Source organism: Lottia gigantea (genome assembly GCF_000327385.1).
Source record: "Lottia gigantea unplaced genomic scaffold LOTGIsca_1, whole genome shotgun sequence".
Lineage (NCBI taxonomy): Eukaryota > Metazoa > Mollusca > Gastropoda > Lottiidae > Lottia > Lottia gigantea.
The window spans coordinates 4,042,501-4,114,589 of record NW_008706746.1 but is presented as its reverse complement, the minus strand read 5'-3'; the positions used below and the strand labels follow the sequence as shown (position 1 = coordinate 4,114,589).

The 72,089-nt window shown below is 32.3% G+C and overlaps 5 protein-coding genes across 5 annotated transcripts; 3 read left to right on the top strand and 2 right to left on the bottom strand.

The window, feature by feature from the left end:
* Positions 1-10,147: 10,147 nt before the first annotated feature.
* LOTGIDRAFT_227961 (hypothetical protein) lies at positions 10,148-16,772 on the top strand (the record flags this gene model as incomplete). The annotated part of the gene is made up of 10 exons (XM_009045621.1): positions 10,148-10,173; positions 11,103-11,233; positions 12,041-12,210; positions 13,219-13,272; positions 13,572-13,710; positions 14,116-14,231; positions 14,589-14,763; positions 14,876-15,256; positions 15,651-15,781; positions 16,164-16,772. 10 exons carry the CDS (start codon positions 10,148-10,150, stop codon positions 16,188-16,190), a joined length of 1,350 nt encoding a protein of 449 aa, XP_009043869.1. The 3' UTR covers positions 16,191-16,772.
* Positions 16,773-23,635: 6,863 nt separating this feature from the next.
* On the top strand, positions 23,636-31,879 carry LOTGIDRAFT_208351 (hypothetical protein). Its single transcript, XM_009045620.1, has 7 exons — positions 23,636-23,743; positions 25,677-25,723; positions 26,265-26,379; positions 26,718-26,809; positions 27,140-27,259; positions 27,451-27,619; positions 29,777-31,879. Exons 1-7 carry the CDS (start codon positions 23,692-23,694, stop codon positions 29,833-29,835), a joined length of 654 nt encoding a protein of 217 aa, XP_009043868.1. The 5' UTR covers positions 23,636-23,691; the 3' UTR covers positions 29,836-31,879.
* Positions 31,880-34,832: 2,953 nt separating this feature from the next.
* On the bottom strand, positions 34,833-42,469 carry LOTGIDRAFT_181165 (hypothetical protein; the record flags this gene model as incomplete). The annotated part of the gene is made up of 12 exons (XM_009045619.1): positions 34,833-34,874; positions 35,202-35,330; positions 35,746-35,895; positions 36,122-36,211; positions 36,618-36,778; positions 37,425-37,503; positions 37,735-37,836; positions 37,992-38,062; positions 38,284-38,476; positions 40,063-40,211; positions 41,400-41,482; positions 42,210-42,469. Coding segments are annotated over 12 exons (1,509 nt in total), but the record flags the coding sequence as incomplete, so codon positions are not given.
* Positions 42,470-43,166: 697 nt separating this feature from the next.
* On the top strand, positions 43,167-50,419 carry LOTGIDRAFT_149167 (hypothetical protein). The gene is made up of 5 exons (XM_009045618.1): positions 43,167-43,896; positions 45,699-45,792; positions 46,626-46,764; positions 47,013-47,157; positions 49,678-50,419. Exons 1-5 carry the CDS (start codon positions 43,758-43,760, stop codon positions 49,749-49,751), a joined length of 591 nt encoding a protein of 196 aa, XP_009043866.1. The 5' UTR covers positions 43,167-43,757; the 3' UTR covers positions 49,752-50,419.
* Positions 50,420-51,669: 1,250 nt separating this feature from the next.
* Positions 51,670-60,507, bottom strand: LOTGIDRAFT_208342 (hypothetical protein; the record flags this gene model as incomplete). The annotated part of the gene is made up of 13 exons (XM_009045617.1): positions 51,670-52,331; positions 53,060-53,192; positions 53,590-53,699; positions 53,978-54,163; positions 54,420-54,635; positions 55,335-55,517; positions 55,770-55,853; positions 56,071-56,218; positions 56,306-56,367; positions 56,818-56,961; positions 57,255-57,321; positions 57,620-57,823; positions 60,266-60,507. The coding sequence occupies 13 exons, from the start codon at positions 60,505-60,507 to the stop codon at positions 52,131-52,133; spliced, it is 1,980 nt and encodes a 659-aa protein (XP_009043865.1). The 3' UTR covers positions 51,670-52,130.
* Positions 60,508-72,089: the final 11,582 nt, after the last annotated feature.

Below are 72,089 nucleotides of genomic sequence, written 5' to 3'. Positions count from 1 at the left end.
AGTTTTCATGTTGACCCCTTGTTACCATTAGCATACATAGCGAGAATTGGCCCCATTTAATGCATACTTGACCTACTTAGTTGGCTCAACTTTGAATGGACATGTCTATCCTACTAGGCCTATCTCCAGATTGTTTTGTGATGACATGATTTTGGAGAGATTAAAAACCATGGCTGGTCCCACGGGACTACACACGTTTGTAAATAAAGACATAAAAACAAAACCTACATGAAATATTTATTCAAAATCAGAATATAATTGTTTTACAGTTTATTAAAGTATCATAATAATAATGGCATACATCGAGCGTCTGCCCTATCGACTTAATCACACGTTGCCGTCCACGTTGTTCATAAATAAACAAGGTCTACCGTAAAAGATCGATTCAGCTGTACGGAAAGTGTCGAACATTCCTGAATGAGGCAATTGCCGAAAGTTACCGAATGTGCTTATAAATGCTTTACAATGCCAACGTCATAGTCCGTATTCAGAAAATAGTCCGTTTCAGTTTCATGCCACAAATCGTTCTAGGATGCCCTAAAAATGTGTTTGGTGTAATAGCAAGTTTCTTCGGTAGAATGCCTCCGTAATGTCGGGTAACGTAGAAGTTATCGAAACACTTTTATAAGTATTCTCCAGCTTTAATACTCCTTCAATTCAGTCTTTATAATATATTCTTTGTGTGTAGCCTATTCGTTATGGCTATTATCTATTTGTGAAGCATCAGAATATCAAACAAAGCAGATTGTGCAATATCGTTATGAATAATCATTAAAACTTCGTGAATGTAATCTTTTCATAACGTGACAATATTCTCTCTTATATCAGACAGGTGTTTCTTAAGACACGACCACCTGAAGCAATCAATAACCACTCGCGCTCTGTTGTTTTCAGGAAGTAATGAATTGTTAGTCTTGCAGCACCCATACGATGCAATAAATCAAATGTATATAATACATCACTCCATAGCCTATCCATTATAGAGCGTAGGTAACCTTAAAGTGCCAATTTATAATACCTTTCTGTGTTCAAATTGAAGAAGTTAGTTCCCGATTTGGCTCGCAAGCCGACGGTGCAAGGGAAATAACTCAGTGGTAATGTAATATCGATTTTTTAAAAGTGTCAGTTAAATAAGAGTATAGAGACAGTGTTTTCAGTAACAGTTGAAGTCAACGCACACAATATCTATAAGGATATAATTTGTAGCATTTATCTCAATGATATGGAATAACAAACCAGTTATCAAACATGTCGTGATTAACAAATGTGGATTTTACCATTTTTACCTTTGTGACCTATTGTGGGTGTCGCCATTAGGTTGTAATTTTATAGCTGATTAAATTGATAAATAATATTAGATATGAAAATCTATATTGGTATCAAAGATGGCGACGAAAGTAAGGTAAGTACTTTCAATTTCTATATAAATAATTCAAGTTTCTACTTTAACAAATTTAGTCAAATGACAAAAAAATAATAATTGTATAGATTATAACAATAGTATGATATGATATGATATGATATGATATGATATATAGAATCTACTGTTACAAACTATGTCATATGCTTATCGTGGTGAAGTTTTCTCATAATACGAATAGAAACTTTTAGGAAATCAAATTTGAATTGCAAGATTTTGTGGTGTCAAAAGTTCCAAAGAAAAATCAAAGTGTTGTCACTTCCTGCACCACCGACAATTTCGTTTTCCATCTCAGCTTAAAAGTATGTAGAATCAGGCTTTGGAACTCTCTGTTGAAATGGAAGTTGATTATTTTAAGACAATAAGACAACGCCCCTTGATACTCCTATCTAAGCTATCTAATATATCAAGACTATCAGTTTCTACACTATTTCTTTGAAATGTCTATAGCATAATATAATTATGATTATTATTTATTCATTGTTGTACCACCGATCAAGATTATTATCAATATCTGGAGTGGCACGCAAGTTATAATTGACACAGGGACTTTATTTGAAATTTAGGAGGTTGTGAAAGCACAGGTCGGTCATAAAAGAAAACACATTTTTATTTGATAGCCACATTGTTTGGGTATTCAAACCTTTTTGCAAAACTTTTTGGTACAAATTTTTAAAACAATTTTATTTGGCAGTAAATCCTACCAACCAAACAAAATCAACCTACAAATGATAGTTAAAGTCATTAAAATTATATTTTATAAACTATTTAGATGGTCAAAATGGGATGTCATTATTACCAACATTTTTGTCTTGGCCTATGGAACTCACAAGAAAAGACCTCTCTCGTAGAAGCATAAGCAAGTATGTTGTGATGCAGATTCTGCATTGAAATTTTAAATGGGAGATTCGTTTCGGCCAAATTGTAGGTTATGGCGAATGCATTAGTTTAGCAACTCTTTGCGGAACAATATACATGAAGTTATCTTCTTGTGGCCTTGACCAGTGCTTTTATAGGAAAGTATCTTCTATAACACCCAACACCAGCCTGATTACTTGATGTTTATTCCATCTAGTTGGTTCTTAGATTTGAATGCATCTTCTATATCTGTGACGTAGGACTGTCATTAGAAGAATCGTCTAGTTGACTTGACACAACTGTATGACATGCAGTAATTAATTAATTACAGGTGTAAAACGTCTGTTGCCTGAGGATTTTCATTTGATTCTAATTGGTTTGATTGATTAGCGAGAGTTACAGAGTAGAAATCTGACGTGTTAATTATAAGAGTAGGCTTATGGTATTTATATATTCTAAGTTTCAGAAGCATGTCCGTTTAGGTCTTTTATGGTCTTCCAATTATATCTGAAATAGAAACAGTGGATTATGGAATATTACTTGAAATGCTAGTCCGATTCAAATGTAGATTTAAATGTATCGTTTCTTTGAAGTAGCATCTGACGTTTAGGTCACCAATATACATGTAAACTGTTCTAAAGATTTGTAATGAAGTTTTGTGACAATATTGCCTGTTGAAACTGTGAAAATCGGGTATCAACTGCGTATAACTTTTAGCGAAACAATTTATTTGACATTGATTTGGACTTTCATATTATTCATTTGTGAAGTCGATTTGTTCTTAAAGAGTAAGACATTCCCTCTCGCTATACCATTATGGTCACAGAAAAACAAACAATTGGCTACATCCACTATCATATTGGATATCAACGCCCTTCTATATAGGTTATTCCGACCTCATCAAATTATCCTTACCTATAGAGAAGTATGTGGGTTGTATATAATGGATCTATTGATAATTCATGAATAAAATGAAAATGTGATGTTTTATCGATAAGTCGATAAGATGCCGTGCCGTTTTAAATTTCTAATGATATGGACATTTACATGTATCTATGTTGGAACCCCAGATCTCAAGCAAAATTACTTAAACGGCTACATGGATACCGTAATGTCACACATTGCACAAAACAACAACGGCCAAATATGTTTCCTGTAGAAAAAAAAACAGATGAACGCATTGAATTCATTGATTTAAGGGTCATCAAAGCATGCCAAAAAAGTCAGAAAATAAGCTACCATGTTAAATGCCAAGACAAGGTAGAAAAATCTAGGATACACTTGTAAGTTCAGACTTGATCTCTTTATAAAGTTACTGTATTGATTAACAACAGATTTCGCCTAGCAACGATTATTTGTTGACGAAACGAATTCCATAGGTAATATTGCTTTCCGGAAATTTCATGTCTTCCTGACATTTTTAATGTTAAAATGTAGGACGAATTTCATGCTGTCAACTATTAGGTTATGTCGTATCAAAGAACCGCCTCAGATAGGAGTGGAGAAAAAATATCTGCTTGTGCATGATTTGATTAGATATATTGTAATAAAATCACTTTTTTTTAACATCGTTCTGTCGTGTTTCATACAACTATAATGACCAAGCCAACGATTCGTATAGTCAATTTCAGTGAATGCAATTACATAAATATATTTTGAAGTAAAAACGTTTTGGTTGTCTGGCCATAGGGGGGTAGTTCCTAGGCTTCATCTTTAGCTTTCGCGCTCTCAGAACAATATGCAGTTACTGCTTGTTGAAGACTAATTTATCTGTAAAACAGATATTATTTGACTCGGGAACGGATCATTCTCAAATGAAACGTATAGGCTACAACCATGTACCACAGAGGACAAATCGGAAGATCGGACTTCTACATTTTGCAATTGCTGTATATACATGGTCTTGCTGCATTCCATACAAGTATCATAAGTGAACAGCAACATGCAAGACAGTACTTACAGCCCATGCAATATGCCATTTATTTAGCTCTTATTTACCAGAAGGTCGGAAAATATATGCTCATAAAACAGTAAATCACCATTGTAACTGGACTTTGATTTAAATATAGGTCAAGCTATTGTTTGTTTGTTTACAGAAAGACGAGAAGAATCGATACAAACTTGTTTATTCCCTGGGACATTCCAATAGCCTTCTTATAGTCAATGAAATGAAAATGTGACATCCGTCAGGCATTTAATATCTACTCTCTTATGTTCTGTCAATCTTAAATGAAATATATTTTCTTATCATGAAAAGAAAATCTGTAGAGAATTTTGCATATATATATTCTCAGAAATGAGACAATGGCTCTCTGTTTTATGGTGGAAAAACATAACTTATGTGATTACCATTTCAAAAAATTAAGTTTAAAAAACAATTATTGTTGTATTTAATAGAACAGTCGTAGAGTTCGTTGTTGGTCAAGGAGTTTATGGTATTGATGTAGAAATTAGAAGATTGAGTGAAATGTCGTTTTCAATCCATCATGTATTATTGTAAAACGAGATTGATACTTTCAATTATCTACAGGAGGATACAAATCTAATATTTTGTCGTGATTAGCCAATGTACCTTATCTACACTTCCATAACTAGGCCCTATAATAATATATCCACGTTATCGCTTTCTCGTAATCTTGTTACATGTATTTTCTAAGAAAAATAAGGTAGGACTACATACAGCTTATTTGTCTCTATTCCAGAGGCGTCTGATTCTGCTAATAATATTTTAAGTTTTTGGCAAGCAACTTCTACAATCTGAATTTATCTAGAGTGAACAAAACACAACACGTCTTATTATTCAAGTGCCTAGCTTATCCGGACGCTTATTAAAACTTTTACTGGTCGGTTTAAAAATGGGTTCCCAAATTTCCATGTATGAAAATGAAAATGCTAGTACTTGCATGAAAAGAAAGTAGAAGTGTTCTGATGACATGGAAAAATACCAGTTTTCGTTTTAAATCATTATTAACTGAATTAGAAAAGAATGACCAGCAGAATTACAATGAGTGACCGATCAAGATAAATTTCAAAAAGTCTTTTTTTGTTCATCCAGACTGTACATACATGAACATTTATGATTGGTTAAAACTCTTAATTATTTGCAATAAGAACATAATGATATGATTAAGAATAATGATAACGAACTATTTAACGGGCATATAGGTGAAACAACTGAAATCGAACACCAAATAATATTTCTAAATAAACATATAGACAAAGAAGTCAACATAACCACCATGAAAAGGCTCATACAGAAAAATCTTTTATTCATATCTAATTTTATCAAACCATATAATAATATCAAAACTCTATCAGAAATAGATAAATTAATATATCACGGTTACAGAACAAAAAGTCTAAAACTAATGAAATCCACTGAAAATAATGGTAACACTGATGAAATGAGCAATGACCTAATCCAAATAGACAGTGAAAATTTGACGGACTACGATCTATACAAACAAACGTTTTTTTCTACATTACAAAACATATTTAAGAAAATATACAACTTCATAACTTGCAAAGCAAGACAAATCTATAATAAAAGATTATACGCAAACAAATTTTTTACACCCAAATCTTTCACAAAATGGCAAACAGAGTTAAACATAGATTTAACAGAGAGCGATATACAAGAAGTGTTCAAACGATTACATTGCATCTGTATAGATGCCAAAATAAACAATTTTCAATATAAATATGTCCATAAAATTATTTATACTAATATCAAACTTTTTAAATTCAAACTAACGGATACAACTTTATGTACTTTTTGTAGCTCAGATCTTGAATCAGTCGAACACCTCTTTATCTACTGTACATTTGTTCATGAAATCTGGAATCATATTCGCAATATAATAGCAATAAATGATATCAACATCCAACTTACCAATAAAGCAATCCATTTAGGCATAGACCAAAATGATTTCGGAGACAATAATCAATATCACTTAATAAATCATATTATAATTCTGGGAAAGTATTTCATATACAAGTGCAAATGCTCAAATTCAAAACCATCACTAAACCAATTCATTTCTTTTATTAAAACACAGGCTATAATTGAAACAAAACAAAATAAAAATTTGATGAACAAATGGAAATATATTTACATTGTGAAGTATGTTTATCTGTATTTATTGACGGCTGTAATTAATTTGTAAATGTATCGGTTATATAGCCCTTTAAATCTTGAATTGACGTATACTTTAGGAAACATAATATTGTATAAATGTAAATATATTGTATGTATGAAGTAAAATGTGAAGAATAATGATATTTTAATAATTAATCAAATAGTTTACATTAAAAAATGAAGAAACCAATCTTTAAGTGTATTTTGCTTTTGGCAAGAGGACACAAAGAAAATTGTCTATGTTCAGTTCACTATGAAGTAGCCCACAGAAATAAAAAACAAACGAAAGATTGACTTTTGTATTTCAGTATGAGTGAATTAATTTCCGTCTTCTTTAACGAATTGATGATCTCCAGGCAAATTATGTAACATGGTTAGGTTTATATTGATTATTCCTTATATAGATTGATGGTCTACTAACATGATATTAACAAAGAACAGATTTTGTTTTCATTAAAATGTTCAGGGGTAGAATATGATTAAAATTAATCACCATGAAAATAGTTCTTTGTTAGAAAGCGAAGCTGCATGAATCACGCTAAGATGTAAGATGTCTAAACCAAATGTGGCGTGTGAACAGGGCTCGTGAAAATAGGGATTTTAAACAAGGGATTTTATTGTTCTGACTACTACCGAGATGCCTTTTTCTGTTAAGGTGACTAGTCTGTGGTCTTTAAGCATAGCCTAGCTGTATCATACATTATGATAACCATATCATTTTCTTTTGTTAGCTGGAAAAATGAAAATGATTATCTGAGAAAAAAGATGTTCAGAAATCTCAATGCAGTTAAAAGTCATATTAGGTCTGGGAAAATGATAATGTAGCCTTTATACTAAAAAATGAACAAAAAAACTTGTCATATGTATTATACATACTTTTTATGTTCTTTTTACATGATTTATTTGAATAAACATAGCACATTATAAGGTGACACTGTTTTAATATTATGTGCTAATATCAACAGCGCTCAGCATTCCTTCCTTTGTTTATTAAACTAGAGACGATCCCTTTAAATGATCCTCCCAGCTGTTCTGTTTGTGAAATATTGTTAAATATCTCAATAGAAATAAGATGGTGAAAGCCTTAGTTACGTTAGATAAATATTTTCTTCTCTTATTGTGTCTGTGGCCTAAAAATTTTTTATTTTTCCTTTATAGCCTTTGGTAAGTACTCAACTTTTTATTTCCATTTCGCATTGTATAGAAAATTTTGAGTTTTTTTCAAACAAAGGACTCAATTCATTGTTTCCAAATCCAGTATGTCAAACTTCAAATAGTATGGAGAATGGCTTCAAACCAGGGAAGGGGATTCTGTTGTGTGTGTCAAAATAAAATCAGTAAATTATATTATGCGGGAACCTTTTTGAAATTTTAAAACAAGTTGATAAATCTATTTTTTTTTCTGCTTCGTGGATTCATGAATAAGGACTTGTTAAGTATATAATGCAACTTTTGAAATTGCAATTACAGGAGAAGATTAGATTTACTGCAATATATGTATTTTATGGGCAGTATACAAATAAAAAAATACATATGCTGTGAATAGATAAGATAAAATACAGACATTATGACATGCAGGATGAAAAAGCGAAATAAAACTAATAGGCTACAAAATACATGTAAATAAAACAAAATATATATATTATTGTCCTATTCTAGAACAAAAACAAAAACAAAACTGAAAGGAATAGCCTAATTGAAGAAAAGAGGTTTTTCAAATAAAATATTGAAAAGGATATTTCTTTGTAAAAAAAAAAAAGCGTCACATAAGAATGTCTGACATGTTCAAACTTAAATAATAATATTGACATATTATGTAAAACTAGATCCACCATTCAAGCAGTTCTTTGTATAAGATCTTTTAGATTTCCCAACCATAATATTACACATTTAATTTCGGAGCTTCACTGGAAGCACTTCACCCAAAAGTAACACCCATGAAAGTGTACGATCGTTTGGGTTGAAACAACAAAAACAAAACGTCTTGATATTTGGTAGGAAGATACCCCGGATTTTATTGATCGTCTGGGAAGGATTATATAAAGTTTAAAGTAGATACTAAACTAAATATTTAATGTGGATAATCCGGTGTTTAGTTTAACCTGACATATAACCTCGTATCTCTTATCCGTCTCTTAATTACTTACACCTATTGATTGGGTTCACGTGACTGTCGTGTTCATTTTATCGTCACACGGAACGAAACGTACATCTATTCATGTTCATCAAAATTGTCCCATAATTACTATCACCAAATGTTTGTACATTAGCAACTGTCATGTTCAATTTATCATTGAACTGTTCTTGATTATCATGCTCTTATGTATGATCTCATGATATGGTTCATTTGTGTGTCTGTCATGTTCATCGAAACAGTCTAAATAATTATTCTTCAACCTAATTTTTCTGTTTGGGACTGTCATGTTCTTCTTAATAACATATCTATTATGTTCATTTGGCTACAATACTCATTTAAACATAATAATAATATACATTTATTCATCTATTTACTGTGATCATTATTGACTGTCCTTTTCATCGAATATGTATCTTATTAACATATTATTATATTTGTTTGTCTTTTGGTAGCATTTACATGGCTTTCGTGTTCTTGGTCCTTTTCACAGTGTGGTTGGAATGTTTATAAGAATGGCTCTCATATTATTATAAGTAAATGTTTGCGTTCTCTGTTAAATTGAACAATTTTTATTTATTTAGGGAGACGGACAACTATTTATTGTAGCTGTCACGTTTATGGAAAAGTGTTCATATATGAAATTGCACATGGTTCACATGGTTGCCGAGTCCAAAACATCTGTCTCTATTCTATTACTTTTACATAATTTCGTATATACACACTGAAATTGTGTTCATTTATGCGCAATTAGCTTACATATTATATTTAATGTGTTCCAAGTGACCACCATTTTTATCATTCAAAATGTTCACGTAAATATTAAAAAGAACAAACAGGTTTATTGATACCCAGCATGATAGCATCACACATTTTTATGTTCTTCCGAGTTCCATTTTAATGAAGGATAGCCTGATTGCGTTGAGAAAAGTTTACAGGTGATGCAGTTTTTCTGTTAACATAACATAAGCTTGACGAAAAAGTGAGGCAAAGAAAAAAGTTCATGTTTCTTTTCAGTCAACGATGTCAATGTTGCCTACACATAGCATTCCGAAATTCCACTCCCACATAATCTTTTGTTGTTTTCTTTTTCATATTTGCTAAGATTTCAGAGAATGTCTTGTTATTGAAACCACTATTCAGCGATTAATGAAACAAAGACACATTTGTTGTCAAGGAATTCAAAACGGTGACATGTGTATAAATGTCACGTTGAACAAGTAAACTAATACCATGGAAACAGAAATAACATTTTAATGATCTATTGAACATGAAATATTGGTTTATAGTGAAATATTATCAGTTGATCTGAAAGAGCTATGGTATGATTAGGTTGTGAACTGTCACCACATGACATCTAATCTACCTCTCCTCCGTCTCCATAAATTAATATACATTTACCCCCACTACCATAACCCCCCCTGCCCCCTCAATCCCCCTCTACGACACCGCTCACCCATCCCCTTAACATACTTTCACATTTAATTTGCACTTGATACCTACAGACTATCAATAGAAATAAAAATCTACCGTATAACCGAAAACATATCATCTATACTTCTATCCACACACCAAGGCCAAGCAAGACATCTTCAAAATGGATACTAGAACATCTGATTGGTGGTATATATTTACTGGAATTTGCTTGAAGGTCATTGTGTAATTGAACTAAGAAAGAATAATTGATCATTCTCACGCGTTATGTAGTTTACACTGAAGTAGGTTGATTATCGGCATGTAATTATTTTATGGTTGGTTGGTAATTAGCCCGCAATGTATGACATTATTCCTTTGGCCTGTAATTAAATAAAAGCTTCGAAAAACCAACAATCACTGTAGTCTTGGATTCTTACAAATTAAAAGAAATTGTTGATTTGGGTTTTGTTAGGCTACATGGGATTTTTGACATCATCAAACCGCTAGGTTACTCGTAGGCCTATTAGGATCATCGTGTTTCGTAGTGTCAAATTAAGAAAACTATTCGATTGGATGGTGTTTCTAATTAATTGTCATGTATTCTTGACCTTTCTTGATCGGTCACTCATTGGAATTCTGTTGCTAATTCTCTTCTAATTAGCTAATTATGAATTAATTATGGACATGTGAGACAAACTTGTATTTTTCCAAGTCATTAGAACACATCTACTTTCTATTCATATAAGTATTAGCATTTACATCTCATAACTGAAAATAAGGGAACTCATCATCAGCCTGATATTAACTATTACTTAGTCTAGACATCAACATTATCATTTGCGTAGTAGGCCTATGTGAATATTCAATCTGTTGAAAATTGAATTACAATTTTGTATCTTTTTCGTAAAGAGGTCTGTCCGAAAGGTAGTATTTTAAACCAAAGTAAACCCAAATGTCAATAAAAAAGGGAATTATGGGATATAGAAACCTAAAGTAGTATGGCTGCCACTTTGGGTTCCGCTATCCCAGAAAACAAAACAGATACAAAATTGTAATTAGATTGGTACATATTTAACTATTAGCAGAACTAATAACTTTTAATAAAAATTAATTTAGAGTGTTTTGATATATTTTAGGAGGTCATGTATGGGTAGATTAGAATCCAAGTTATATGGTGTTTGTATTGAAACATCAGTTATAACTCTGACTACTATCTCAGTACTAGCTGTTACAGGAGAATTACTGATAGGACTCAAAATTATACAAGGTAATATTTACAACAAACTAAAAGATACAATTCTAGATACTATAATTATGTTGTATATCGTCATTCATGAGGCATTCACAGATAGGCTAGTCATATTTGCAAAGTCATCCAATGATCTAATTCTTAAGATATGTTTTTTAAATGAAATGAAATGAATGGAGTTTTTACATCCTTCTTTTCTGCACCATGTGGGGTAATGTTGCCAGGACAGTGGCATTAGCCAGCTCTTCTTCTGGTGTCTTGAATCCTCCGCCGAAGGCGCACCGTCTCCGCCATCCGCCAGGTCATTTGAGAATTGATATTCGCAAATTGAAAGCACGTTTTTCTGATTCAGGCTGCAATAAAAAGTTGTTTTTATTACTTATGACGAAACGAAACAAGAAATAAATCTTATTCTTTTTCAACATGCAAATGTTTAGCAATCCCACTGTGGTCTGTATGCTGAAGGTTGCATAGCCTATATGACCTAAATTTAGATTTCCTCTAATTTTAAGTATTGTAACATTGCAATTAAAATGGAACATCTGGATTTTCTGTCTCTACCATAGTCTAAAATTGCCAGAAAAAGCTCTAGTGGCATAGGTAAGCGATAGTGTGTTTCGGACTATTCTGACATTGGGCTGAAAAATTCGAAGTAATTACCTCGACCTATGCCAGAATTGAACCATGGACCTCACTATGGGCCACCGTGGCTCCCATAATTTTAAAGGAATTTCGGGTCTGGTCTGTTGATTAGAAGCGAAATAAAAATAAGCTTGTTATTGGAGCATGATAATTAGTAATTCCCAATATTTTCATGTCTTTTAGAGCCACCTGATAATGGAAAGAAGATTGAAGAAAAAACACAGCGTACGAATTCTACTTCAGAAAAAAATGATTATGTTCAAGGGGAAGATAATTTGACACTTAATATATTTATTGCCAATTGTGTCTTTCGTTATACAAGCCTTGTTATAGCAGCATTATTCCTGTTAGAGGTTTGTGTATATTTCTAACACACGAACTGTAATTTACTGACATAGATATGATATCAGAATATTTAATGCCTTCCAGAACTCAGGGCAATTTTTTTAATCAGGTGATTCTGTTTGCCTGCGCTTTATATATATATATAGAAACGTTCGTGAAGATTTTTGAACTTTGTTAAAGATATTTGATGAAGATATTAAAGGGACATTCCGTTTTTTGTAAAATGTTTTCATAATCAAAAACGTTGTAAACCTGAAAATATTTCTGAAATATGTTTTTATATCTATATATGTATCTTCTTAATCAAACTGAATTTGTTTTAAAAGGTTAAAAATGGTACTACTTTAAGCAGTTTGATCTTGTTTTGGTGTTTGGCTTTTTAATGGCTGTTATATTGAGTTAAAACCTTTTCAGGAGACAATTAGGCCTAATTAGGCGTTATGAACTGTATAGTTCATATTAGCTTCCAAAAATCATAACAAACTTAAAAACCTTAGTAATGTTTTTAAATATTTCGGGCGTTTAAAAATTAACGACTGGATTTTTTTTGATTAAAATTTTCAGATAATTTCAAGCTTTCTCTAGATTTTGGTGTATTGTTTCACAAATTTGAGCAAAAAAAAAATTTCGACTAAAAAAATCGGTTCCCTTATTTTCATTTATGAAAATGAAAATGCTAATTTATATGTATAGAAAGTAGATGTGTTCTTATGACTTGAAAAAATACTAGTTTGTCTCACATTTCCATAATTAATTCATAATTAGCTAAATTAGAAGAGGAATTACCTGCAGAATTCCAATGATTGACCGATCGAGAAAGGTCAAAAGTCTTTTTTTGTTTATCCAGACTGTACATACATGGGCATTTATGATTGGTTAAAACTTTTTAATTATATGCAATAAGAACATTATTCATTAGAAACACCAATAAATCAAATATCTTGCTTAATTTGACACCAAAAAATAAGGAAACCCATCTTTAAAGAATAATTTAATTGTATGTTTTTTTTTTTGAGATTTGCCTAAAGATCTTAGCTAGAGGGAGATCGTTTTTCGTATTTCCATGGCAGGTAAGTTTACAGTTTCCATATTTACGTACTCTCACTTAATAATATACTATGACATGCGTCGTTTTGTAAATCGCAACATCTAAGATTTTATAATACATATGTACTAGCACAGGTGAAACAAAGTTCAAAAACAGATATAATCTACACTTGTTTTTTCCACAAGGGCATGTTTTATTTCAATTTAAAGACTTTTCCCATGGGAAAATGGGATTAAGTCACTCATGACCCACTTCAATTACAGAATTTTTCAGGTTTATCATGAAAACTATTGATATAGTGAAATTTCGTTTTAATTACAGATATTTGACGGTTTGGTAATTTTAGTAACATTTGGTATTGAAATTACATTTATATTTGTTAAATTACCAGAACCATATTGGGAAGCCATGACATATGTTGTTATTCTGAGATATTGGCGCATACCGCCAGTTTGTAATAGTAAGTAAGCTTTTTAAGTACTTGTTTCAAGGTCGCAGGTTGTGGCATCCTTTAAGGTTTAGACTAATTCATGGTTTGGGCACAATAAAGTTCTAAATAAAGCCTATTCCCCCTATTTCTAAAACAATGTTTCATCTTGATCCCAGTTTTCCTCCATAAATGAAGTCATTCACAGCAGTGAGATAAGCATGGCATTTATAGTGATTTTGTTAGTATTGGATCTCTGGGGATAAAACACGTTTGTGTATTGTAAACAGTTTCAATCATCAAAATGAATATGTGGAGCTTCTGTCCAATAACATCAATAAATTGATGAGTGTGTGGACTTAACTGGGAGGTTAATGCGACCAAGACCTGACCTTCAGAAATAAAGTTACAAATAATCATATTTTATTTGATTTTCAGTAAGGGCAAATGTACGTCTAATAGAATTTAATCAAGAACTTGAATCCTGGAGAGCAGCAAAACAAAAAGTAGACGAAAAATGTAAAAATCTACAATATGAATTAGACAAAATAAAGGTAACTATATGTATGAAATCTTTTATATCTTTTTTAATCTGAATCTCCTGAAATCTTTAGGGACTATTTTAAAATGCTTATGGTCTCGTGAAATCTTTTAGATCTCGTGAAATCTTTAAGATCTCGTGAAATCAATCTTTTAGATCTCATGAAATCAATCTTTTAGATCTCGTGAAATCAATCTTTTAGATCTCGTGAAATCTGTTAAAATACTTTAGGTCTCGTCATCTTTTTTAGATGTCGTGGAATCTTGTAGATTTGGTGAAGAAGTAAAGTAGGCCTACTGTAAAGTCCAAATAAGAATCTTTCTCTTTTTCTAAGGTACTTTGTGAGAAATACATACGTCTTCTGTTACAGATAGAGAATATGGGGATAAATAAAACAAATGGCCACATACCTGGTGTCAAAGAAATAGAAGACAAGGGTATGTCGTTTTTAATATTATTTTACGATTCAATGCTTTTGTCTACATGTGCTACTGGGCAGCAGGAGAAAAAAATATTGGAAAATATCCCCCTCCGTTTTAGTGGATGTAAGTCATCATAAGAGTTTCAGACAATTTGGCCGAGGTTTGTGAATGCCAGCTTTTAAAAGACTCATTAAAAGCATGAATATAATAGAAAATGTTATCAATCTTATTTTAGTCACAGATAAACAAATAGAGGGGCTAACTCTAAATGGAATAATAAAAACGTCACATCAAAACAGTCACAATACCACTCAGATAGAGGACGAAACAGACTCAAAAATAGTACGGGAAAATAAGAACAATGTGAACAAGATGGATATTGCTATAAAAGTGAAATCTGTGAACTTTGACATGAGTTTTAAAAATGAAATTTCTGGGTCACCGTCTCCATCACGAAAGCGACCGACAGAAAGTACAAAAATCAATAGGTATCAACGTACAGATAGTGAAAGTTCCATATCATATGAAGCAGCAGAAGAGGAAGTTGTTGTTCAAATAGAGAATGCTATACAGTCTGAACTGCAAAACTCAGATGACGGAGTCTATCTCATTTCTGGTTAGTACAAAACGCGATAAATATCAGATGCGAATTATCATTCCCTATATATTTTTCGAAGAGCTGGGATAACGCTGGAGAGCTGGTGAAAACAACAATTTCTTTGCATCATCCAATTTGCAAACTGGCCTGCTCTCATGTTTATATGATGAAATCCTACTAATCATTAGTAATCAGGTTTATTATTTATTTGTTGGTTTATTATTTATGTCTCCTATTTTTTTGATGGGTCTGATTTGAGATGGACATCAAAGCTTACCCAAAACATTCCATAACGTTTATGCATCTTGTTGCTTGTGGACTGTGGTAAATTCGGAGACGAACCAATAGAAAACGGGTAGGAGATTTCACTCTTTTGTCAAATTTAGTCCAATTATGAGTATGATCATTACAGACGACAGTGAAGTTAAAGATAGTTATGCTTATGTTAATGGGTCATTTGATGATGAAATAGATGATTTAGTTTTAAGGAAAGATTTACAAGTCATGGCAGATATTGACGGTACCAAAACATATAGAAGTGCGGTAAGTCTGTTGAGATGTGAGCCTCTTGGTCTTGCTGTTAAAAAAGCTTTAGTAAATAAAACACAACTACTACGTACCTTTATGGTAGGGATGGTGTGGATTATTAAGATGTTGATGTAAATATCACTTACGATAACCATAGCTTTGGATTATTCAAGAAATATGTAAGGAAGTGGGAAAGTCTTTTTGTTGGAGTACAACTACAAGGTGGCAATCGACTTTCAAAACCACAATCCACCGGTCAAAGTCCTAATAATCGATTTTTTGGGAAGATACGAAATGAATGGACTACCAATGATGAACAAAAGTAACATCACTAAATGTCTGCGGAATGAGACAGTGTCTATATACTGAGTGTAATTATTTTAATTATCTTTTACAGGATGGTATACCAATGACGTCTTTATAACGGAAGCTGATGAACTTCAAGTTAACAATAGCACCATCATTGCTATGTGCATCACACCTATAGCCTATTATAAAATAGGCAATGATTTCATACTCAATCTTTTAAGATCCTTTACTGTTTGATCTCCAGTGAATTATTTTGAGTTCTCCCCATGCTGCGTCGCTAGTTCCAATCGATCCAAATTACAATTAATCCAGATCTTAATTAGTGAGGAAAATTCTTTGAAGACCGGTTTCACCTCAGTTGATGCAATGCGATAAGTTGTTATTACCTCTCTTTCTGTTCAATTTGCATCCAAGAGCCTCTTTATATTTACTTATTTACTTATATTACCAGTAAAGTTATTGTTTGCAGAACGCGAATAACATATTATTTTCAGTAAACCAACTGACGTACCATTAAAATAACTTTTTTGTTGCACATCATATGGACAAGCATGCATGCCCTTCTGTCTCATTAATTTTTTGTCTCAACGCTTTATTTTATGAAACTTCGGTCATTAGGCATTATGATGAAATTATTGTAGTAGTTCATAATATTTATGTGCTTTGACTTATTGTTAAATAAATCGTTTTTTATAGTAAATATTTAATGTAACAACAGACAGCGTATACATGCCCCCTCCTTCCTTCCCCATATAATCCTTATTATAACAAAACACAAGACAATATTACGGATTAAACCTAAATTGCTTTCCAATAGTATGAGTGACAGTCATACTTTAGACGCCAATAGTGTAATTAGCACTCCCATAGTGAAATTAGAACTCCAATAGTGAAATTAGAACTCCAATAGTGACCATTGAAGTATCCTAAACGAGATACTTGGTACTGTGCTGTGCCAGTAGGACGCCATACCCTCTCTGGTGTTGTGAAGAGATTGTGTGCCAACGCTAGTGTTGATGGCTTCTATACGAGTCAAGGCTACCTCATACGTCAGTACGTCAGTGAGTTCGTCACTCCGTCAATGGGTTCGCCACTCCGTCAATGAGTTCGTCACTACGTCAGTGAGTTCGCCACTCCGTCACTGGAGTCCATCAATACGTCGATGCTACAATTTTATAACTTTTGTTTTTAATAAGTTCTTAAACGAAAAACGACATTTGACGGAGTATTTAAATCAAATCGTCTATAGAACATGTCAAAAACTAAAAAAAGAATTTCGTACAAATTGGGGAATATCTAATTTCCATCAGTAAACGAAAATAAGATACAAGCTAATGACTTCGGTTTTCGTATTTTTAAAGCATCGTAATTCGTTTCTATTATTGTATGAACCTATATTAACATTCTTGCAGGATATCGATCTCAATTTGCTTATGGGTCGTGCAAGTGAAATATCTTGTATGTAGGCTATACAAATAGGCCAGATTTTTAACAATTCTTGGTATGTTTACGTATAATTTTGTGTACATCGTTTAAGTATGAGTTTTTTTATGAACGATTTTTGAGTTAATTGATTTTGATCTATCCAAAATAAACGAATTTGGCATGTGAATACGAACGAGACTGCAGTTGTAACCTGATCTTGATGGACTTTGGCATGTTATGTATATTGTTGAGAATTTTTCGTGATTTTTCTTCGAAATGGATTGGTGATCACTATAGAAAAAAATTTCTTCTGCTTTTGTCGAAATTTGGAATGCTATATTGGTGATAACTTCGATCTTCGATTTATGTCCAATTAACGGTTTTTTTAGTTATTGATCTTTGTTTGGTAAAAATAGCGTCAAAGTTTTCTTGGGAACACAATTATCTCTTTCATCGATTATTGTTTTGAAATTAATTTGGTTATAATTTAGTTACCGTCATTATTTATCAGATTTTGCGATGGGAAAGGGAATTACATGAACCTCAGACGTCCTATTGAAAATTGGAATGGTGAAAATTTATCCTTTCAGTGTTCCCAATACATATGTGAAGTTTAAAAAACCCCTTTGGACAATCTCTTTAACATGAAACAAATGATGTGAAAAAATTTGTAGTCATAATTATAATGTATTTTTAATGAAAAAAGAAGTAAAATTCCAACACTCGAATTGTTGCTTCTGAATGCGTTAGACAATATGTACATATGCATTTGTAAGTAACAAGCCATATTGAAATGTGCTGTGATCAATGGAGATATTATATTATTGTTTTAAACAGAAGAATAAATGAGATTAAAGCTGCTGTTTTGTAAGTGTAGCCTATAGCCATCACTCGTTTGCCATAATTATGATAACTGTGAAAATATATATTTTTTTCAAAAACTTGTAATATTTTATGTCGAATTCTGGTATTCTTTTATTTTTAATAAAACAAATAATAAGAAAACTGTTTTGTCTTCTAATAGTGCCATAAAAATTTTTTATTATACTTTCACTATACCAAAATCGCGATAGATTTTTTCACCGCCTTCCTAGATTCCTTGAACATTTTCTATTTTTTTTCAATCTGTCATTGACGTTAGTCCGTCAATCATTGCAGTGACATAGTGGCAAATTCATTGGCATAATGGCGAACCCATTGATGGAGTGGTGAACTCATTGATGTTGTTAAGTATGAAGCAATCCAGGGCTGAATACCTAATTTATTGGCATTCAGTTTTAGCATTCCTTTAGGTTGAATTGAAAGCCCCCGGACTTTATTGATATCTGTGATTGGAGTCAGTCCATGAATACCTCATTGTGGCAAACTCATTGACGGAGTGGCGAACTCACTGACGTATGAGGAAGCCCTAGACAGGGGAAAACATTTCATCCGTCATTCGTCGATGCTACCTTACAGAATACGAAACACCAATAATTACAAAAGAAAACGAAAAAAAAAAGCATTGATTAATTCAGCCATTTCGCTAAACTAAAGGAATGCATCAGAGCAGCACTGATGTCCGTCAGTAAGTCGATGTTTTCGTCAAGCCCGTTACTAGTACCGAAACTTAAGCCTGTATTCTTTCGCTTTGTTATTTACATAGAGCCCCGTAATTTTGTAAGGTAGCATCGACGAATGACGGATGAAATGTTTACCGTGGCTAGGGCTTCCTCATACGTCAGTGAGTTCGTCACTTCGTCAATGAGTTCGTCACTCCGTCAATGAGTTCGCCACTCCGTCAATGAGTTCGTCATTCCGTCAATGAGTTCGCCACTCCGTCAATGAGTTCGCCACTACGTCACTTGGATGATTGACGGACTGACGCCAATCACGGATTAAGCCAATGGCAATGAATGACGGAGCTACCGATTCATTGACTGAGTGACGGATGAATAAGGCGTGTATGCATAAGAGCTACCTCATACGTCAGTACGTCAGTGAGTTCGTCACTTCGTCAATGAGTTCGCCACTCCGTCAATGAGTTCGCCACTCCGTCAATGAGTTCGTCTCTCCGTCAATGAGTTCGCCACTCTGTCAATGAGTTCGCCACTCTGTCAATGAGTTCGCCACTCTGTCAATGAGTTCGCCACTACGTCAATGAGTTCGCCACTATTAAATCATAAACATAAATGGTTCACATATTACACAACGAATGATTGACTGGAATGTAGATCATCCCCCGGACTACAAACAAACAAACTTACCTTTTGGCGCACAGCTGACGGGGCTTTTATACTCGAAGCCGAAATGTACGCATATTCGGTGCATATTCGTTATTTATTTAGACATTTTTATGTTTTCGAATTTACACTTTAAACATAGCAATTTATTATAATTATAACTCACCTTAGAGACATATACTTTTCGTATAACCGAACAAGACATCTGGCTGGTTTTTCTTGGTTTGGTCCAATTTCGACAGTTTTCGGTGTGAGATCTCTGTGTAAAAATCCGCCATTATTCGTCTTTGACAGCCCTTTAATATATTTTAAATGTTTTACACCATTCCATATTATATGATGCTGAAATTTAATTTATCGCCGATTTTTAACGAGTGGTGTTTTTCGCCGCCTCGTAAACAAAAGTTGATACGATTCAGATAAAACACAGTGTCTATTAACTTTTGGGACGTGTCTTCACCCAAAAGGCCCTGTTCCCAGATGATGTCCTCCTGATCTCTTGTTATTATATCCGCCTTTTTTCTATTCCACTTTGTGCCAATGACCGCATTTTAGCATCTAATATCTTTCGCAGTGGTAAAAAGTTGAAATCTGTATTAAAATTAATATTTCCTCCATTTTTTCTCATGAAATACTGTATGGAAATTAATATTTCGTGAATTGTATTCCCTTGATAATCGCCACCTCTTTGATTTTCACTCTCGTCAAGAACAATAGTAATTGACCACAAAGGTCATTGTCATTCAGTTCCAACAGTTTTTCACCAATATTATTTCGAATTCCGTGTCGCTCTCCGTTCCAGGAATCAAAAATCAGCACTGCCCACTGACACCTTTTTTCTGTATTTTTGTTGATCACAACTCTTTTCAATGAGGTCATTTCAATTTTGGACAACGGTTGCCCAAATCTACCTGTTGTCGAACATTTAATTGGTGACTGGGGGATACTCTGCTCTACTCTGCTCCCTTCAGTTGATTGATCATTGCCTGCTTCAAATTGTTAAGTGGTCTGAAGTAGTTCTTCATCAGACGAACTAATGTGGTATACGTCAAGTGAATGCCCAAAATTAAAGTTACCCACAGGGGCTACCATGTTGTCCAGAAAGTCTTCAAACCTTGGGCTTACATCGCCGGAGTCGAAAGTATTTTGCGCATCTTCAGAAAAAGTACTCTGGGTGAGGAAAAGTTCATCTGAATCCGACATAATTTGTTGTCAGTCGATTTAAATTCGAACGTGTGTGTGAGCTTTTATATGACGCTAATAGTTAAGTAAGTTCACGATGCACGTGAGATAGCTATCTAGGACGCCAATAGTAAATTAGAAAACAGTTGTAACATTTTAACGTTTATTTACATACAATTGACGTATAAGGATAAAACTAATCAACAGTGATTACCAGTATGAGGAGCTGAATGCCACAGTTTATTGTCTCACACATTGATTATCATAATAGCTAAACTTAAAGGACCTTTGAGTGCGGCCAATATGCGTAGCCTACAACCATTATAATGACGAATGAAAAAAAAATCAAGAATCAGTTTCAATTAGGTAATTCCTTTAACTTTAAATAACTTTAATTCAATTTTGAATAATTAAAAAAAAAGTAATAAAAATTCATGCTGTTATCGTTTTCCCACACTCAAAATACATAAAATATTGACCGATTGTCTGTGACAGTGGTAGTTATTTGACCATCCTTTGATAAATCTGAATTTTGTCAGAACAAATAGTGTGTGTGTTTGAAAGAGAATTTGAAACAAAGTCGATATTTTCATAACTCTTGTGTTATAAGTAGTGTGTTGAGTAAGACAATAATTTTGTGTCTGGTTATACGCCCACATCTCTCAATGTGGACGTATATTGTCGGCACCCATGTCCGTCCATCGGTCCGTCCGCCGGCAACGTTTGCTGGTAAACGCTCTAAAAACTAGAGTTTTTGATAGAATCAAATGAAATTCGGTATGTGTATACATATTCATAAAACGGAGATCAAGTTCGAATTTGAGCTATTTTCGACCGTTAGAAGCAGAGTTATCGCCCTTGCCCCAAAATCTTGAATATGCTATTACTCTCTTAGTTTTCAGCCGATTTTGATGAAACTTCAAATTGATGTTATTGGACCTAAATCGAAAGTTTTGGTTTGAGAAAGTTTAGTTTACTTCTGATTGAATTTAAGGCTTTTTCAACATTTAGGCCACTTTCGTCCGTTTTGAGGAGTTATCGCCCATTAACCTCCATACAGTAAGTGCTTTTATCAACATCAATTGCTCGTAAACGCTCTAAAAAAACTAGAGTGTTTGAAGGAATCAAATGAAATTCGGTATGTGTATACATATTCATAAAACGAACATCAAGTTCAAATTTGAGCTATTTTCGACCGTTAAAAGCAGAGTTATTGCCCTTGTCCCAAATTGCTATTACTCTCTTAGTTTTCAACCGATTTTGATGAAACTTAAAATGGATGTTTCGTTTTTACCATCCGCATGCCGTGGTGGGCGTATATGGCTGTGGTCCACTATCTTTTAATAAGGTTGGGCACATTTTAACGTTTCAACACAACATTCACGTGTCGTCATCAGATGTAATGGCAAGAGAATAAAACATAACAGCCATATCTTGGAAATGTACTGTCCATTGTCGCAGTTGATCTCTGGAAAGCGTCTCTGAATAGCTAGAGCTTCTCGAATTCGTCGTTGTTGCTTGTTGGGGAGGCTGGAGGCTATGATGGATTGGTCTTGCCATTGGATTTTGTGGATTGGAAACTTTATGAGGTGTTCAGATAAGGTGGATTTTGCATCTTCGTTTTTGGTGCAGAGGGATCTGCATGTTTCGCCTATGTAAATGGCTATACAGTTGCATGGTATCTAATCTAATCTAATCCTTAATACATGTGTCCAAACCATCCCCATTTTGTCATACTTCCTTGATATGACAACGGAAAACCTCGTCTTCAGGCTACGATGATGTATTTCGCGATTTTATGAGTGGTATTTTCTTAAGGGTACCTCCTCGTGCTGTTTGGAGAGGGGATATCGTCCGCATTTCCTAAACACTCTCCTTAGTTTACACTTCTATTTACTATGAAAAGAACTACCTAACATAATCTCAGATTGCAAAAAAGTAAATCTATTCAGCACGGTTAAAAAATGACGCATAGGCCTGGATCTACAAATTTGTGCATCTTACAGTTTGTTGTCGGTAACATTTTGCCATTCCATATTTCGATCCTTTATTCTGTCAGACGTTTCTGGTTCCTGAATTTGTACAAAATAAATTTACAAGATTTGATTGACAATATTTGAAAGATTTTTTTTTAAAACGTTAGCATACGGAAAAAATGGTAACATAATTTAATTTATTACCATGCACCGTTGTGAATAAAAGTCCATATATATCTGGTTCGAATATCTTTAAACCGACAAAGACGATGTCTTTATTGTTATTAAAGGGGCGCTACTTCGTTTAATGACAACTATTATATTTTTATGGAGGTCATGATCCATAATTGTGTGACTTATATATATTATATATTATATAAATTTATATATATTTGGCTAGGGGTAGAATCTAATATCGATAGCCATCAACTAGGCCTACACACAGAGAAGCCTTATTTATTCCGAAATTGTGTTATAGATATGTAGACTTTTATAATAGGCTACTAGGCCTATTAGCAAGTTCATCTGAATACATGCTTCTCAGAGCAGGCTAATATGTATAACCTAGGTTAAAAATACGAAATACATGTGAATAATTTAACATAAAAAAAGGGTGGAAAAAGAGTGGATGCAATCTAATTTTGAGATTTCTTAGAATTTCAACAAAAGAGCCACCGAGGAATTTGTGTGTGTTTCAAAAACGAAGACTTCAGAATGATCTCGATCAACAAGACGTAAGTGATATTTTGTCGCCGAGTAAAAGTTCATCATTATTTTATTGCGGAAGACAATTTTTAAAAAAAAAAGTGTAATGGCAAACAGACCAAAACCAACAAGGCCCCCACCATTGGTACCAAAACCAGGTAATACTGATGTGTTAAAACTATTATATTGTTGTCGACCTTTAAGAACTAAACAACTGCTAATGTTATGATGTTTGTTTTTCCTGTTGAAAAGTCAATAACATTTGCATGAAAATCTAAACTTGTAAAAATTTTTTTTATATTTACCAAAACTATTACATGTTTTATGAATTTGCAAAATAAATATTACTTTGCCAACTTTTTATTCTATCTAATAGATATATATTTGACTGATTATGTACTAATATAGTCATCTTACATATTTCATTTGGAGATCAAAATCTGATTTACCTAATTTCATGTAAAAAATGCGACATACAGTACAGTCAAGTAACCTAATTTCGTGGAAACCAATCATTTGTGGATTTCTGGAAATGATTAATGATTTACATGTGCGACCTCGCTTGACCTCCGCATTAGCTTGTTTTGATAAACATGTGTTATCTCTACAATGTCAGCTAGTAGAATGAATCCAGTAGTTTCAAGCAAGGTAAAATGTATTAACGTATACTTTGACAAATACAAAATGGCGGATTTCAGTTATTACCAAACGTCACCATTTTTTTATCGGCCGAATTTCCTTATAATCCCAAGCTGTAATCGGAATTCCAAGTGTCGTCTGCTAGAATGTAGTCAAACGAATGAAGTCACATGATCAAACTAGCGGATTCCGTGTAAGCAGAAAATTTCTTTTGAACACAAAGTGGGCCATATTCTTATGTTCTTTGAGTGACTTTTAGCAATAAATCACGCTATGTATCTTATTTTGTCAGTCACTAATTTTTTTAAAAATCGTGGTTCTTTGAAGGAATTGTCACTAGTTATAATGAATTGGTATTAAAGATAAATACTAAGAGAAGTTAATTATACCACCTGGTATCCATACAACGTGTTTTTCTCGACTTATTAAAAGATCAAACATTGTACACGAAAATAGATGATGCATTCTGCCGCCGTTGCCGAGATGGTTGCTCATGAAATATGGGTCAAAGTGAAGGATTCATAAAGAAAATCGAAAAAAAACAATTTTAATTATTTTGCAGAATATCTGAGGAAACATCTAAGACATAAAAAAAAAATTTGTTTTTTTAACTTTGAAGAAATTCCGTATTGAATCCTTATATCCACGAAAATAGGTTATACCACTGTATAATATTGGAGAAACAAAGAACGCGCCAAAAACAGACCAATTTCCAATCACTTTAACCAACCCGACCATTCCATTGAAGACTTGTTGATTATGCCTATTGAAAAGATACAACCTATGCCGGATATCAAGCCAAAGCAAAGAAGATTACAACGCGAGAGTTATTGGATGGACCAACTTCAACAGTATATCCTAATGGTTTAAATATTCAACACGACAACCAGATAATACCCTGCGTTACCACCTACAATCATACTGCCACTAATGCCTCTCATATCATCAGACGCCACTACCAGAATCTCCAAGACCAATATCCTCATGTCTACAGCAAGAGACTTGTTACAGCTTACAGAAGAAATAAAAATTTCAGTAATATCCTAGTCCATGGTAGACTTAACCCTCAATAGCCTTAAATCTTGAGATGATTATTGATATATCAGAAGAATGTTTCAGCTAAAGAAATGATACTACCACAGATAGTATTACAGAGACATCCTTAGTTAACATATCTAATTATCTTAACCTTTAACTTGCACCTTGTTTTATCATAAATCTTTACTTTGCGACCTAGGCCAGTGCTTTCATGAGACTATGTTCTCATCACCATCTAACACCACAGGCTGTATAACTGTAAGTGAAGAAAGATCCCTTGACAGCTAGACATTTAAGAAAAAAAGGTGTATTGACAAACTACTTAATTTAAGTACTCAATAAGAAACAATCTGACAAGAAAAACATCAGAAACCTGGTATAGCCAAAGTAGTAAGATTTTAAATCTTTTTTCAGGTCAAGTTAAAGTTGTTCAAGCCATGTTTCGTTATGAAGCTCAACAGGTTAGTACATTTCACAATTACAAGTTCCATCAAATTTACACCCCAACCAATATTTGATCTTATTACTACTTCAGCTCTGAACAGTTTAATTGTATAAGTGAAAAATATTGGTATCTCCAAATTAAGAAATGCTCATTCTTTTTATGAAAAAAATTGAATCTGTTTTATTACCAAAATAACTATGAAAATTTGTGAAATAAGTGGTAATTACGGAGCCCCTAAGGCGCAATTGTAAACATATTTATTTATTATTTCGTTTAACGAAATAATTAATTCGTTTAAACGAAATAACATCATTTATTTCGTTAAAACGAAATGTTAACGAAATAATTATTTCGTTTTAACGAAATACACTATGTTTATTTCGTTTAAACGAATTAATTTTTTCGTCTATTTCGTTTAAACGAAATAATTAACCCATCTTTTTATTTCGTTTAAACGAAATAATTATTTCGTTTAAATGAAATAATAAATAAATATGTTTACTATTGTGCCTTAGGGGCTCCGTAGGTAATAGAGAATGACTATTTTTATATTTAAGGCTGATGAGTTAACTTTTGATGAAGGAGATTTATTGTATATAATAGATATGACAAATAGTGATTGGTGGAAAGCTAAATGTGGTAAAAAAGTGGGTTTGATACCAAGTAATTATGGTAGGTAAAATATGAATACTGCTTGAGGATACAAACAACAAAATTTGTCACCCGGCAATGGCTTTATGGGATTCCAATTCACATAGGTTTTATATATTGTACCTATTTGTACCATTCACACTTCCATGTGATATCAACCATCAGACATGCCCAGATTTGACCTAGGCAAACCATATTTATCATGAAAACAAACTTCCCTTTGATATATCAGATAAATGTCCAAGCCAAAGATTACATAGAGGCAATTAAGATGTTTGAGCTATAAAACTTTTTGTATAATTTGTTTCTTCATCAGTCTTCAATCGGGTACATTTCATTTCCTTCTTTAATGAATTCAGTGAGTGAAAACACAGAGTCTATAGATCATCCACTGCATGAGGCAGCTAAAAGAGGAAATATGGATTTTTTAATGGAGTGTATTGGAAATAGGGTAAGCCATTTCAAATAAGATTTAGTATATGACAGATGTTTTGCAGAACTCTGATCAGACATTACACAGCATATAGTTTTTTAACAGTTCTATGCATACCTAGTTTCTATCTGAAAACGAAGGTTGAGAAAACAAGGCAAAGATTTAAAGCCATCAATCTGAGCTGAAGATCTATTCATATTTCATCTTTTATTTCTTGAGTGTGAAACTCAGTTTTCAACAAAGTGAATAGGAGATCTGCAAGTTGAGAGTCCTCAAATTATAATCTAGTGAAAATTATTATTATATATTATATAATAAATATTATTTGATAGGTTTTATTTATTATAGGTATCTGTTAATGGTTTAGATAAAGCAGGTTCAATACCATTACATTGGGCTGCTCATGGTGGTCATATTGAATGTTTAAAAGCTTTGCTTAATGTTGCTAATTGTCAAGTAGATGTAAAAGTAAGATAATAATTCAGTACAGATGTACTTTAACAATGACTATTTTAACCAGCGAAATTTTTTAGATACATAACTTGAACATTTTGAGCTTTGTGCTTAAAACTTCTATATAAAAAATGTTATGCCAAAATTATTAATTTAGCTTTACTGTTGTGCTATAAGATTTATGAATTCTTTTCATTTGTTTACAGAATAAACTAGGTGATACACCATTACATTCTGCAGCATGGAAGAATCACAGTGCTGCTGTAGAGATATTATTAAATGTAGGAGCTAACCCTAATATACGTAACAACGATGACAAATTACCTAGTGAATTAGCTAAAGATCCTGAAACAGCAGCATTATTAAGAGAAGCAGGTAAGGTTCTTTCTTATCTACATGACATCTTAGATCATTTTTTTTAACGAAGCAAAATAATTGACTAAGAAAATTCATTGCAGTTATCTCTTAGACTTTTTAGAATTTAGCCCAGCAGGATAGTGAAAAATGTTACAGTTTATGATGCAAGATGAAATTGGCAAAGTTATAGTAATAATAACTGTCCTTTCAATAAAAAATTCCATAAGCCACGTGATATTTTCAATATGGTGGCCATTTTCCAAGATGGCAGACAAGGACTGTATAAAGTTTATGTCAGATTTGAAAGCAGTGGTGTTGTGGCTCCCAATTGGCTGAAGGGGCAGAAATCATTTTGGCACCCCCAATACTACTGGGCCTTTTGTACAATCCAATAATAAAACATAAAACATGTTAGTCAATAATACACAAAATAGCAATTTTAACTTATACCTTATGGTAGCTAAGATAGATTAATTCTTGATAAGAATATAGAATCTGAATATTGCTCAGTTCAGTGTTTGAATTATTGCTTTTGACAGTTCTAACTTCTTCACTGTGGAAAGGTGTTTTTATTGTGTGTGAAGGGAGCGTTGGAAACCGTACAGTAGCGCTGTTGAGGTCTGAACCGCAAAACGAAACCCAAAATTCAAACAATATATTGGCGAAAAGTTAGAAGCAGCTATTGAACTTTTCATGTGAGGAAGTACATCACTCGTAAGTGAGGAAGTATTATCAGGTGTATAGAAGAGTAAGCATACCCTGTGTGGTGCCACACCTGTCATAGCTGCTTAGGAAGTATTCGAGATTTGACTCGTTTCAGGATAGAAAAGGTGCATTCAGCTGTTAAAGAGCTTCCTGGTAACTAGTTGTCAATACTTTCAACTTCATCTGCATCAAGATGTTGGCCAAACTTTTGCTTTATCTTTGCAAATGCTCCTACTAAAGTTCTGCTGCATAGCATGCCAAATAAAAAGCTTCCAGTTTTGACCATAGATGTTCTGTAAAACATCAAATTCTGCAGATTTCTGTAAATTTATTTATGGAAAATTCATGAAGCCTTCACCTGCATAGGGTGAATATTAAAGTGACGAAAAAGGACGACCTTTTCGAATACTGCTTCAAGTAACCTTTTAGAAAATAAAATTAAAATGTGCAAAATAACAACAAGGCAATTAATAATACTCCTGGTTATACGACAACAAAAACAAAATCATGACCTATAAAATTAGATCCCAAATAGGGTCATTTCATGTCAAATCACCCAATGAGGTAAACTGTACCCCCTTTGATTTTGCTGAAATTTGGTTTATATGCTTATTTGGGCTGAAAAAGCTGATATTCTAATTTTTAGCTTGATCTGACTAACTGTTCCCGAGATATGGTCCACCTAATTTGGGGGATTTCGGTGTGACCATAGCTCAATAACCGATAGCTGAAGTAAGCTGAAGTAAGTTTTTCCAAAAAGGAAATTGCACAGGGATTCCAAATCTGCCCTTATTTTTTTTACATAGGAGTGTTTTAAACAGTGATGACCAAGGACTTTGACCTTGAATTTGACCTTGAATTTGACCTTGTGGCCCTCGTGACCTTGAGATGATATATCATGAAAAATTTAGCCCAAAAGATAGTGGACCACAGTCGTATACGCCCACCACGGCATGCGGATGGTAAATATTCTATACACTAGTTTTAAGAGTGTTTACAAGCAATTGGTGTTGATAGAAGCACTTACGGTATAGAGGTTAAAGGGCGATAACTCCTCAAAACTGACATAAGAGGCCTAAATCTTGAAAAAGCCTTAAATTTAATCAGAAGTGAACTAAACTTTCTCAAACCTTTCGATTTAGGTCCAATAACATCCATTTTAAGTTTAAGTTATTTTTGTTACATTGTTAACATGTTAGTGTGTGCAGAAAACTTCAGTAGATCCCTTCTTTCTATACATTTACAGACTAAATCGTGCTATAACTTCAATTTAAACCTTGTCATAGCAAACTTAAGTTTATTGAACTTCTAGATATCGTTTTATTCTCAACTTAAAACGTTACCATACATTTCTTTGATTTTGTGTACTGCATAAGCATTGTGCTTTCCATGTAGTCTGACAAAATGCATATTGAAAACTGTTATGAAAAGTCAGAATAAGATGATATTTGAATACTTGATATTTTGTAGCTGGTAATAGATCATTAAGATATGAAGAAGGTTATGTTGATGAAGAAGATTCAGATTAATAATTATTACTGGTATATTATTTTAATGTCATTGTATATTTGTACATTTCACCTAACATTGAATTTATATTCACTGAAAGAGTCACCTATAGCCTCTTTGACTGTGATGTTTTTAAAGAATTGTTGAGAGGTTTTCTAAATAATTGATATGTATCGGGGACAATTTTCAGTCAGATGTTTGTGGGTCCTGCAATTTCACTAAATTTAAGTGTTTGATGACATCACTTATGGCAAAATATGCTTTTATTACGTAAGGGCCTATGTGACTAGTGAGGTCATACAACCCTTAGTTTTATTGGAATTGAAGGAACCACAGATGTCTAACTGAAAATTGGCATGGTGCAAATTGAGGATATCATTGTCCCCAATACACATAAAAAAAATTAGAAAACTTTTTTACAATCCCTTTAAGAATGATTTAGGCCTGTTTAAATTGTCCATTTTGTCATCTATGCATTGGACTTTATATATTTGTCAATAGTAAGGACTTTTGTATAATATTGAATATTTCATTCTGTGTATTGGAGATCTTAATGGAAAATAATTTAACATCAAAAGCTTAAAATCTCTTTCACAGTCAAGTAAAGTTTCTGATATATTCTAATTTTTATGAGATATTGATGCATATCCTGGAACTAGTGTAAATTTTAAGACAAACAGTCCACTTAATCCATAAGTAGTTTAGGCTAAAAAAATACATATATTTCTTCTAAATTTAAAATTTTTATTCAATTACTCTCTTCAAATTTTATAATATATAGTTTTATTTATTTTATTATGAATGTTTATAATTATTTATTCAGTATATTTGACAGTATTTGTTATCTAATATATCATGTAAATCTCTATTTTTTCCTTTTTGTATTCTATGTGAGGTGATACATTATGTCATAATTTTTTTTATTGTCATTGAATCTTTCATAATCTAAGAACGGATAGAGAACTGCAGCTTGTTTTCAGAAAGCTCAATCAACTTTGGATTCAAGAATCAAATTATTCAAGGAATGGGATTGGTTTATATTGTTCTTTTGAACAATTATCAAATTCTTTGATCTACAATAATGATGATTGTTTTGCAATTATTTTTTACTGAACACATTTAAGACATGTTACCTCCATTAATATGTTCAAGATTGTCACATGTGGACATGAATTTAATTTTTTCTGAAAATATTTTTTACAGATAGTTTATCATCATTGTTTCTTTGTGAAAAGATATGAGGTAGACCACTTCACATATGTAATTTCTTTTTAAATTTTATAAGATAATGTCTAAAATCAGTTTTTTAATGTAGAACAAACTTTGAAAATTTATTAAAGATATAAGAAAATTTATGCTAATAAATCATTGAAGTGTTGATTCTAGCTAGCACATATAAATATGAATACCTCAACATTCCTTATTATTTGCATATTCTTAAATTTTCTTTAATTCATTTATTCAGCACAACCTAACACCTGCCACCTATTGTAGGCAATATTAAGGCAACTTACCTGTTTCAACCTGTGTTCAATGTGCCCTCCATCTTCTTTGACAACTATAATGCCTTCCAGTTCATGTTCAGTAAGTCAACAGCATCTTGAAGTATATCTGGGAGAATTGTTGAAAGAGGTCAGTTTACAGCTGAGATACTACCAGTCGTACTTTGGGTCATTTTTTTTTTAAATTTATATTGGAACACCCGAACATATATATAATATACTAAAATCTGATTAAAATGCAAAACTGAATGTTTTGTATTGTGTTTTTTTCTGTTGGGAACTCCACTTGTCATCCATGATCTAACACTGACTTACACTGTATAACCACTTTAAAAAGCAATTTTCAATTCCGACGATTTTGGATGCTAATGAGTCCAAATACCAAAGGATGTGGTTTAAAGAAGAATCTTGTCAAATTATGGATTTTACTCAGATTGCATATACTATTCAGTGGTCCAGATCATCTGTTATTCAGTTACATTGTAGTTGATTTTATAGAATATACTGTATATCTCCACATCACCCTTATATTTTATTCAAGGTAATAAAGTTTTTGATTTTTATGTAAAAATGTTTAACTGGAGTTTAAAGCAAAGGGTAATGAGGAACTGAAGATCTTAGTGTTAAATCAGATGATAAATGTAACTGCAACAAATAAGACTCAAGAACTGCGAAAGTCATTCCAAATAAAGCCACCACTGAATCAACTCTTGTAAATTATAATATATGAAAAGAAATTTGACCCAGTATTAAGCCAAAATACAACACAAAAGAAATATTTGATGCTATTTTATTATTAGCTTTTAACACATATTATAACAAATACAATTTGTCCACTGTATGTTGTTGAAAAGGGGTTTTAGTTATCTTACACATATTTCTGTTGGTTTGAAAAATTTATGGTATGAAACGAAATATAAATATATCAAAGCATCTAACTAAAAATATTGCCATTTATTACACTTCGTAAAAAATCACAAAATGATAAACAAAATTTGAACTTTCACTTACATGGACTCATTCTGATCTAAATACAGCTCTATTGTCTTGTCATTTTCTGTCAATATCATGATCTTTCTGAATCTAATGACGCTAAGAGTGTTCATAAATTAAGCCAAACTGATACCAGGTTCAATAGGAGCTGGATCATGTTTTATAAAGAATTGATTATTGAAATTGACTTTCAACAAGTGGGCTTGATTTTTTTTTAGATATAATAACCAATTTGTATTAAATTAATGAAGTAAATTTAAAAAAATAAAGTGTGAAGTAATTTAATAAAATATAAACATCTAGAAATGCATTATTTTTTTGGATTCAGTCAGTTGTAAATTGCAACCCACTATTTAAAGCTGTACTTTGATCAGATTACGACTAACTTGGCCTTTGCTATCTACGTCATTTTCCAGATATATCACCTAACAAAATTGCTGATTTCATAAACCTGTGTTTGTTTATTTTGTCAGTTTACTATCAAATGTTATATTTTAGAAGAATAAATAATTATATTACCCTAACTAAAGTTTTTGGTGGCTATTAAATAAGAAAATACAAAAATCAAAATAAAACTTGTACACATTATATAGAAAAATATCTTAACTACAAAAAAAAGATAGTGGACCACAGCCATACACGCCACCGCGGCATGCGGATGGTAAATATTAAAGATTTTGGGGCAAGGACAATAACTCTGCTTCTTACGGTCGAAAATAGCTCAAATTCGAACTTTGATTCCATAAAAAAATCTAGTTTTTAGATCGTTTACAAGCAAATGATGTTGATAGAAGCACTTACTGTATAGAGGTTAAAGGGCGATAACTCCTCAAAACTGACGTAAGAGGCCTAAATCTTGAAAAAGCCTTAAATCTAATCAAAAGTAAACTAAACTTTCTTAAACCTTTCAATTTAGGTCCAATAACATCCATTTTAAGTTTCATCAAAATCGGTTGAAAACTAAGACAGTAATAGCAATTTGGGGCAAGGGCAAAAACTCTGCTTCTAACCATCGAAAATAGCTCAAATTCGAACTTGATCTTCTTTTTATGAATATGTATACATATATCGAATTTCATTTGATTCCATCAAAAACTCTAGTTTTTAGAGCGTTTACAAGTAAATGTTGACAGACGGACGGAGCGACAGACGGATGGACAGGGGTGCCGACAATATACGTCCACATAGAAAGATGTGTGCATATAATAAGTGTCCACAGATAATGATAAGATGAAAAAAAATTGAATAGTTACAATTGAGTATGTCAGATTATGTCTGCTGTTAGAAAGTAGTAAACAGTAATGAGAACTTAAGAAGTCAAAGGCAATAACTGACAACCCAAGACGGCATATGTAAATCTAGCTTCATCTAAATGTATCTCTATGGATACAAATAAACAGAGAACAAAAATAAAACTGGCTGAAAATAATTCTTAAAAAGAAATGCCGATTTTCATTTTAAACTTACACTCTACTTTGTTGAAGCAGATTTAATTAAGGTCGGCCCACACTAACTGATTTTTTGACACCATAAAAAAATAAGCCAGTGTGCAAGTTTACGCCGACTGCACATCCTGATAATCTGACGCTATTGAAAAAAGGGTGATAGTTTACAACTAGCTTTTCCAGTCCTGCATTTATCTAGTATCTTATCTAAAGTTCTACATAAAAAACTGACTGCATTATTTGTGTTATATGCATTAATCTCAAGGACTTCATGAATTTTTTTACTTGCATCCAGTTAAAATCATATCTAAGTTTTGAATCCTATTACATCAACTGCATCAAATGTACAGTCTAATGTAACTTGTGGGGGAACAACATGAAACCTCTGTGTACAAAGGTCCACTATTTTTGTTTATATCACATCAAATATATCTCAACAACAATCTAAATAAAAAATAAAATCTGTAATGTAAAAACACTTCGTCTTTGATTTTGATCTGAGCTGAGTTGAAATAAATATATATCAGTTTGTGCTGAAGTTGAACTCTATCACCTTGGCAACAGGAATCTTAATACATATATAATAATATATATTAAATATATTCCATAAATAAAAGATATAAGTACACCGAGCACTATCTAATCCAGTACGTATATATCATAGTTAAAATCAATAGCTGTTGCATGATATATAGATGACTTTCTGTTTGTAGAATTAATGGTATTGTTCTCAATAATCAGATTACAAACAAACTCTTCTTGGAACCAGTCCAAACATATTTGAGCTAAAAAGACAAAAAACATATATACATTGAATTCCATCATGGAAAGAAATGAAGTTCTTACTGAAAGGATAGTCAGTTTAGCACTAGGATAACATATCATGAATCCAGCTTTACAGGATTCAATAAATTAAAATGGAGGTTTGACATATTACTACAACCCACACAAAGATTAATACAGAGGAAAACATTGAGAGGAAGAAAACAATGTTATAGAAAATCATATTAGAAAATAAATTACATTCTATTCAATATCATTATAAATGTGAAATATCTACCATTATTTTTCTTCTAGTTCTTCATAAACTTTATTGAAACAATCATTCATAAAATAATACTGAAATAACAGATTTTTTTTTTATATTATTATGTATATGGAACATATTATTGATAACAGTATGCTCAGAGGTTGAGTGTGCCTTATTTCTATATGCTCTTGATATATAGGGCAAAAAGCTTTAAAATATGACATGAAAAGCTCAAAAATATTCGAAACAATTATACTTATTTGCATCTAGAGAGACAAATGCATATTCTGAATCTAAAGTTATCTCTTTTAGCGTCATCTGAGAAAAAAATATTCAAGGTGTCTACTCCCAATAAGTTCAATTCTGTATTCTGACTTGTTTGCTCTTTTTTTCTGATATTATGTGCTCATACTTACATATTGAGTGAAAATTTTGACTATTCTTGGTTTTTTGCCTTGACGATGATATTCAAAATTAAATGACATGCCCTCTTCATCCACTTCATATGATAAAACATCTTTCCATGAAAATTCTATGACTTGAGACTAAAATAAAAGGTCCACTTCAACAAAATGGTGAGAAACAGCATGCAAAATACAATGGGTGGAATCATAAAAACCAAGACACTGAAAAGCGATCAAATTGTTAATATTCAAAATGCACACCCCTTTAGGATCATAATCATACAAATAAATTTTAAGAAAAACATCTGAAAACTAGATGAGTTACAAGTTAAAATATCTAATTATTCTGGGACAAAGGCAACAACTTTTAATTATATCATGTGCCAGTTAAAAATCTCAACAATAATTGAAAACTGACTGAAATTTATTTGAACCTGGAATTTGCAGAATCTATAAAAATAGAAAGCTGTTTAGTCTGTCAGTTATAGGGCTTTTCAGTTAAGGGTTAGAATGAAATGAAAGGCATTGAGGACAGTTGTTTAAGATAGTAATCTACCTCTGCAGTTCCATTTTCTTGACAGGCTTGTAATTTAAAACATTCCATTCCTATTCTAGCTATAACATGGCCGTCTCTTCTTGAATCACAAGCACAATGTGGAAATACAATTTCTCCATAACCATCTAACCTTTTAGCTATTTTTAAATACTGTAATGTAATCATATTTTGAACATCAATAAATTTCAATCAGAGGGTACTGAAAATCAAGTGAATAATTCAATAATTACCAACATTATTAATGACATGATTTTCAATCAAATAAAAACTTAACCCATCCCAATATGAACACAAACATCTATAGAATTATAAATCTGTATTATCTCCCTACGTACACAGAACATCACAAATATAAAACAGATACTTAAATCATTACCTCTAGTACTTTTGTGGATTCTTTCAATGCTTTTAGTTCATATAATTTATCACCAGTTTTTATGTTACCTCTACTGATATCATCTACAGTCTGTAATAGACAAATAGTTTGTAAATTTTCACAGGATAGTTAGCTTCAGATTTTCATAGCATTTACAGTGAGATAATGCCACAGAACCAATCCTTTAATTATTAGAAGAAGAATGATATATGTTTCATGATCCAAAAATTTTCATAAACCTGACAAGATATCAATAACAACAGTGTCCAGCTAAACATAAAAAATAACTTTTTTGAATTAAAATAAAATATCATTAAGGCTCACAAAACAGAAATGAGGAAATCTGAGGTTAATCACAAACCAAGACAAAGTAAACTGCATCCAGTGCACTGTACAAGTGATTTCAAGAACAAGCACGATAAAAAAAAACATATTCATTGTTTATTTCTAAATATGAAATAAGATCACATGCATTAATTCATTTTCAGCAACTTACCAGCCAAAATAAATAGGACAGGGCTCTTTCATCAGCTTTTAATGCCATTTCTTTAGCCGGAGAGAAGTACCATCTTTGTAGAGTAATACACGTAGCTGTGGCGGTACTGTAATTCTGGATATAAATATTGTGAGGTAACTCGTGGGGTTGAAGTTTTCTTTCTACAATGACATAAAGTAACAGATATTCAACAGTACATTTCTGTGTTACAAATTCTTAAATTTCTTTTTGTACTTTAGGGATAGGGATAGGGATTTATATCGTAAGTAATATTGCCTAAAAAATACCAAAATATACCCATATTGAGATATATGGTTGTAATTATCTACACAATTTGAACAGTGAACATGATATCTGAAACAGATGGGTTTTTTTTCATAATATTCATAAGATTGAGTTGAGAATAAGAGACAATTGTTTTTTCTTACAGGTAAAAGTTCTACATAGAAAAAAAAACATTTCATTTCAAAAATCTGTAAAAACCATTCTAAAGAAATATCCTGAAATTTACCCATATCGTGATATTAAAGAAGAACTAGAATTATACGAAAATCACATAATCCTTTTAAATACTTCAACCTAAGAATTTTATGCACTATTTCTATATATGTCTTTTTCTATTTACAGAGTATCTTAAAATAACGAGTCACCATTTTAACTTTCAAACTTTCAAAAATTCCTGTTTCTGGGACTAAAGTATGATTGGTCACAAAAAATAGCGCACATGTCCCTTTAATATCATGATATCCACTTGAACCAATATTGCCCTGTCCTACTTGATTGTAAAATTGATGTAACAAAACTTACCAAAATTATATTCTACTGTTTCAAATAGATAAAAACATTGTGCAGCTTTTGGGGAAATATTCAATTTAACAACTACTGCCTGTAAAAAAAGTACAATATTTATGATATAAATAAATAAAATATAACAAATATATAACATAAAAGTTTTAGATCTACATCATTACAATGGATTTTAACCACATATTTCACATCAATTATTAACTGGATTGTAACTACATACCTCATATATACTTAATCAGCATTATAAACATAATGTATTTTAACCACACATTTCATATCAATTATCATTAAATAGATTGTAACTACATACCTCATATACTTGATCAGCATTATCATTACGGTGGATTGTAACTAAACATATATTTCTATCTGGTAACAAAACTTTTAATTCTACATCAGAATTAACGTCCTCCTTAAAAATTAGGAAAACATGGTAGGGTTACATTAAAATAAAATGGTCCTTAAAATAAAAATTGCTATTTCAAAGAACAGATCACTTTGTGACATGGAGAATCACCTAGATTTGTGAAATGCTTAAGCATAACTACTGTAAAATAATTAACTTACATTTACAGAATCACCTGCTGCTAAAAATTCTTGGACCAGATCACTATCACCTATTACTCGAACAGCACAAACTGAAAATTATTGCATACTTTGTCAAGGGAAAGCTACCTATTGGATTGTCAAATATAGAATAGCAATTGAAGAATATAAATAGAACAACAATGTTCCAAAGATTGATCTATTCAATACCCCAATAACAGGTGAACTCCCCATCAGATATCAAACACCACAAATACCTGAAATTAGGCTGAAAGAAAATTATTCCTTTAAAAAGATGTTGTTTGCTAATTACCTTTTTCTAAATATTGCTCAAGCCCCCGTCTTCTTTGGTCTAACTGTTGTTCTGATAAATGGAAGAGTTTTTTACCAGGTAATTTAGGAAAGTTAAAATCAGGAAATTCTCTTTTTATATTATGATGTAAATTATCAAACTCTCTATATCTACGTGAACATAAATGACGTCCAGCCATATAAATATTAAATATCTAAAATTAGATTAAAATACAAGTTAATTATATCAAACTTCCACAGATAATCAATCTCTTAGTTTTTATGTCTCAAGGATTGAAATAACTCCAGAAATTGGGCTGGACATTTTGACCGTCATCATTCAATTTGTGTCGGACATTTGAAATTTTGTACCAAATGTACGATATTTTCAATTGAAAATTGCATTTAAACCAGGGTTGTTTATTTATTTTTTTAAATTTTAAACCCATCAATTTAGGACTGGACTTTGCCGTTTTCTAACCTGCAATACAGTCACAGGTCTATTTACATCAGATACTAAGTCAAGGGCATTTCATCAAAATCAGATGAAAACTGTATTCTCTAGCCTGTATTCAAGCCAATTGTAGACGGACGAAACAATGGTCAGGGGTGACAACAATATTACAGTCAAATAACCTAATTTCGTGGTAACCTAATTTTCGTGGTTTCCAGAAATGTTTAATAACTTACATGAGCGACCTTGTGCGACCTCCGCATTAGCTTGTTTTGATAAACATGGGTTTTCTCTACAATGTCAGCTAGTAGAATGAATCCAGTAGTTTCAAGCAAGGTCAAATGTATTAATGTATACTTTGACAAATACAAAATGGCAGATTTCACTTATTACCAAACGTCACCATTTTTTGTCAGCCGAATTTCCTTATAATCCCAAGCGATAATCGGAATTCCAAGTGTCGTCTGCTATCATGTAGTCCAACGAATGAAGTCACATGATCAACTAGGGGACTCCATGTCAGCAGAAAATTTCTATGGAACACAAAGTGAACCATTTTCTTATGTTGATAAGACTTTTAGCAATAAATCATGCTACGTATCTTATTTAAGTGAAGGATTCATAAAGAAAATCGAAATAAACCAATTTTAATTATTTTGTAGAATATCTGAGGAAACATCTAAGACATAAAAAAACAAAAACATTTTAACTTTGACGAAATTCAGTGTTGAATCCTTACATCCACGAAAATAGGTTACACCACTGTATATTAAGTAATTATAGAATTAAAATTACTAAAAGATTTGGACAAACGACTTGAACTAATTGTGTCAAGACCTTTCATGATCTAGACTATTCTATTGTCGTTTCAAACATTTTGGCTTTACAAAATGATAATCCGTTGCGTGAAAAAAAAAATTTTTCAATAAGACACAGCTTTGACTTCTGTTAGCAATATCAACGGCCAGAATTGCTGATAATACGTGATCTTTTCAACAAGAAAAACATATTTTTTCATTGATTTGGTACCGGACAAAAATGTCCGGTTCAAACTAGATTGTTATGAAATAGTACCAGGCAATGTCCATGTGTGGATGCTTATTTCAAGACTAGCTGTCTTTAATGATATTTCTTTTTCCTTGTACTTTCCAAAATGAAACAAACAAGATCTCAAAAAGAAAATCTTTTAGGATAGAAAATCTTTTAGGATAGGACTGGGTGCTATATCGGTATCAAGATAAATAAAGGTATTGGAATATTATATCGCAATCGCGATATTCACTTTAACTCTGTCCTATTTAGGTGTGGTGTCACTTTTTTATCTTGCAAAAAGATCCTACAACTTACCACAAATTTTTCCCCATCGTGTTCCACTGTTTGATAATCTGGTATTGATATTGGTAATGAACGGCGTTCAGAATAATCTATATATGAGGGACCTGAAGAATCATCACTTGGTTCTAATTTATCTGCTACTTGATCAGGTACCGATATCACTGTAATAAGACATAATGTAAATTAGTGCAAATCAATGTTTAAGGCAAGGTAATGTACGCCCACTGTCAGCTTTGATTTTGAATAAAAATATTTAGCAGTACAGTATAACAATCATCAGTATGAAATATTCAACCTTCAGTCATACACTTCTTTTGAACTCTTTAGGGTGATACTGAATAATACTGAGTATGAGTTATTGCCCTAGTTCTTGAAAACGTGTTCAATTTTTAGCTCGTGAAAACTCTAGAAGACAAATATTCAATCTTCAGAGCGGTACTGAATAATAAAACCAAGTTTTGTCAAAATCCAGCAAGAATCATGCCTTCTATACTTCTTACAAGCTACAAATTGAAAGAGTTTTCAAGAACAAGGGCAATAACTCATACTAAATAGTTTTCTTTTTTTCTGATTTTCAATAGGGTTCATCCTTGGGTGATTACGAACACTCACACCCAGTTTCGACAAAATCCGTCAAGAGTTGTCCCTTTTAGAGTGTTTACAAGCTAAAATTAGAATGCGTTTTCAAGAACAAGGGCAATAACTCATACTAAATATTTTTCAATTTTTTTGATTTTCAATAGGGTTTATCCGTGGGTGATAACCAACACTCATGCCAAGTTTCATCAAAATCTGTCAAGAATTATGCCTTCTAGAGTGTTTACGAGCTACAATTGAACGTGTTTCCAAGAACAAGAGCAATAATTCATACTAATTATTTTTCGATCATTCTGATTTTAAATAGGGTTCATCCTTGGGTGATAAAAAACACTCACACCAAGTTTCATCCAATCCATCATGAATTGCACCTTCTAGAGTGTTTACGAGCGTTTGAAGAACAAGGGTAATAACTCATAGTAAATATTTTTCGATTTTTCTGATTTTCAATAGGGTTCATCCTTGGGTGATTACAATCATACCAAGTTTCGTCGAAATCAGTCAAGAATTGTGCCGTGTAGAGTGTTTACGAACAATTGTGGACGGACCGAACGACATGGGTGACAGCAATATACGCTCCACATTTCATATAGTGTATGGCATAAATTTATAATCAGAGGACAGATTATTAAAGTTTCAAGTGATGTGATTCAAATCAATCATGTTTTTTCAGCAACTTTCCTCTGGAAAACCTGTGACAATTAAATCTATAGTCTAAAAGACTTATGGCCATGCTGTAACTGAGTAATTACCTGTAAGTGTTAAGGTATCACCACCAGATCTTATGAAATCTACAACTTGTTTGTGTGTTGAACCTTCAACATTACAACCGTTCCTGAAAATATATATAAAAAATATTATCAATGACTTATTTGTATATGGTACTTCATTAACATTTGACATTGACACCCAAGTATCAACTTTTGATGATTGAAGAAGGCCATATAAACTGCTGTTGAAAATTGCCAATAGTGGCTTAAAGATGGTTTTCTTTATTTTATTGGTGTCAATTAAGCAAACTATTTGATTAATTGGTGTTTCTAATGAATTATCGTGTATTCTTTATCATATCAATATGTTCCTATTGTATATAATTAAGATACAGTAATAATAAATGTCCATGTGTGTACAATCTGGTTTAACAAAAAAAGGCTTTTTGACCTTTCTTGATCGGTCAATCATTGTAATTCTCCTGGTAATTCTATTCTTATTCAGCTAATTATCAATTAATTATGGACAAGTGAGACAAACTGGTAGAACACCTCTACTTTCTATTCATGTAAGTATTAGCATTTTCATTTTCATAAATGAAAATACTTAAACCCATCTTTAAGAAAGATAGGAATGTTCTTTTATCTCAAGTCCAAGTGATCAATGGTAGATGTTGTCATGGTTTATCAGATGACCTATCAACCTTTTTTGTAATTGTATTGTTTTAATTTAGCCATGATAAGGCCAAGAACTTTCTTTAATAACATTTGATAAAATGATTCTCAAAAAAACATTTAGTTATATTTGTTTTGAACCAACTCAATGTAACAGTTAATAGCATCAGAACTTACACTTCTAAAATTCTGTCACCTTTCCTTATACCAGCTCTCTGGGCTGCACCTCCTTCCAACACAGCACTGACATGTTGTAGGGGTGCGTACAACACCCCATTGATTGATTTTAACACCCCACCCTCACTTATTTGTCCACGGACATTAAATCCGAAACCTGTCTCAGTTTTGTAAATTGTAACTACTCTTGGCCCCTGTGTTTCAATAATTTTCTCTGAAGGGGAGGGCGAATTATAACTATCTTCATCACTGTCCGCCATACTTGTCACGTGACATTTCTAATTTCCGGTTATTAAATTATAGGATTATAAATATTTTTTTTTTTTTTGTTGATAAGTTTCCTGATAGCGAGTCAATAAAATTGTAGAGAAAAAGTCTAAAAACGAACAAAATCATAATATTCATTACATTATGTAGATGAAGATTGTATCTCTACAAAATACCGATCTGAACACATACATGCAAGACAAAAAGCGAAGATAAATGTTCTGAGAATGCTTTTTCTGCCGACCAAAACCCCTCATCATTATGGTTAAGGTATTGCCTCCAGAAGGTCAAGGTATGCACCTAGACAAAATTGGTGATACCTTGACCAGTTCGAATATGACCAAAACTCATAAGAAAGACTTTGGGTTCGTTTTTTTAATTCAAAAAAGGTTTGTAAAGTGCCCTAAACATTAAAAAAAAATATATAGCCCTTAAATTGGTCTTCTCGGATTGAAAATTTCATTGACGCCCCGCGAAACCGTGTCAAACGACTTCGACAGACGAATTTTCACAATAAATATAGTGGCTACACCGCCACAAAACAAGCACGTTCGAACGTGCCGAATTTGAATTTTTTCAAGGGATTGTGAACCACCTACTATTAAATTCGCTCTGTATGATTGCATATGTCAGTTTTGTCGACTAGATAGCGAAATTTCGACGCGACCATGAAATTCGCTGCAGTGTTTTGTCACATGGCCATTATTTTAAGTGCGTTTAAAAGTTTCCAATTCATTTTCACTGAAACTTTTATACACGGGGCGATCGATAATGTTTTGCTTCTATTATATATAAGTAAAGTTAGAGAAGTTAAAATTAGTGAGTCGATTTGCAACCATAGAGTTATATAAAAAGTTCTATTTCTACCGGTAACTTTTTTGCAACATTTTAGAATACGTTATATTAAGAAGTCTATGGCCCAGCTCTAGTGCAGGGAAAAGATTTTGGCGGAGCAATCAATCTAACACGAAGGGAAACTTCTGAAAATGAGCTTTGTGTGGCGCTTACTATTTAAAAGATATAATATTTTATGGTTTATAGAATTCGCTGTATGAGGATTGAATTAGTTTTCTTAGCGAATACGTCTTTAAGGTTGAGTGTCGGAAAGGTCGGCATTTCATATAAACCAATCATAGCACGTGACAAGTAAGGCGCCAGCTGGTGCAATGAGTACTCATATAGTCTCGATTGTCTTTATTGAAATAAATAAAAGTGTTGCGTTAGCTAGAGACAGTCTAATCCAGTCTACATTATTTTTCTGTTGAGAACTGATCCGACAAGATGGCGTCCGGAGTTGCAAAGAATATGGAGACGTGGAAAGCAAAACTTGAAAAGTTTCTTCACGAGAAGAATGCATTCACGAATTTGTTGGAAAAAATGGAGCAGAAGACAGGAGTGAAAAGAATATACTTCGCCTTTGGTAATTTAGAGTGCAATTTTAATTACATGATGCCAATCTAGAAGATCACAACAGCAACGTTACTGAACCGCATACGCGGTGTAGTCCGAGTAGTCGTCAGTATGACAGCAAAAGATAGAACTATTTCATATTTATAAGAGAGTCGCACGTAGACCCCACTTGTCTGCCTTATATTTCTATAATCTAGTACCCTACTATGTCTATTAGTTCATGATCTGATATAATATGTTCTGTCATGGACAAGTTTTAATTTACTATAAAGCCTATATTGGCTATTATTAGAATTATTGGCTGTCCTCTTTTCAGTCAGTCAGTGCAGTGGTCTAAAGGTTGGCCCACACAATGGTCATCAGCTCAGCAATTTATTTGTCTTGTTTGCCATTTGTCTCAGCAGTATATTATATATGAATATTGAGTGAACAGAATGTTTGGAGAATCACATTTTGCTCATCATATTTAAACATGAATTGAGATATCAACTCAGTTGTGTAGGTCATTTCCACGGTATTCGGTTAACTCGATGACATGTCAACTCAGCGACAAATTTTTGTTGGTTAACTCTGGGACAAACTATCGCGTTGATGGTATGCAGTTTCCAATCCTAATTCTTGAATTTTACGGAAGACTGTCTGAGCCCAGTGAAACCCACAGCCCCTGATCTGAATATCGGGAAATGCTGTGGTAATTTTACAACATTAAACGTTGCATCTATATACCATGTCTTCACCTTGGCTAATAACTGCAACTGTTCTTCAGAACGGAAAAAACTTTCAATTTGTCGCCGAATTAACTCGAGTTTGTTACCTAGTTAACTGTCTCTGGGTTGACATATCACCGAGATGACTGGTATTCATTTCCACGGAAGGTTGCTGATAGCCAGTTGCAGTGGGCTTAATTTGGTTGACAGTTGCAATAATTTTGATTGGTTTACATGGCCTTATTTTTGCTTTGTCAATTTTTACCACAGAGGCAATTTTATTGGTGTGATCTCATATAATTATAGTATATATTATACCGAATATGAAAAACCCACCAGGGCTCTCTGCCATTTGCAGTTCTGAACAGGTGAATTGATTACTTTTGTCACAACCAGAGCTTTTTTAACATTCTTGCTGGTGTTATAGAATGATATCTTTCATGACTTATACTGAAAATGGTATTTCTGCCCTGGTAGTTGACAAAGCCTACAGAGTCTAAGGTTAGCTTACGACTTGCTTATATAATACCATCAGCTTTAACTCACAACGAACATTACAAGGGGGACTGGTAGCTTAAAATATTTGAAATATTTATGAATTTGAGTTTTTTATTTTCTTTACTATTTTGTGCAAACACATAGACTGACATTAATAATTTTTCTAACTTCAATCAGGCATGTAAATATATCATATAGAGACTACAACTAGGTCAGCATGTGACTGAATAAAAATGTACCAGTTTAAAAAATGTTTATTTACAGCTTTTATTGTATGATATAAATATGTACATGCAATATGAGGTCAATGTTGAATTTATTAGACCTGAGAGTAATGATGTGGAGATAATTAGTGGCTATAGTCTGTTTCATATTTCTAAATACTTATAAATCTATTATTACCTAGAAAGATTATCATCATAGCCTAACGAAACATGATAAATCTTTTCATTTATGCCTGGGAATTTAGAAAATAAAAATATTATCCACTGAAACACAGTATTCAGGAACATGAAAACCTTTGAGTAAATTTAAAACTTTAATTAATCAGTTTTAAATACAATCTGACATTGACTTGTCATTGAAACTGTAATATTTTTACTTCCAGGAATTGTCGTTCTACTTGCTCTGTACTTGATGATTGGCTATGGTGCACAGTTCTTATGTAATTTCATAGGCTTTTTATATCCAGCTTACGCTTCGTGAGTATATTACATTCAGTTTTCATCTCTGCTTTTAAGGTTTTACTATGGTTATTACAATCTTGTATTAAAATTGAACAAAAGATATCAAGAGGATATATTTAGAAATGCCATTTATAAAAAGAAGTAATCTGAGTCAACTTTAGTACATGTTGTATAGGATTTCTTTATAAGCTTTATAGTACTGTATCTGACATTGGAAGTGGCAATTTTGCAATCAGATTACAACGCACATAGTACAGAAGTTAATCATTAAAAGGATTGTTGAGAGGTTTTCTAGTCTTTTTATACGCCCACATGGAAATCTACGTCTTTTAGTGCTTAGTTTTAAGGAATGGAAGAGTTGTTTCATGGGTAATTTCCAGTTAACTCTTTCTGGAATTGCAGGAACCACAGGCATTGGACGAAGAATTGGAATGTCCCAAAATAGAAGTCAAAGGTGTCCCCTATACACAAAGTCTTGAAATCTCTTTTCAATCCCTTTAAAAGGGTTGGTGCATAAATTCTGTTGAATGTTAAATGAGGAAGTTAATTGTTATTTATGTGACTAAACAATTATGCCACTTGCTCAAAGTGACAAAATATTGAAGAAGTGAGGTTTTTAATTGGTAACTTATGTCTTGACATTATAAGAATATACTACTGATTTTAAAACTAACCCACCATCTTCATTAGCCCACAAGGTGCAGAAGAGTAGGACGTAAAACTCCATTTATTTCATTTCATTTAAAACTAACCCATCTCCCTCCCTCTAAAGATGTATGTAGTGTTTTCTCAGTTCAGTCACGAATATACCGTACTGCAGATATGTAGATAAAATATGAATATTGTAGGTTTAAAGCTATAGAAAGTACAAAGAAAGATGATGATACACAGTGGTTAACATACTGGGTAGTATATGGTGCATTCAGTTTAGTGGAATTTTTTGCTGATATTTTCCTCTTCTGGATTCCTTTCTACTGGCTGTTGAAGGTAGATGTCAAACTTTTTACTATTAATCTCCGGAACTTGAGCATACTGAACTGCAATTTCTTTTTGAAAAGGGGAAAACTTGATACTAATTAGGATATTAATCAGTCATAGATCTTGGTTGCTCTTACTGGTGTTACTCAATGTTAGAACATTAAAGATTCCAAGTAAACAAACTAACAGGAGTCTTAAGAAAAAGCAAATTGTGTTCAGCTCAAAATAGGCATTAAATATTAATGTTTCAATTTCAGTGTATATTCTTGGTGTGGTGTATGGTACCAGCTCCATGTAATGGTTCAGACACTATTTACAATAAAGTTATCAGACCATTTGTGTTGAGACATCAAGATAAAATAGATAAAGCTTTAGATGAAGCTAAGGATGCCATGAAAGAAGGTAGATATAATCAATTTGCCCCATTCCAATCTTCAGTCAGACATCTGTGACTCTTGGAATTCCACTAAAAGTTAGGGATTTATGACTTCACTTTCGCAAAAGCTGCCATTGATTTTTAAAGGACCTTTGCGATAGTGAAGTTATGAAATGCATTGGTTAAGTGGATTTACAAGAACTTCATACGTCTGATTGACAATTGGAATGGTGGAATCAATACTATCAGGGTTACCTATACAAATGAAAATTTTAGAAAACATTTTTTACAATCCTTTTAACAGTGACAAGTGTTTTCGTCCGGATCATTATTTATGTTAAATAAATAGTTATGGAAACTAAACTTTCAAACATAAAATCTTACATAACGGAACACAATTTCATGGATACTACTCCTTAGTTTTATTACACACTACGTTTCAACAATCTACATTGTCATCTTCAGGTCACATCACTTCACTTCACTTGTTGAAACGTAGTGTGTAATAAAACTAAGGAGTAGTATACCATGAAATTGTGTTCCGTTATTTAATGTGATCTCTACCCCTAAATGTCGCTAAAGGAATAGATATAAAATCTATCTTCATATCTTAAAGTATAATGAAGTGAGAGTTTTAGGGTGTTCAAGTACTAGATAATGCTTGGAAGCTTTTCAACAATTCTTTTTTTTTTTTTTTAGTCTTTCTTTTGTGTTCACCCAAATTTCTGCATTAATTAAAGTGTTAAGTTATTTTGACAATTTAAAGCTTTGTATTTAAGCCTTAGATGAGTATCATAAAAGTAAAGGTATGGGTAGATTTGATTTAAACTCTAAATTAAGGCAGCTTTATTATTTCATCTGACATGCAATGTAACTTGCAGCATAAGCTATTACCAAATATCTCTTTTGAAATCTTATTTGACTCTCACTTCTATTTGAATGCAAAATCTTTTAATTAAGCCTTTTAAATGAGCCACTGATGTAAAAAATGTATTCCTCTTCGTTCTTACTTCAAAATCCTTGAAACTTAAAATAAAATTTCTTGAATGACTTGAAATCTTGACTTACATCGGTTATCTATGTTAAAAGTGATTTCTCTGGATACTCTACTCTTATTAAAGGGACATTCTGCTTTATTTTTGTAGGTCCAAATCCCTAATTGTAGAGAAATATGAATCCTACGTATTCTTTTGGTTTCAACTAATAATAAAGCCTTTATAAAGCCAAACAGCAAACTAAGTTAAACTGATCAATTAACAATTAGTACTCTCTGTTTTGAATTAACCCTTTTCAAACAAATTCAAATTCAAGTAGATACATAGATCTATATAAAGAACATACTTTAGAAATATTTTTAGGTACTATTTACTTTTTTGACATTGAAAATTTTTTATAAAAAAAGCAGAAGGCCTCTTTAAAGTCTTTGACTCTAGAAGTCCAAAACCTTTACCTAGAATGAAGATGAATGATTAATTTCATGTTAATGTTACAAAAGAGTATTTAGGGAGGGGACCAAGCTCACGTATCTTACTAATTCTATTTAATGTGTGTTTAATAGTGTTTGGATATGCCAAGAAACAATTAAGTGAGGGTAAGTTGGTAATCTCAGCCATCCTGGGATTGAAAGGTATCACAGCATGTCCAATTCTACACTCTTTCAAGATTTCTGTCAGATTTAAAGTGGGAACAAATATCTACTTTCTTCATTAAAGTATTTTCTGTTTTATTTTGTTAAATAAATTCTGTTCATATTTTAAGAATTCAAGTTTCTAGATTTAAGTTGTTTACCACTTTGTTGATTTAAGTTGGGAGAAGGGTGCACTTGTTTTGAACCTCTTTAAATATGCAGTTTTCCCCATTCTGAAAGCTTCCTTGCTATAAATCCTTGTTAAGAAAATTTCATCCCTTGATTTGAAAAAATTGTTTCAAGATACTCTGTTCTTTTGAAATTATTAAATGTTGAAAAACAAAAGTTTAGTATCTAAATACCTACTCCAATGCAGTTTGTAAATGCTTGACATATACTCTTAAAGTTGAATCCATTTAATTAATGGAGATTCCATACACTATGAAAAAATCTATATATATATAAAATGCCAATTGCTCTGTTAAGGGAAAAGCTTAAACCTGTTGTACATTGTAAAATGTTTTTTGCAAATTTCAAATTGATTTCAATACCCAATTGTTGGGGGGTGGGGTCGGTGATTATGATGTAAATGGTCTTCTGAAAAAGTAGAAATTTACGATAATTGCATAATTCCTTCAAAAATATCTCAAACTAAGAATTTTCTTTTGAGAAATGACGACTTGTCTAACTTTCAAACACGGACAATTCCGGACACACATAGATTTGATGGCTCAAATTATTAGGCTGGGCTGTAAATAATATTTCTGATTGGCTTGGCTTTAAAAAATCCGGTTTCTGAGACTCAAGTATGATTGGTCAAGTAAATGGTCTATTATTGTGCTACAAGTGTGACATGTTTTCAGGAATTCTGAAATAATTGACTTATAAAGTCTCCTTAATAATTTGTTTGTTATTTAAGCACAAGAAGCTGGTCAAGACATGTTAACTGATGAAGCTGTAAGAAGAGTTGTAAATGATGCTAAACTTGATTAAAACCTTAGTCATATCTGTATACTGCTCAATACATAGTCTGTTGTCTTAGCAACAGGAAGTATCCATTTTGTTTTGAGAATTGTTTTGAGTACCCTACTTCACTTGACAAAATGAATTTACATGTATAACGATTTACTGTTTGTTTCAAAATTCCTTCCATGTAACCTTTTATATTAACATTTTTAATAATATCACTTGGGAAAGACGTATTTGGTAGCAATTTCATCTTTGTCACTATTTCCGTCTGTGTCATGTAGCTTTTTGTTTAAATCTCGCATCTTTTCTTGCTACATGTATAAAATAAGTAAAAAAAAAGTCTTGAAAAATAAGAAGCCAGCAATTATGTTCTAAATGATGATTGTTGTATATAGCTAATTTGAATTAAATTAAATTGTATATATTTTATTTTATATCAACTATATTGTAAGAGGAAGTATTGGTAGGGTAGACTTAGTGCAATAGTTTAGAATTGTTGAGAAAGAAATCTTGTTTTTCATTTAATCACAGGTACTTGCCCAGTGCTAAATGTGCTGCTCTTAAGCCATTATGTCTTGTGATATTCAATGAATTGTCTCATTTAACAGTAGTATGGTTAAGAATTAACAGCTATTAGTTGGTACCAAGTTTCCCCTAATTTGTGTTCATATTTATAATTGTATAGTCTGCTTAAAAAATGCACTGCTTAGTTTTGCCTTATATAGTCTCAATGCAATTTTCAGATAAACTAAATATATAACTAAATTTTTAGTAGATTTATTAGTGTAATGTTGTAGAAGCTATTTCAAATCATGAGGCCCTCCATGCCTTTACATTGTTAATAGTTGCTCCTTTACAATCAAGGAACAGACCTTTTTTTGTAAACATGCTTGAAAATATCTGCCTATCACATATTGTAACAACTTTCATTTTGATAGTCAAGTTGAAGATGATCGTTTGACAGTTGATTAGATTTAGTGTCAAGCTTATGTAGATTGCTATTATTGTGATGACATTATGAGCAAGACTTGACAACTGCCAGACAATTGACAGGCAAGTCGTTATATTTTTAGGCTTGTGTGGAATCATTCTGGTCATTACATCATTAGGGTGTCATCAAGAGGCATTATGTTGTATTGTGGACTTGTATTTCCAACTACTAAAACCTATTATTCCAATATTTTATTTATTATGTAACCACCATCTTTTTTCACATTATTTTGTTGGTCTTTAATAAACAGTAATCCTTGTATATATTGTATATTTTTTGTTGATGTCAGTGATTAATCCATGCAGGATTGCTGAATGACTTGCATTCGCTTGAGCAAGATTAGCCAATTGCTAAGAAGTCATTTTCCAGAGAAAAATAATATAATGCATTTCATTGTCTTAAAGACTTTTAATCAGATGAATATCAAGATCTGCTTAATCTACATTTCATTTAAAAAGGGTTAAAAAAAAAAACTCTAGCTTCTTTTGTCTTTATTCGAACCATTGAGTCACTGAAAACTAAGATGGTTACGTCATTTGAATTAATAGCCTATGTGACTGATCAACGGTGAGGAAATGTGCTTAAAACTGCTGAAAGTAAACTTCATCTGAAAGTGTCATTAAATAGGTTCATAATGATGTAAAATATGAGTAGTTTTGAGTTCAAAAGGATTGGATTAAAAGTTGTTTGAGTAGACAGTTTCACTGTAGTGATATGCTTTACCTTTTTTTTTCTTTGCAATATGAGCCTCCTTCTGAGTATACTGGTTTATTGCACCAATAAGTTAATTTGTACTCTTTTCACAAAGTTATTGGTAAAAACTCTGACCTTATCAATCCTCACATTCTCACAAGTATACAAAATTTGATCTAAATTGGATAAAAACTAACATCTATCTTGTTCACACGAAATGTTGAAAGACGAAGTAGGGCGATAGCAGTAAAAGTCTTGAAATAATTTAAGATTTATTGCATAGTGACAAAAGGATATAAAGTTGAGATCAAAGTTGAAACACAAATCAAGTTGAGCTGACAGTCAAAAAGCTAGAAAAAAAAAGTACTCTTATTTACAAACAAAATAGTTACACTTGCTGGCTCTGGAGTTAGACAAAGAATGGAGTCAAACAACACTAATTGACATTGGCTCCTTGTGTAGTCACAAGAACTAAATAATTGAAATACCATAAAGTTAGATCACTAAGCCATATGAATTCATTGGATGTCAAAATTCTACCTTAGTTAATGTAGTCAGAAGGTTAATTCATATCAAGGACAAGTCCAAGACCCTTTCACAATTTGAAATTGTCCAGGACATATCCATGTTTTGAAATGTCAAGATCATTAATACTATTGGCTTATTATATTTCATTTAAAAAAACAGGCATAATAATGAACTGAAGTTTTTGTGTACTTCTAACTATTTTCGCACATCTCCATACAATTTTTCATATACTCTCTCATATTAGACATATCACCTAATGCTGACTGCACCATTTCATAAAATATCACAGACCATAAACGTTGAAATTCAGATTGTTTCTTATTGTTAAATATTGTCTCTTTAGAAAATTCATTGATGAAATTTTTAGCTATTTTCTTCTTTCCTTCTGATTCCTGAAAAATTGAAAAAACATACCAATGCAAAATTTGTTAAAAGTTAAAATATTCAACTGAAGTTGAAGTTCTATATAGAAACTCAATACTATACAATAAGCTACTGGAGCACTGCATTGAATATTATTATCATCTATTGATTTTGGAATTGTTTAGGATGGGTCATTCTGTTAAAAACATTGTCAGAAGTATCTAAGTGGTCTAACATTTCAAAGTTAATTATAGCAATCATCAGGAAGACCAAACAAAGGTAACTGAAAGGCAACAGATAAAATGATTTCACTTCCAATCATATAGAGCAAAATGCAGAAGTTGCAAAGGACAAGGTGACCCAATATTATTTCAAAATTTTTAACATATTTTGATAGCCTTGCAGAGTAAATATAATTAGTGATAAAGTAGAAGACCTGTTTGTAAAATGACACAGTTGACCTCTCTTTTGCCAAACATCATTCCAATACTGGTATGACATAGACCTCTCAAGGCAAGGGAATTTGAGATCAGATTTCCAGGCCATTGAAAAATGTCTGGTTATATCAGCTTTTGTTTCTTTCAGACAATTACTTCCATGTAAGGATGTTGACAAAAAAATTGACAGAGGTTTGATCAAGTCAAAAGATTGCCTTATTTCAACCTAGTTTTTTTTTTTTTTTACTAGAATGAGTAGAAGCCATGTTTATTGCTGAAAACTCTGCATAGCAATTTTTAAATAAGTAAAAAGTGTGTACCTGTTGTTTTGTAAGATTATCAGCACTCTGATAGGTCAAACCAGCTCTACCTACAAATTCTCCTTGAGCTTTCTCAGCATGTTTATCACCTTTTCTATTTTTATCTTCACTTAAAGCTACCAACTGTTTTTTTCTGAAATCAAAAAATGCTGGTCTACTGGTAGAAATTTCTCAAGCTCATATTCAACTGATCTATTCAGATCACAATATAAGGGATGATTTTAGTCTTATAATGACATGTCCATGGTAATTGATAGGGAAAGTTTGAGAGCAAGGCAAGTGACCTAGAAAAGTCACTATTCTATTTTACTCTAATGGTATTGGAATAAGATCATTGTTACGAGTATTGGGACTTGTCTCTTGAAATAATTATCATTATGAAATATGCATTATGATCCTTTCTCTTCAAATTACACAACACTGAGGGCCCTGGCAACAATATTAGCAGCTGTAGGTTATAGAAAGTAGTAAACCACAGTACCATGTATTTATCTCTGAAACCCCTACAAAGAATGTATTTGAATACAAACCTAGTTTCACCAAGAAGAGATAATAATCGAGATTGTGGTAGTTGAGATGTGGTAATATGAGACAAGGGTCCAAACAATTTTTCAGCATTTACTATATCTGATGGACTGACCTATAATATAAATAAAGCTCTCTTTACATGGATATAGATCTAAAATAATTTAGCTCTTTAGAATGAAAACTCGATGTCAGACATGGGGGAGGGAAAAAAAGGAACTATTATGGAGAGCAAATATTAAAGAGTACCAATGTAATTCTTTATAAAATGCCAAAATATTCAAAATGTGTATTTTTTACCTGTAACCTGATAAGTTAAATAAGGCATAAAGAAGACTATTGGTAGGTATCATTTTTATATCTATGTTCAAAGATGTAACAAATCTAACCTACCTCTATGTCATTAATTTTCTTCAATGAAAAATGAGCTAAACGAAAGATAGTATACATTCTCCATAATGTAAATTTAGTAACTGGATTTCCATCTAGATCTATAGTCAAATTATCCAGTCTTCTTACATGAGATAATGCATTAATTTGTTGTAAACTGTGGATATTTGTAGCACTAAATACCAGTGTCTAAAATTAAAGATATTGTCTTTCTCAAAAAGCATAAAAATAATATTGAAGACACATAACCCATCGTTTAATGAGCTTGCTGACAGCTTGCAGCATTGGACTAGCCAATCAATCTTATTTTTCAATGTTGATCTTTTATGAAAATCTGAATTTGTGTATGTACTTTATCAAGGGAACCTACAGGAACTAGTATAAGGTGTGATGACAATGAGCATACTCTAGAAATCACAGGTTGTGGAATCAGTTTGATACATACCTGCGTAGCTGGAAATCTGGTTCGTATTTTGTGTAATATTTTAGCAACATGTTCAAAGTCTACAAATTTAAATACAATAGTAGTAATTGATCCTGCTGCCTGAATTCCCCAGTTTCTTTCTAAATTCTCTAGGGCTTGATGTCCATATAGAGTAAAAGTATCACCATCTAATTCAGCATACTCACTTATACCTTTATCAATATTAGTAATACCACTCTTTTGACTGCAATAAAAAAGATTCTTTACAAATTCCAATAGTTCCTACTAAACTACCCAAACTGACAACTGAAAAATTTAAATGTTCATGATTTAAGCTAAATAAACATTACTAATCTGACCTATAAACAACTGTTTCTTTTAAAGGAGGTGGTTTTTCTGGTCTCTTAGTAGATGTCTTGGGTCTTTCATTAGTAACTGCAGAAGAACTATCAAATGAAAACTCTGTTAAATTACTGTGAGCACTTTCTGGTCTGGATGATTTGACACTTCTCTTTTCACTAAAATAATAATGTATACTTTACACATGATGCCATTTATTAGAATTCAGTTTAAAATAAAATAATGCAAACTCACCAAACATTGTTTTAAATTTTAAAGCAAATGAGTTCTTGACTTGACTTTATTTCTCAGTAACATTCAAAAAAAACTTCTGTAGTGTTCAACTGTGATTTTAGAAATATTTGTATCAAATTAAACCAGTTTTTTTTATCTTCTCATTAAATCATGAAGGATATAGTTTATAGTTTATTTTTCTGGAATATTTTGCTCTAAAAGGTGCTATATAACAAATTATAAAAGCATTCAGCTTTAAACCAATATCTGGTCAAGGTCTAAGCTGTTTTAGTTTGAGGTCAAGCTCAAATAATATTAAATGCATACATACATACATAATATAGGATTCCCATACCTAGAGACTGATTCACTATCATCTTTATCATTGTGAAATAATATATCACTATTCTTTAGTGTACCAATATGGTTTGCAAATAATTCCGGCATAGGAGATGTTCGTATTAAACTCCCAGTTTTAGCTATATGAGATCCTTGTTTTAACTCCCAATTTCTTTTCACCCCAGATATAGCTATTCTACGCTTCTCCTAAAAGAGATCACAAAATCAATGAGGAGATATGAAATGGATCAAATAATCATTATGGATCATTCAAGATAGAAACAAAGTGTCTTACAGTTCGATGCACAACACCTGCAAAGATGGCATCTCATTTTGCCAAATATTATATGGCTGCATCTTGAGAACATCTCAAATGATTATCAATCTTGATAAAGAATGAAAAATTAATTGGTAAAGCCTAATTAACTCGAATAAGAAATATTTCATTCAAAAGCTGACCTTCATAATAGCTATTTTATTACTCTCCCTTCTCTTCTCAGCTTCTTTTCTAGCCATAACTAAAGCTATTCTTCTTTCTTCCTCCTACAATATCAATCGTACGATCAGTGTTTATTCTATTTTGATAACCCAAAGAAATCTAGAGCTAATAGTCATAACAAAATTAACATGAATATTACATATAGTAGAAAGGGAACAGCAACACTATTTATTTCTGCCTTGCAATCTACAGGGCTGTTCTTTGGTATCATTTATACATGTATAGATAGTTAAGATTATGTTGTGTGTTCATGTTACTTACTGAGACTTTCTTCATATCAAGTTGTTTTAACTGCTGCATATTTCTCAATATAATTTGTTTATAATACTGATCTTGACACAGTGGATTACCATCTAGTGATATTTCAGATAAACAATGTGATTCACTTAAACACTGTATATCTTCAAAACTAGAAAATAGAAACAGTATGATGCATTGGAGAAATCTATAAATATTTCTCTTACCAGACCAAATAGAAGAAAATATAAATACTTACCAACTAATATCATTTATACTCAGAAATAACCTCTGTAAATTAGGTAAATTATCAACATCTATCTGTAAAAATAACGAAGTCAATACGGATATCATACTGGGCAGAAATAATAGGAAAAGTCTTCACAAAAAATTGGGACATTGTTGTAATTGTAATTTGAGCCAGTTTAGTTAGTTAGAATGATTTAATCATATGATGTTTATTGAAAAGCTACATAGGGAAAACAGATACCATAGCTACATGAAAGATTGAGATATTTTGTTTTATACTAATTTTTCATAAACTCAGCTGTAATGGATATGGATAATCATCAGCCTAGACAGGCTGAAGAAGGATCTATAGCCTGATTATCTGGTCAATCACCAAAATGACTGAATATTGCAAGTTTTAAATTGTATTTGTTCTTTGTTAAGAAAATTCATTAGTAGCCAATCAAAATAATGGACTATGACAGAAGAATGCATATGAAGTAAATAGGGAAACAGACATTGACATGTTGAAAATATACATACCACAGTTTGTATTTGATTTCTACGAAGATTTAATTCAGCTAAAGCATCCATGCCACTGATATTATCAACATGTACTATTTGATTACCAGCTAAATTCAATACCCGTAATTCACCAAGATGTGATAGATTTTCTATAATCTGAATCTACAATATAATGGTACAATAGTAATTCACCAAGTAATGATAGATTTTCAATTATCTGAATCTACAATATAATGTTACAATAGTAATTCACCAAGATGTGATAGATTTTCTATAATCTGAATCTACATTATAATGGTACAATAGTAATTCACAGAGTAATGATAGATTTTCAATTATCTGAATCTACAATATAATGGTACAATAGTAATTCACCATATCAATTAAAAAAACAATGAATTTTAAGCTGTGACAGGAGAGTAATCTTAACCTTCATGCAAGAATTTTCAACTAACCTGATTACCATGTAAATCTAAAACATCCAGTTTAGTTAAAGCCTCTAAATTTTCAATTTTTCTTATTCTGAAACAAAAAACATGAAAGGTCAAAGACAAAACGATTTCCATTTCATCCTGATGGTATTGTGCTAAGTGAGAGACTGAAATGAGAATACAATTTGTATGAAAAGCACAGCTACAGGGGAGCTAACTCTACACATCTTGACCACTTTTTCCTTAGCACCTTGTTCATATTTACAAATTAGAGTTACTAGAATTCACAAAAACAAATACTATGGTGAGTGGGTTTGTCACGTTTTGAAAAAAATGTTTAGAATCCAAATAACTAATTTTTACATTGATATTAAGTAAATTTTTCTCACCTATTTTTACCCAACATTAAAACACGAAGAGATCTTAATGAATTTAATCCTGTTATTTCCTCTATATGATTATCATAAAGATCTAGGAATATAAGACGTTTTAAAGTACTCAGATGTTGTATTTGAGAGATGTAGTTATGTTGATAGTTCAACAGACGTAGCTGTTCTTCTCCCTCTAATATAGGACATATCTTTAATTTACGTCTGAAATGTATAATGACCATTTTCTGTTCTGCAGTTCTATACAACATGGCATAAAAAGTATAGAATACACTTATATTAAGAGCCACATAATCATTGCATTATAGAATTGGTGATGGGATGTTGAAAGTTGAAACAGGGCTGATTCTCAGAAGCACTGGCCGTAGCATCAGAATTTTTCTATCTTTGTGGGGGATTGCAACCCACAGCACCTAATAGCCTAGCAGACAAAAATGCAACTTGCTACTAACTGAGCTATTCAATTTTCTTTTTCACAGTGCGTTCTTTGAACGTCCAGGTTACATTTAACTTTACTTTAAATATTTGCAATTGTTGTAACTCGCAAAGTTTGGATTTGTCACCCAACAAGTTTTGCATATAAATACCTCACTACTTGGGACAATTAGTGAAAAGTTACATTTGTTTGGACCTTCTACTTTCAAACAAGTGGTTGCCTAGCAAGATACGCCCACTTTCTTGATACATTTTCAGTATATCAAGGGCAGTCACCTATCTGTGTCAAATAATACCAAAAATCTAATTTGTTCAAGATATTGTTGATTTAAACAAACACACATTATTCAATAAAATTCTGACAAAAACTGTCACCTCTAACGCTAAGAAATTTTGATGCATTTTTACTAAGTCATGGGCAATAACTCAAATTCCGTTGATTGAAAAATTGTCACATATAATCTTGACTAAGATCTCATCATTAAAAATAATCATATCAAATTTCATTTAAATCGGATGAAACTGTAGTCTGTATTGTGTTCACAAACAAATTTTGAAGCGTTTTACAAAGTCAAGGGCAATAACTCAAAAACCGTTCATCGAAAGTGCATCAAGTTAGAATTTGTTCGAGATCTTATCAATTTCAATGATCACACCAAGTTTCATCAGAATCAGTTGAAAACTGTAGCTTCAATCCTGCTCAACGTGTTTTAACAAAGTCAAGGGCAATAACTCAAAGATAGCTTGCGTTGCAAGGTAACATACGCCCACTGGCAGCTGTCAGAAATAATAAAAGTCTTTAGTGACTAAAGTACGAATTTTCTCATATTGAAGAAATTATTTATGCTGAATAATTCCACAAAATTTTTTAAAATCAATAATTTATCAATAACCCAAATACAACAAACAATTAAATCACACAGCTCTAATCAAGGGCAAAAAAAAACTTTTGACGCATGTTTACAAAGTCAAGGGCAATAACTCAAAAAATGTTCATCAAAAATATTTCTTGTTAGAACTTGTTCGAGATCTTATCAATTCCAATGATCACACCAAGTTTCATCAAAATCGGTTGAAAACTGTAGCTTCTATTGTGCTTTAATTTAAGGCATTTACTCAAAAAATTTTCATCGAAAATGCGTCAAGTTAGAACTTGTCAGAGATCTTACCATTTTCAATGATCACACCAAGTTTCATCAGAATCGGTTGAAAACTGTAGCTTCTATAGCGCTCACGAACTAATTTTGACATGTTTCTTGTTAGAACTTGTTCGAGATCTTATCAATTCCAATGATCACACCAAGTTTCATCAAAATCGGTTGAAAACTGTAGCTTCTATTGTGCTCACGAACTAATTTTGACATGTTTTCACAAAGTCAAGGGCAATAACTCAAAAATCGTTCATCGAAAATTCGTCAAATTAGAACTTGTCCGAGATCTTATCAATTCCAATGATCACACCAAGTTTCATCAGAATCGGTTGAAAACTGTAGCGTCAATCCTGCTCACGATCTATTTTTAACAAATTTTGACCCGTTTTAACAAAGTCAAGGGCAATAACTCGAAAACCGTTCATCGAAAATGCGTCAAGTTAGAACTTGTCCGAGATCAATTCCAATGATCACACCAAGTTTCATCAGAATCAGTTGAAAACTGTAGCTTCAATCCTGCTCACGAACTATTTTTAACTAATTTCGAAGCGTTTTAACAAAGTCAAGGGCAATAACTCAATAACCGTTCATCGAAAATGCATCAAATTAGTACTTGTCCAAGATCTTAAACAATTCCAATGATCAAAAACAAGTTTCATCAGAATCGGATGAAAACTGTAGCTTCAATCCTGCTCACGAACTATTTTTAACAAATTTCAAGGCGTTCTAAGTCAAAGGCAATATCTCAAAAACCGTTCATCGAAAATATGTCAAATTCGAACTTGACCGAGATCTTATCAATCTAAAGCATCACACCAAGTTTTATCAAAATCAGATAAAAACTGTAGTCTCTATAGTGCTCACAAGAAATGTTTCCGACGTACAGGGGCAACGACAATATACGACCACATATTCATGTTGGCGTATAAAAATGCAACATTTCACCAATGTATCACGTTAACATAGCATGGTTCTAGTATTTTCTTTGTATTGATATAGACCTCCAACATAAAATTAAACAGTGATGTGGGTTAAAAAAATACATTGATATTAATCTTACCTGTCTAAATTGAGTCGATCAGGATTAGTTGTTCTTTCTTCTGATGTTCTATACACTACTGGTATACCAGGAGCAGACGGACTCTCAGCAAATATAACCCTATCACCTATAACATAATATAATAAATTCTGAATATGATCCTGACTTGACCTCGGTATCCTTATTTCGAAGAGTACCAGTAATAAAAAAATTGATTTGCCAATAAATGAAAAATAATTGTTTTTATGAAGATGCAATAACATTGCAGGAAAGTGTTTACATTTTACAAACAAGTATTCAGCAGAGGATAATTTCAACAAATAAATAAATACATGTACTTTAATAGGTGTCAAGATAGTCAAGATATTTGAGCATTTCCCATACAATTCAAAACATCACTACCAGCAGTCCCTCTTCATTTTTTGCCATTTTTGTATAATTTTAATTTCTTTTTATTCCACTATCTATTGAATTCCACCTGAATTTGCAAAAATTTATTGACATATCTGGGGATCTAACTATATACCTGGTAGAAATGCTGGATGCCGTTGTATTTTAGATGGCCCTGTATTTTGATGAGCTGGTCGTATTCCCCCATCTTCCTCGTCTCCCACTACATCAACTGAACCTAGATCACATGCATTTACTGGTATAATCTGTTTCTTTCCTCCTCTAGTATGTATCGGTATTTTTTCTACAAAAAAGGTTCAAGCATGTACCAGTAATTCAAAGGATTAAATGTCCTTAAAACACCTTTTTTACATGAGATTTATAATTTATATTTTCATCACTAAGTCTTTTTGGTAGAGGATTTATTTCCCAATCTTATTACTATACTAGAGAGTAAATGTAGAGAATGTCAAGTTCAATAGCTATTCTGTATTCCAATGTAACTACTGACTGGAAATACTGAATGATGGTGCAGGGATTATTAGTCTTAGTGACAAGATATCCACTTGCTGCACAATATGTTAAACCTTAAAAATGATTAAAACAAAAAACTTTAAAATTACATGTTGGAGGTTAAAATAATATCTCCATAAAGTCAATACACACCTCCACTTAAAGATGTAGGGGGTTTTCCTAATTCAGCATGCGGCAACAATTTGTACAAAAACATTTTTTAACTACATATAACTGAACTACATTTAATCACATAAATCCAGTTATCATAGTGTACTATCTACTCTCTATTGTAGATATTACTAATCTAGTCCTTTAAAAAAAGAGTAAAAAACCTCCAACCACATGCTATTTCAGCAAAACTGTGAAGAAGTAAAGTATATGACATGTACACAAGGACATAAAAAGGCAAAATATGAGTTAATTTTAACCTAATAAGAGGATTAAGGTGACCTTGTCTCTTACATCATTAATATAGATAATCCAGATTAAAAACCAGATTTCTCTTTTTTTGATTTATGCTAATCAATATGTGATATTGATTTTTTATTTGATTGGTGATATTTGGAAATTTGAATCCTGAACTGTGAAAATCATTTGCTTGACTACCGAGGAACCGTTTTAAACATCAAAGAGAAAAGAAAGAAATAACAATATTTTACAAGGATAAATAACTTAGGTTCACAATTAAGGATTCTTTCTATTAGCTAGTACATGTGCAAGGCCATTTGAGTGTAGATCACTTATTTAAGGTCATCAGATTTCCACATGCTGATTGATATCAGAACCCACAGTCACCATTTGCTTTATGTAACCAAGCTAATGACAAAGAACCAACGCTCTTACTGACTGTGCTAAACAATCCCAAACTTGCTGTATATTAATTAATACAAGAACAGTGTTTCATATGACCACTGTTAATTCTGAGAAAATAATTCAGCTCCAACACAGTACAGAGTCTTAGTAAAACTAATGATTAAATTCAATTTACCAACAAAGCTAAAAACACACTAAGCATAAAAAGCCATTACTGTTTTTGACTGCTTGCACACAAAGCATAAAAATTAGCTGATGGAAAATGTATCATTCACAAGCCTTTAGACATACCGGTACATCTGCTGTAAGTATACATGTAATTCAATTTAAGACATTAAAAGTTAATTATGTTTCATACAATGTATAAAATAACAAGAGAAAATTCTGCATCAAATAGTGTAACAATTTAATCTAAAGCTATTAAAGCAATTGCTAGAGCATCTAAAAAATAAAATCTATGTTATTTTGATTTATTATCGGAATCAATGAGTGGGATGTCACCTTTTATGATATTTACATAAAAAATAAATAAAAAAAAGACCATTAATATAAACTGAAATAGAGTTGGAAAAATTCGAAGCAAATTAAGTAGAACTGAACATAATCCTAACCACAGAAGCTTTAATAAGTTAAAACAGAATATAATGACTAATTAATAGAAATAACATATCTATATGAAAAGCACATTTCTTTAAACAAACCATCCAAACATTTATTGCAGTACAGACACCAGAACAAGTGCTACTTGTCAAACTTGAGTGGGGACATAAGACTGAAATAGGTCAGTTGTCTGATGATCACACAGCGTGAAGCTCTGATTACAACAATAATTACACAATAATTCTGAAGATTTGTCATAGTTGTCATTTGTAGCTATTCAGAAATTTGTTAAACTACACAATTTTATCTGGAACAGAAATGTGCAGATAAATGAGATTCCACTTTATATGATATATTATAACCATATATACATACATTAGTCATGCTGGGAGTAAGCACATTTAAACAAGCATAATCAGTATAAAATACAAGATAAAAGATATCAACTTACGCTTAATTACTGAAAATATTACACATTAAAAATATTTTAATCAAAATTATTCTTTAAAACAATATGATGATTACACAGCCCCTTGACATGCAAAAACAAGTGGTTGCCTAGCAAGATTCGCTCACTTTCCTTATATCAAGGACGAAGATCTCATTATCATAAATGATCATACCAAATTTCATTTAAATCGGATGAAAACTGAATGTTCACAAACAAATTTTGCGTTTTTCATAAATCAAGGGCAATAACTCAAAAAAGTTCATCTAAAGATCGTCAAATGGTCTAAGATCTCATCACTATAATTGATCACACCAATTTCATTTAAATCGTATGAAAATTGTCTCTTTGTCTCATAAACAAATTTTGACGCTTTTTTCCCCAAGTCAAGGGCAATAACTCAAAAACTGTTCACCGAAGGATAGCCAAATTCGAACTTATTCAAGATCCCATCATTATGAATATTCACACCAAATTTCATTTAAATTGGATGAAAACTTTAGTCTCTATTGTGTTCACAACCAAATTTTGAAGTGTTTTTCGTAAGTCAAGGGCAATAATTCAAAACCGTTCATGGAAAGATGGTCAAATTCGAACTTGTCCAAAATGATCACACCAAATTTCATTCATATCAAACTGTTGTCTCTATTGCATTCACAAGCCAAGTTCAAGAACCTGATAAACGCAGAAAAGGTTAATAAGCGGTCACCCAATAGGCTGTAGGTCCACAAAGGAGCTATTCTTAATATCTCATCACACTAATATTGGCAAGAGATGAAGCCAATACGATGTATTTTGGCCCAATCACTGACAGTATCCATAAAAAATTTTGAATATCGGAGATCTCAACAATGTACATTTAAGCACACTGTTTCGTCAAAATTAGATCAGAACTGTGGCCTCACATTCAAAAGATAATTATTGTGGACGATTTACATTTGAACAATATAAACACCCACATTAAGATGTGAAGACAGGCTTAATATTGCCTAAAACTGAGATGCCTGTAAGAAATCTTGTATCTAAAGATGAAAAGTATTACCTGCAAAGTTGTTAAGAGTAAAATCTGCTGGTTGATTAACTCTTCTCATTATATGTTCATTGGAATGTGTCTGTCGTAGTATAATAGGGGCTGGTTCTGGGATAACTATATCATGCTAAAATTATTTAAGTATAAATGAATACAGCAAAAGAACCAAATCAGTTTTCCACAAGGAATATTTGACGAAATGATGATGGTAACTAGAGAAAGCCAGATTTGAAATAAAATAAATATTTTCATCCTTATGAAAACAGGCAAACCAAAGCAGTATCAGATTGGGATGAGAATAGTATTATTCCAAAAAACACTGGCCAAGGTCATGAAGTAGAAACCATACTCAAAGGATGAGAAAGTGTAAACTAAAGTTAAAGCAGTGCAAGAGCAATTTTGCCAATTTTTTTTTTCGAATTTCTTTCTTTAACATGCACAGTTTATAACAAACAACTTTCCATGTTGCTTTTGTCAATGGAATAAAACCTTAGACCTACAGCAAATAGTTTGAATCTGTTACAAGATTCCACACAAATGACTCAATCTACTTTTTCTGTTTCTAAATCTACAAGAGGGCCCTACATGTTGAAGACATTTGGAGAGATGACATTAGGCCTGATACTTCCTTTAGGTCACATAGACTTTATCAAATTACCTCTCTGTGTATAGCTGTTAACTTTGTTCTTGGTTTATTATAATTAAACATGTTACTTCATTTCTATATCATCTCTAGATATCACCATACTAACATTACCTGCAATATCAATAATAAAACAACAATTTATTAGTTAAATAGTAGACAAATAATAGCTATGCCTCGGCTAAACTTGGTGTTCAATAACTGGGATTAAAGAGTGTCCACAGTGACCACAATAATCAATAAAATTTTCAACTGCATGCTATTTGTCCTGGAATTTGGAGGTTTAATAGAAATATAAAGTTTGATGATTGTACATTTAAAATGACCACATTCCTTTCATCATCTCCAATCAATATCACAGACAAATCTGGCTGAAAATTGATTTTCTTGCCTTCTATAAAATCATATTTCATTAAGTAAGTGACTTTTGCTACAGTAGACCAAAACATCTGCTTCTATTTCAGTATCTGATGGCTATTTTGAAAGTTGTTCAGCTGAAAACTGTCAAAATATCTAGCAGAGACTTGAATAGAGGTAGATGTTTCAGACTATTGCTACAGCATCCTTGAACTTTGGGCTCTGCCTTAAAGCTACAACAGGACTTTTCAACATGCGTTGAAAACACTTCTTTGCCATTTTGAGCGACTGGAGTGTCATTTAATGATTTAACGAACGACACTGTTTTCATCAACCAAAGGCCAATCTAAGACTCTCTGTCTAATATCTAGACCTGGATATAATTTTTCTTCTCATGTTAATTTATCCCTGCCTTTACCTATACACTGAATAGTTTAATCATATCAGCAGAAATTATTGTACTACTCTCTGACTACACTGTTTTCTGAATTTTGACAATCATTTTTGTATGAATTGAATTATCAATTACAAAATACTACTGAGTCATAGATTGCCTCTGGGTTGACTAAAATGTTAAACACTAAAAAAAATAAAGTATTTTCAGTGGACATTTTCATATGAATTTTCAGGGAGGAAAGTGTGATTATTTCTAATGTAAAATCACTGAACATTATATTTCTATGGACCCAAAAACATTCTCACAGAAATGGCATAAAAATTGAAAATTTTATTTTGAATATTTATGAACTGAGGAAAAATTCAATTCAGAGATCAATCAATGTAGTCAGGGACAGACAGTAGATGTGGTGCACTGGTGTATTAACTTATGGGATATCTTGGCTATGGTGCAGAATTCATTCACAATGCCAAGATTGAGAACTCTTACCCATTACAATTTTAATGATAAGGAAGATGGATACTATTAGGCAAAGGTGCTGACTAAATTTAAATCAAGAAATTAATAAATAATTGTTTCTTCTGATTTCACCGCCATCTTGAAACCATAGACGCGCAGTAAATATTTTGTGTCCAGATTTTCCAGACTGATGGAAGATCGCTTTCAGATGTTCTATTTATAACTCTATGATTGCAGATTACAAATATTTTCAGTTCCCTAATCGTGATGAAACGTCTCTCTTAGTAGATAGACCTCTCAGTCTCATTCTTATCTGGAAGATCTAATACAAAATGTTTCTAATACGAGAGGGAAAGGAGTATTTGTATCAAAATAGAATCCACAACTGTGCCTTGTCGGTCTCAACCGGTTTTTAGATAGGTCCTACGTAGGCCTAGGCTACATCACATTATAATTTATAGCACAGTATAGGCCTTACTTCCTTACTTAGTCTACTCTCAGACTACCATCACCAATATATTATACCATATTTTACCAAATAGTCAGGATATGTGTTGTGTGTTCTGAACAAGAATTACTATACGGTTGAATAACTACTGATGACCTGAAAGTTAACATTTCATTAAATGTGAACTTTATAACAAAACACTAATATATAAACTTTATTTGGCATATATATGTGAATTACATAATTAAATAATGAATAAAGAAAGGGTGAAACCATTGATAAATTTTTAATAAACTAAAATTTAAACCCCTACTACTTTGGGGTAGAATAGTAGAATGAAATTATACTATAAAAAGCCAAAATAAACAAATGTAAGCATTTGTGTAGTCCCCAAAGTAGTTAAAGTGGATGGTTGTAGAATTTGAATTTGATTATTCAGGAAATGAGATGAAGAGCATTCCTGACTGATTGTAAATCTGGTCTAATGTAACGTCTGTAACAATCAGATGACCATCTTCCTAAAAGTTTGATCATATGATCTTGAACTTGACTACGCGCAGCAGATGTAGCGGCTCCTATTCTGAACGAATCGCCATTAAAAAAATAATGATTAAAACCAAAAGAGAATGCAAATGATTAATGAAATAAATTCGAGTAACAGCCTTGCCATCCTCAGTGAGAAATAATGGATCTAAATTCTAGAAATATCCATTACGGACAGAAATGTAATTAATAAGTTGAGAAACCGGACAAATTGATGAATTATTAGGGAACAATGTTATATAAACTCCTTTATGAAAATAGTCCGATTTAGAATTCTTTAAACGTAATGTTATATATTCTGGATATAACAATATATCTGAAATAGATAAGTGCTTTTGACTATTATAAGAATCTGTAACAGTCAACTCACTACATCTCAAAAAACCATAAAAGGCAGTTGAGAACATTCTAACAACAAACAATCAGCATATCTGTTGAAAATCCTGTTCTTAAGACTGAACAAAGATTACAAAGAATATCAAAAGTTATAGGCAATCGTGGCCTTGCTATATTACATTGCATCTTTTTAACTGCCTGTAATACACTAAAAATACGAATATTTCTGTCAGGAGCCTCAAAATACTCTGCTTTACCTGACTCTAAATAAAAGAATCTGATTCCATTAAATATAGCTTGATAGTGTCATGCTTAATCTGTAATGTAGTGCAATAAGCTATAAAATATATCAGTAATTCCTGTGAAATAGGAGGCATAGTGCAAGCATACCCATGTACCTCATACAGTGCTAAAAATCTTCTATAGAGATTAAATCCAGATGAATAAACTTTACGAGTATTAACTGATATGGCATGTGCCCATATTCTTTCTACTACAGATTCGAGAGTCCCCAGATAATATCTTCCATTTTCGGACAAATTACAGGATGTAAAGCTGCATTGGGAGCAGCCTGGCGGAACTGGTCGATCTGTAAACGAGACAAAAAATCAGCTAAAGTATTGTTAATTCCAGGAATATGCTCACTGTAAACTGCAAAATTATTAGATGCAGCACACAGTGTTAAAGTTCGCATTAAGGCAGAAATGTATAAATTAGGAGACCTGCCTTTCCTAATAATTTGAACAACTGCCTGGTTTTCACAGCGAAATAAAATACGTAACCCACGCCATTCACTTCCCCATAACACACAGGCAGCTACAATCGGGTAGAGTTCCTTAAATGCAATTGAAAGATTAGTGATAGGTAAATTGGGTAAATCAGCAGGCCAAGGTTCTGAAAACCAATTACCTTGGAAATAGCCGCCAAATCCTATAGAGCCAGAAGCATCTGTAAATAAATCCAAATCGTGATTAGAAATAAGGTGTCTTTCATAGAACATAGAAACACCATTCCACTTTGATAAAAATAAATGCCACATCTTAATATCTTCTTGACAATTTCTTGTAAAATGAACAATGTGATGCAGTTCTTTAACTGTTGTACTGAGGTGAATCAAATGAGAGGTAAATGCACGACCTGGTAAAATCACTTTGGAAGCAAAATTAAAATGACCCAGTAATTGAAGTAATTCTCTTTTTGAACAAGAATTCCTAGAAAAAAAATTGATTGATAAAATTAGTTATTCGAGATAATTTGTCAGCAGTTAATATGCATTCCATATGTTCTGTGTCGAGTACGACACCAAGATACTGTAAAACTAAAGAAGGACCTTCTGTCTTTTTAGCTGAAATAGGAACACAAAGACGATTAAAAATAGGATGCAATAAAGCCATAGTTCTGTGACCTTCAGCATTGGGAAAATCAATAGTAAGGAAATCATCCAACAGGTGAAAAATGGTATGAATGCCATAGTTATTGGTGGCAATCCAGCATATGGCCTGTGGAAGGGTATCAAAAATTCTTGGACTGGATCTGCTACCAAAAGGAAGTCTTACAAAAACATAATATAACTTTCTCCATTTGAAACAAAATAAATGCCATTGTGAAGGAGTAATAGGAATATTCTTAAAAGCGTCTAATTTACACAAAATAGATTTTGGACCAAATTGTTTGATTTTAGTCACAGCATCATCCAAACGCACATATTTCAACGAGCACAGGTCTTTATCAATCATATCATTGATACTGTCACAAATGTCACAATCAGAGTGAGACGAGGACAAATCTAAAATAAGACTTTTTTTCCCAGAATATTTACCAGTTGCCAAACCTATGGGACTCACTCTTAATTCCTTAAATGGAGCTGTTACAAAAGGACCCTTGACATAACCTTTACTAACTTCCACTGCAACTAACTCATCCACAATTTCTGGAAAATCTTTAGCTGATTTGAGATTCTTACATTCAAAATGCACAGTGGCGTTTTCAAACTCAGCCAGGGTATCAAAACCAACTCTTAATCCACTACAGAGATAATGAACAAATTTTTGATCTGGATGATTAGATAATTCTAATTCAAGTGCATTAACATCTATTGGAGTAGTGGCTATAACTGAGATTGTTGGAAACAATGCTTTTGGGTTCTGAAATAAACTTTGCATTTAGTCAATCTTTCTTAGTTTTAGGAGTAACTTCTTGTACTGACCCCTTGTCACCTTTCCTCTTCTGAGAGCTCGACTTACTAGGGCAACTGCTAACATCATGATCAGAAGTTTGACAGAAACTACAACAATGCCCTCTAGAACAAGCCGAATTACTGCAACCAACAGATGAGTTAAAATTATTACAGATTGGTTGACAACCCACAAATTTTATGAGGCGATTATACTTGTCAGTAAGTTTTTTAACTGTATTGGTTTTACTGAGCTTATTACCCTGCATAGCATTTTGAATGTTTGGCAAATCAAAGGGACACATGGCAGAACTGTGTTCAGTAGAATGACTTGCCTCACAAGACAAAACTTTAGCCCCGGCTACTACTTTCCTTAACAAGTCTGGGTCTGTTAAGTGTTCTGAACAAGAATTACTATACGGTTGAATAACTACTGGTGACCTGAAAGTTAACATTTCATTAAATGTGAACACTATTTTTATATTTTTGTGTCGATTTTTAGTCCACTCAATTTTCTTGAGAATTTGGGATATTCTTACTAGAATTCTATGGACAAATATCAAAACAAAGTGGGTAGGGTCATAGGCCTTGTTTATTTAACATAGACCACATAATGCCTCTTTCTCCATAAAAATTCATCTCAGCTACAAGTAAAACCGAACTATAAAAGAAAGGGGTAGGCCTATCTGTCAAATAACAAGGATCTTGTTCAATAATATCCCAATGTAAATAATATATTTTTTATGTGAACACGTGAATGGTGTTCATTGTTATCCTATTTGCGCTGTTAACAGGTATGAACAAGGATGTTGAACGCAAATATATCCTTAGGCCTGTTATCGACAAAATTGCGACACAGTTATTTGCTTTATGAGGTTTAGTCGTTCAAATGTTTTCTTGATCGTTTGATAAAGCTCAAGTTTTGGCTATCCTTAGCCCATAGGCCCAAGCAATGACGACAATTTAAACTGCGACTGTCAATGGCAGAAATCCGGGCGTCGGGTTTTCATTCCGACTCTATATATATCAGCTGGTAAAAGAATATTTAGACGAATATAATTATTATAACTAACATTTTGCTCAACATGGCAGTTTTCTGTGATCATGGTTACACGAAGGCCTGTGATTCACCCTCGATTCATATGCGTTTAAAACGGTAGGCCTATGTGTGAGAGGCTTGTTTTGTCTTCTTGTTTCAAATCTAACAAGCTCTTCATTATCGATAAATATTTCATTTGTACACCCAAAATCAGAAACTAAATCACTTATCACCTATTCTTTTGTTGACAACGGACCCAAACTCAAGTTCAAGTTAAAAATTTTAATTAATTTTTTCAGTGCTCAATCCTTATTCTATTAAAGTACACTTCATTTTTTTAGTCCAAGCCAGTTGGTTCATATGGTTGTCTTAAAAAGAAATAATTTGTAGCAGATTCAACATGAAAGATACAGAGATTGGGGTAGGTAAACAATAGTAAACATACTTCTTTAATCTTATCTAAAGGTAGGCTATATGAGTTCAAAATATGTTTGATATAGAGCTTTTGAAAGTTCGGCTACCCCTGTCTTTCAAGAAAGTGATAAAGCGTGAAACTGAAAACAGTCTTAACTTCTTCAGTAAGTTTTATTGAAGAGCAGCAGAACGACCTGTCGGATTTTAATTGTGAAAAGTGTCACACATAGATTCATTTTATTTATCTATCAGCCGATAAAGACAATTGTGAGATATTAATTTCACTGTTAAAGTCACTGTATTTTGGAAGAATAGTAACTAACTTTAGAAATTCTGACAAAAATCATCTTCTGTAAAATCTGAAAAATTACTTCAAGTATGATCTCACATTTATATGTTTATATGGCGTAAGATTATGACCATTGAAATACAGATAAACAGGTTTACATTCCGGATCTAATGTCCGTCAATAGTTTACTCGCTGAAACTATTAATTGGATTAGTGATTAATCCTTTGATGATTGGTCACGGCACATTATTTTGATGTCGTAATGGATTGACAATAAATAATCGATGAATGAATTCAGTTGCTGGTTAGAGGATTTAAGTAATACTTTGGGACCTTATTTTTATTCCGTATTGGGGTTGAGATGGATGTCAGGTTATTTGGGGGTTTTCTTCAATAGATTATATACTGATTCCGCAAATTCGTTTCAAGTATTGTTGGGGTTCCAGTAGGCCTAAATAGTACTAATTAGTCTATTTTTAATCTAAATGTAACATGTTAAAGACAGCTTTTGTTTCTAATAGATCTGACATCTATCAATTTATCTAATGACTTGATAAGAGTCAGCGATTTTAAGACCGAGCTTACACTATCAGAATGATCAGAAATAGAGTGAAATGAATATAGATAAATATGGTATATAGATTGCAAGAAAGAATGATATAATTAGGATTAAAACCCAGGAAATGCTTACCCTTAAAGATACCTTTCATCACCATTTCCTACAAAATCAATAATTGTAAGTAGAAAGGTCTTTTGTGAACTTGAAAGAATATTGAGGTATATTGCTTTGTGACATTTCTCGTCGAGAAATTGTTTTCTTGGCTGCAATTTGTTTAGTATTCTTTTCTTCGGCCATAGATTACGAGGTGAACCATTTCAATACAAATAAGAAATCAATATACTGCTGGAAAGCAAATATATAACAATGTCCATCATATAATATTACATTA

Bases quoted from the DNA above. Each gene is read 5' to 3' on its own strand.
- LOTGIDRAFT_149167 (XM_009045618.1), top strand. From the start codon at position 43,758: ATGGCGTCCGGAGTTGCAAAGAATATGGAGACGTGGAAAGCAAAACTT. The intron at 45,793-46,625 runs GTGAGTATATTA...TGAATATTGTAG, and splicing joins TTATATCCAGCTTACGCTTC to GTTTAAAGCTATAGAAAGTA. The intron at 46,765-47,012 runs GTAGATGTCAAA...TTTCAATTTCAG, and splicing joins CTTTCTACTGGCTGTTGAAG to TGTATATTCTTGGTGTGGTG.
- LOTGIDRAFT_208351 (XM_009045620.1), top strand. From the start codon at position 23,692: ATGGCAAACAGACCAAAACCAACAAGGCCCCCACCATTGGTACCAAAA. The intron at 26,380-26,717 runs GTAGGTAAAATA...TAATGAATTCAG, and splicing joins TTTGATACCAAGTAATTATG to TGAGTGAAAACACAGAGTCT. The intron at 27,260-27,450 runs GTAAGATAATAA...ATTTGTTTACAG, and splicing joins ATTGTCAAGTAGATGTAAAA to AATAAACTAGGTGATACACC.